The 71,464-nt window shown below is 35.2% G+C and overlaps 5 protein-coding genes across 8 annotated transcripts; 4 read left to right on the top strand and 1 right to left on the bottom strand.

Annotated features, from left to right (window-relative positions):
* The first annotated feature begins 6,812 nt into the window (after positions 1–6,812).
* On the top strand, positions 6,813–13,658 carry FU (kinase family with ARM repeat domain-containing protein). The gene is made up of 23 exons (XM_078959766.1): positions 6,813–6,970; positions 7,389–7,495; positions 7,581–7,655; positions 7,726–7,818; positions 7,948–8,022; positions 8,110–8,202; positions 8,279–8,342; positions 8,420–8,504; positions 8,635–8,707; positions 8,800–8,868; positions 8,965–9,045; positions 9,147–9,246; positions 9,327–9,452; positions 9,576–9,696; positions 9,773–9,944; positions 10,049–10,147; positions 10,242–10,781; positions 10,864–11,988; positions 12,239–12,472; positions 12,559–12,702; positions 12,786–12,866; positions 12,946–13,137; positions 13,307–13,658. Exons 2-23 carry the CDS (start codon positions 7,406–7,408, stop codon positions 13,547–13,549), a joined length of 3,975 nt encoding a protein of 1,324 aa, XP_078815892.1. The 5' UTR covers positions 6,813–6,970; positions 7,389–7,405; the 3' UTR covers positions 13,550–13,658.
* A 14,101-nt stretch (positions 13,659–27,759) lies between these two features.
* ZCF125 (P-loop containing nucleoside triphosphate hydrolases superfamily protein) lies at positions 27,760–32,314 on the top strand. 3 transcript variants are annotated; one of them, XM_078962328.1, is made up of 18 exons: positions 27,760–28,040; positions 28,121–28,210; positions 28,417–28,535; positions 28,619–28,732; positions 28,806–28,887; positions 28,992–29,059; positions 29,142–29,204; positions 29,320–29,462; positions 29,567–29,669; positions 29,756–29,836; positions 29,950–30,018; positions 30,115–30,174; positions 30,287–30,382; positions 30,583–30,876; positions 30,949–31,032; positions 31,116–31,253; positions 31,329–31,505; positions 31,768–32,314. In XM_078962328.1, exons 1-18 carry the CDS (start codon positions 27,881–27,883, stop codon positions 32,191–32,193), a joined length of 2,367 nt encoding a protein of 788 aa, XP_078818454.1. In that variant the 5' UTR covers positions 27,760–27,880; the 3' UTR covers positions 32,194–32,314. The 3 variants fall into 3 exon arrangements, with proteins under 3 accessions (XP_078818454.1, XP_078818453.1, XP_078818455.1); XM_078962327.1 differs by having other exon boundaries at positions 30,943–31,032; XM_078962329.1 differs by having other exon boundaries at positions 30,943–31,032; positions 31,329–31,620; positions 31,768–31,894.
* A 2,019-nt stretch (positions 32,315–34,333) lies between these two features.
* Positions 34,334–40,656, bottom strand: LOC145001195 (pre-mRNA-processing protein 40A-like). Its single transcript, XM_078960552.1, has 27 exons — positions 40,455–40,656; positions 39,494–39,781; positions 39,327–39,383; positions 39,184–39,257; positions 39,024–39,093; positions 38,184–38,236; positions 38,010–38,067; positions 37,776–37,930; positions 37,612–37,684; positions 37,441–37,539; positions 37,283–37,351; positions 37,129–37,206; positions 36,954–37,040; positions 36,816–36,850; positions 36,610–36,715; positions 36,456–36,536; positions 36,248–36,340; positions 36,090–36,143; positions 35,880–35,996; positions 35,703–35,801; positions 35,552–35,599; positions 35,354–35,446; positions 35,170–35,277; positions 35,026–35,090; positions 34,838–34,940; positions 34,643–34,726; positions 34,334–34,556 (listed from the first exon to the last, which is right to left on the bottom strand). The coding sequence occupies exons 1-27, from the start codon at positions 40,485–40,487 to the stop codon at positions 34,449–34,451; spliced, it is 2,388 nt and encodes a 795-aa protein (XP_078816678.1). The 5' UTR covers positions 40,488–40,656; the 3' UTR covers positions 34,334–34,448.
* Positions 40,657–45,833: 5,177 nt separating this feature from the next.
* LOC145000315 (squalene monooxygenase SE2-like) lies at positions 45,834–48,759 on the top strand. 2 transcript variants are annotated; one of them, XM_078959513.1, is made up of 8 exons: positions 45,834–46,126; positions 46,678–46,789; positions 46,909–47,083; positions 47,169–47,286; positions 47,426–47,644; positions 47,722–47,997; positions 48,071–48,349; positions 48,473–48,759. In XM_078959513.1, exons 1-8 carry the CDS (start codon positions 45,905–45,907, stop codon positions 48,575–48,577), a joined length of 1,506 nt encoding a protein of 501 aa, XP_078815639.1. In that variant the 5' UTR covers positions 45,834–45,904; the 3' UTR covers positions 48,578–48,759. The 2 variants fall into 2 exon arrangements, with proteins under 2 accessions (XP_078815639.1, XP_078815638.1); XM_078959512.1 differs by having other exon boundaries at positions 47,169–47,337; positions 48,473–48,758.
* Positions 48,760–51,167: 2,408 nt separating this feature from the next.
* On the top strand, positions 51,168–55,222 carry LOC145001375 (hyperosmolality-gated Ca2+ permeable channel 2.1-like). The gene is made up of 11 exons (XM_078960747.1): positions 51,168–51,282; positions 51,414–51,528; positions 51,965–52,386; positions 52,468–52,611; positions 52,712–52,775; positions 52,863–53,072; positions 53,142–53,318; positions 53,402–53,980; positions 54,083–54,358; positions 54,442–54,675; positions 54,771–55,222. The coding sequence occupies exons 3-11, from the start codon at positions 52,109–52,111 to the stop codon at positions 55,083–55,085; spliced, it is 2,277 nt and encodes a 758-aa protein (XP_078816873.1). The 5' UTR covers positions 51,168–51,282; positions 51,414–51,528; positions 51,965–52,108; the 3' UTR covers positions 55,086–55,222.
* The last annotated feature ends 16,242 nt before the right edge of the window (positions 55,223–71,464 follow it).

The raw sequence follows: 71,464 nt of genomic DNA, 5'->3' as shown, positions 1-71,464 counted from the left end.
TATTTTGTGGATTTGAAGCTAATATCATCGCATTTGAGGTAGTAATTCGGCTCTTCTTCTATTTTATGATGAATATATGGATTTAGGGTTTCTTGGGCCCTTTGTTAGTTTGATTTGATGTCCAAATAGTCCCTTTATGGTGATGAGGCTTTGGACCTGGATCCATAGAGGTCCATATAGCCTACTCATCAAGCTTTATGAAGAACAATGGAGGTTATGACCTTGGGTTATGGTATTTGGGGCTAACTCATCATATATGGTCATATAGATGTTGCATGTGCACCAAGATAAAGACTTTACGTGATTAATGAGCTTGGGAAGGTTAGATATAAGGATTAGAGGAATAGATCTGACCTCATAAGGTTGTTTGAGGTTGTGCATGAAACGAACTCGCCGAATCCATGAGCAGACTCAACAAGTCGGAGCGGGTTGTCCCGTGACTCAGATCAGTGGATGACTCGTCGAGTTGGGTGAGTGACTCGGTGAGTCAGAAAGGATTCAAAGGACTCGAGTTCACGTATGGACTCGACGAGTCTATGCAAGACTCGACGAGTCGAGTCAAAGGTTGACCGTTGACCAGCGTTGACTAGGGTTGACTTAATAGTGTTAGTCAAACTAAGTCAGGAAAGTATTAATTAGAGATGTACTTATGATATAGGAGGACGATAGTTTGGGGAATCGAGCACGAGTGATTATCCGACATCAGTGAGGTGAGTCTTCTCACTATGCCATACCCGATGGGGTAATTATGTGTGACCGGAAGGTCTTATGTGTATGATGTTTATGTGATGCATGTTATATATGTGATATGTTATGATATGAATATGATGATATGGATCGGAAGGTCAACAGAGTATGGGCCGGAAGGTCAACAGAGTTATGGGATGAAAATCTCCTGAGACACTTGGATCGGAAGGTCCTATAGAGTTATCGCCTGGAAAGGCGTATGTGTTGTATGTGGTATTTTGGGTAACTCACTAAGCATTTATGCTTACCGTTTGTGTGTTATGTGTTTCAGGTACCAGTGATGATCGCAGGAAGGCGCCGACATGATCAGTACACACTTGCAGATGATATGTTTTTGAGATATTGGGATAGGGATTATGTATTGTGTTTTTGTGGAAATATTGGATACATGATTTGGAAATGAAATGTTTTTATTAAAAATTAAATGAAAATTTGTTTGAAATTTAACGGTGTTACAGATTCCTAGTCCTGTCCAACCTACTGAGTCACCACTCAACTCACTGATCTGACACATAACCAGAAGGGATTTGGGTTTGCGACTCGACTCGCCGAGTCCATGAACAGACTCGCCGAGTCCACTTGTGTCATCACCATTTTGTCGATTACAGTCCGTTCCATTGCTTCCCACGTGTAGATATGGGCACCTAAGGATAACATACACGTAAAGTTGCCAACTTTACGTGCATGCAAGGTGCTATGAAGCTTGAACACCAAATCCAAGCTAAAATGGGGGTTTGTGATATGGAATGGAACCATAGTTGGGTAAAGCTAGCAACTTTGAGCTTCTAAAGCTCAAGAGTGCCCATATCTAAAGTCCAATACATCCCCAAAGGCTTAATACTCAGATTAACCTTGGAAATAGCCCAAATGTGACAAAATACAAGCTAAGAAGAGGATATAGATGAATAACTATGACATCCCCAAAATCTCGGCCAGAAAAGACCGATTTTCATTTATGCTTTTAAATATTTTCAGAGTAAATCCTTTTGATTTGAAAGAGTTGCGGAATTTGTTCCCAAAAACAAAACATGATAAAACAATGTTTACCAAAGCATTTCATAAAAGAAATGTATTTTTCATTATATAATCAAAACTCGGGGTGTCATGTTCCGATATAGACCAACAAGCATAAACGAATACATTACAAGTCATATAACAAATATAAACATATGCAAACTTGCAAACAAAATAACTTGATGGTTCGTCCATCTCATGCCCTTGCGCCACTTCCTGTAATACAAATAAAACTGAGTGGGTCAGGCTTGGGAGCCTGGTGAGCATATAGGGTTTTCAACCCACAATAAATAATTAAATTAATTATTATCAACCAACAATAACCCAGTTACCCATTCCCGTTATTCTCACTTTATGTCCCTAAAATAACTAACATAAGGGACCTAATCTAAGAATATTTTCATCGGGGTGACAACACATGCTGCGGGGTTTCCTCAGCAATATAAGTCAAATAAGGCAACCATGAGGGGGATGGAATACAGCGAATGAACACCCAAGTTCATTAACACCTACAGGTTATGAGCCTGCTAGCGTTCCACATGACTATCTAGAAAAGTCCATGGTCGTCATCTAAATTCCGCTAGATGACTGGATCAAACAACAACGAGGCCTCTCATCTGTTTATTACACACCAACTATCTAACCATGTTCTACCCAACATATTAGTAGATAAAAACATACATTTTTATACATATTTTTAAAACCTGTATAGCATGCTTGATCAATACATTTTCCATATAACAGATGAGGCACACACACATAACACGTATTTCATATAGAAATAATCATATCTGTAAGATAGAAGAAAGTGAATATACATTCACACACATAACAACAAAATATACACATAACACGTATCTCGTATAAAATAATTTATAGTTATACGTTAGGAGAAAGTAACAACGCCTTCGGACGTATAAACGATGATAAACTTAATACACTCAAACCATACTTGTATTATTATTGAGTTTATGAAAGGTAGTATACACTCACTTGATCAGAAGATGATCGGACAGCACTACGACTTGCAGAAGTAGTAATCCTCCGCAGATCTGGAAGATCTCTACGAAAATCGAACATCTCGCGGGCAGAGCTTCGGCTCGGAAACCGCACTTCTCGGGATCTTCGGGATCTCGGGACTCGCTTCGGGACTCGGGAATATTACCGGGGCTTCGGGATGGCTTCGGGGGTAAAACCGCAGAGCTTCGGCACAAAAACGAGAGGAAATTAGCAAATTGGCCGGCTGCCCTCGCATCCTATTTATAGGAGGCTGGAAGCCTCTCGTACGCGGGGCGTACTGGTGCGAGAAACGTCATCGCTTACGTCATCCGAATCCACTTGCTGCGATGTCGACACTTTCGGAGTACGCGGGGCGTACTCACTTACGCGGCACGTAAGTCGGATCGGACCGATGACTCGCCTTCGGATAAGGCTTCCGAATTTTGATTTAAAAATAAATACAAATTATTTAATAAACTTTGGAAATTCATATCTTCTTCATACGAACTCCGTTTTCGACGTTCTTTATATCCACGGAAAGGTGAGACTACGCTCTACAACTTTAGTTTAGACTCCGTCGGCTAATTTTGACTTTATTTTTATTATTTATTTTTAATAGGCCGGGACAGAAAATTTCGTTATAAATTCATAACTTCTTCGTCCGACGTCCGTTCTCGCCTAACTTTTTATCGCTTTGATATTAACAACGAGATCTTCGATTCTCGTTTAGATCACTAAGGCTAAATATCGCTTTAACGTAAATTCACTTTTTACGTCGCGCTGTGTCGTGCCGGTTTTGTCGCGAAACTTCGACAGGTCATAACTTCCTCGTTATAACTCGGATTTCGGCATTCTTTATATCTTCGGAAACCTTGTTTCAACTACTACAATATTATCTAAAGATATCAAGTTTATTTTTACACTTAAATTTTGACGCTTATTTTTATTCTTAATTAATCAAACCACATAATTAAGCAATTAAGCACAAAACACATAATACTCAAATAATACAATCTTATTATTTCAAAACAGGTTACAAAGGTTAACCTAGACCATTCCATTGCTAAAAATGGCAAGCCCAGAAACACAGGCGTTACAATAACTGCCAAGGCATAAGCTTTATACCTCCAAACGTTCTGAAATGCTACCCAAGATCTGGATCTACTTCCTCTTCTTGAATCACCAAGGGTTTCCTTCTTCCTTTTAGCTTCAAAGCACTCAAAATGGCAAGGAAAGATTAAGAACACTCAATGGATGCTTAGGGTTTCGAGAGTAGGTAAGGGGAGTGATGAAGGTTGGGGTGGAGGTCTGAAATGATGTTTAAATAGGGTACCAAGTCCAGAAATTAGGGTTTCCCAACCCAGACCTGACTCGCCGAGTCAGTCTCCCCGACTCGTCGAGTCGGTTACTTGATCCGCGACACAAGACACGCTCCGACTCATCGAGTTCTCCCTTAGACTCGACGAGTTGACCCTTTGACTTAGGGTTTTCCTTTCCCCTCTTGGTGCTGCTGGATTAGGGGTGTTACAACTCTCCCCCACTTATTCAAGACTTCGTCCTCGAAGTCTGTTGCGGCCATCTATTATGCAATCTGCTCTCAACACTCCTACCTGATGACTATATCTCCTGCTTACCACTTCCATTGACCTTCCACCCGGTCATACCGAAAAAATTAATCCCTGCAGATAGAAACCTCGAGTGTACTCTAATCATCATCAATCTTGAGAACACAACTCTCAACAATCCTTTTGGTACTTTTCGAGTACCATGTTGGACATCCTAGGGCTCATCTCTTCTCCGCTGCCGCCTTGCGGCTCAGGGAGTCGGCCACTACGTTGGCCTTCCCTGGGTGATAAAGGATATCACAATCATAATCCTTTACCACATCTAACCACCGCTGCTGCCTCATGTTAAGATTCGGCTAATCCATGAGGTACCTCAGACTCTTATGATCCGTGTAGATGGTACAACGGACCCCATAAAGGCAATGCCTCAATATCTTGAGAGCAAACACCACTGCCCCCAGCTCTAAGTCATGCGTAGGATAGTTAGCCTCGTGAGGCTTCAAATGTATCGATGCGTAAGCTATCACACAACCTCGTTGCATCAACACTGCTCTCATACCTGTGATCGAACCATCATAGTAGACTACAAAATCCTCTACTCTCTCTGGCAGGGTAAGGATCGGTGTCTCACACAATTTCTACCTGAGGGTCTCAAATGTTGCCTGCTGCTCATGCCCCCAACGAAACACCACTAACTTCTTAGTCAGTCGGGTGAGCGGTACTGCTATCTTGGAGAAATCCTGAATGAATCTCCTGTAGTACCCTGCTAAACCTATGAAGCTCCGAATCTCTGACGGAGATCTCGGGACCTCCCACTGCATCACGGCCTCTATCTTGGCCGGATCTACCAAAATACCCTCTGGTTGACGAGGTGTCCAAGGAACTGCACCTCGCGCAAACAGAACTCGCACTTGGAGAACTTTGCGAAAAGTCTCTCCCACCTCAAAATCTCTAGCACCTCTCTAAGGTGCTCCTCGTGCTGCTCCTGAGTCTTGGAACAAAACAAAATGTCATTAATGAATACTATCACCGACCGATCCAACAACAACCTACATACGCGGTTCATGAGATCCATGAACGCGGCTTGAGCGTTGGTGAGCCCAAACGGCATCACCACGAACTCATAATGACCACATCGAGTCCTGAAAGCAGTTTTCTGCACATCCTCATCTCTGACTCGCATTTGATGATACCCGGAGCGTAAATCGATCTTGGAAAACCAAGACGCCCCCTGCAACTAATCAAACAAATCATCTATCCTCGGGAGTGGGTAACGGTTCTTCACCGTTACCTTGTTTTCTATGGGGAAGGGTGACGTTCTAGGTAAGGGAAATGGGTTAAAAAAAGGGAATTGATAAATATTACGAGATTATAGGAAAATTGTTAAGGAATTAATTGTTTGGCCATAGTTAAATATTGTTACAGTTACCATTGTACCCCTAGCAAATGATTGGTTCACAATTGGTCACACATTCACACAATACTTAGTGTTAATATATATGAACCTATATATATATATATATATATATATATATATATATATATATATATATAATTAAAAAACTACATACTCTAATTGTTTTTTTCTAGATCCATTATTGTCTGTGGACTAACTGTCAGTATTTTTAGGGGATAGTCATAAGGAGAATGATATTGGTGAATGAGAACGAGTTTTAATCCATCGCCCCAAAAAATCCCATTGCACCTTGAAAATCAAAATTTTCATTGCAACCGATGTGAACCTTATTGTCGCCGACAACAAGCTCGACATTCCAAATATCGAGATTCATCTGCCATAGAACAAATCTGCTGGTGTCGGCGACTTTGTCATAGAAGAAATCCGCTGATGATTTTAAGGTTCTTATTTTTTCATCTATGGAGTTATTCACTTTCTAGTTTTTATCCCGCTGGATCTGAAATTCTAATTTGATGTTTTTTGGAATATGTTTGTTGAAAGATGATTGAACAAAGTCATTTTGGTTGTGACTGTTGCTTCATCATCGAGGGTCAACCGACAAAAATATTTATGGTCTTGTGTTGGTTGATTTATGTTGCTTCGAAGAGATTGAATCAGTGAATAAATGTGTCTCAAACAAATGAGGATTTTCTATAAATGGGTTCTCGATTTAATCTTAATTTTCGTTCTGTTGAAAATGGTTTCAATCGATAAGCTGGTTTTAATAGAGGAGGGAGAAGAGGTAAATTCATCATTTTATTGACAACGATAGGTAAATGAGGATGATGATGAAAAGGAGTGGAGAAAGAGATGTTTAAATGTGTATGTGTTTGAGAGAGATATGTGGATCCTATAATTTTTATTAATAAAACTTTAAATTAAATAGAAAAAGACATAAAAAAGCATTTTAGTATTTTCAATTTTGACAAATACCATAAATAAACTAACTCAAAACATAGAACCATTTTAGTTTTTTTTTAAGAGAAAAAAAAAAAAATCCTTTTTGATTCCGTTAGGTTCACATTTGGAATTCGAACAGAAGGTAACGAGCGGGAAAAGTATCACTTCAAATCCCACCCATGTCACTATTCGTCTTATAGAAAAACTTATCATCGCCATTTGAGAAGCTTCTTCAGATCTCACTTGTCGTTCGGCTTCAGCTTCAACTTCAACTTCTCGGTTCATTGTGGTACGTTTTTTCGCCTGTTCCAGCTTGAATAATTCTGCCGCTGTCCCATTACACTGAAAAATTGAAACCCTAATCCCAAAATAACAATAATAGAGATGCTTCTCTTAATTCCTGATCTTCGTCCCTTCACTACTACCAGCGACGGTTTTCTGTGTCCCAAAAGCTTGATTGCGAACCCTAAATCAAGTTCTGTCTGCATTTTAGTTTTAGTCCACGTTGTTCGGTTGTGGTTGTTCTCTTAATCGTTGCCATCAGGATACTGCATAAATGCTTGATTTCTGTTACCTTACTTTGATGCATACTAATTTCATCTCACCTTTTTATGCGTTTTTCCAAATATTTTCCGAATTGAAACAACTGCTATTTACAAGTTATTAGGTGATTAATTTATGCATTTCATAATTACTATTAACACCAGAATTTGAAGATCTAGAGATGGGAGTGGAGAATTATCATGTGATAGAGCTTGTAGGCGAAGGCTCTTTTGGTAAAGTATACAAGGGAAGAAGAAAGTATACTGGCCAGGTATATACAGCTTTGCTTTGTAGTATTATTGATATGCCAATTGTATTAGTTTTGTCATATTAATATTATTTTTCTCACTTGTCAGACTGTTGCAATGAAATTTATACTTAAGCATGGGAAAAGTGAAAAGGACATTCAGAATTTGAGACAAGAAATTGAGGTATTTACCTTATTCCCGATACTTTTAGTTTGTGTATCTGTTGCTCAATTATGGTTCCTAATTTTTGCAGATCTTGAGGAAGTTAAAGCATGAGAATATTATTCAGATGCTGGATTCGTTTGAAACCCCACAGGAGTTTTGTGTTGTCACTGAGTTTGCTCAAGTAATTAACTCTGTTTTGATTTGCTTTCATACATACTAGTTGATAACTTGATATCATATAAAAGCAAAAAAAAATGTGTCACTGTAAAGAATCCATTGATGATGGTAAGATTAATGCATTTCTATTCAGGGTGAGCTATTTGAGATTCTTGAGGATGATAAATGCCTTCCCGAAGAAGAAGTTCAGAAAATTGCAAAACAGTTGGTACTTTTCTTAAATTAACAGTTCTACATTGAAATTACATGATGTTAATATCCTTTAATGTTTTTTATACCTTCTAAAAAATTTCAGGTTAGAGCTTTGCATTACTTGCATTCCAACCGTATTATTCATCGTGACATGAAGCCACAAAACATCTTGATTTGTGCTGGGGGTGTTGTTAAGGTAAAACAACTTATTATAGTCATCCACTCATTTGATATGAAACAGCTTTGTGATTCCTCTTCTGCATATGAAACAGCTTTGTGATTTTGGGTTTGCAAGAGCAATGTCCACAAATACAGTTGTCTTACGCTCCATAAAAGGTACAACAACTTTTTAAGTTCATTGTTTTTGAGTTATTTAAGGTTTCTCTAATCATTATTGCATTCATTTCTTTCAGGTACTCCTTTGTACATGGCTCCAGAATTAGTAAGAGAACAACCCTACAACCATACTGCTGATCTGTGGTCCCTTGGGGTTATTTTGTAAGTTTTTTCTCCATTAAGTGCTATATAAAATATATGCACTTATTGCCCTAAATAAAAAAGAAACAACACCTTATCAGACTTCTTTATCTAAATTAATAAGCTGGCTGATCAAAAACATTATATTCAGGTATGAATTATTTGTGGGTCAGCCTCCATTTTACACAAATTCAGTATATGCACTTATTCGGCATATCATCAAGGTATGTGTTCTCTAAAGTAAACCACATTCATTTTGAAAATATAATTTTAGATATACAAAATTGAAAATTCAAGCTTTATGATATACTTCCAGGACCCTGTGAAATACCCAGACAACATGAGTTCAAATTTCAAAAACTTTCTCAAGGGTCTGCTTAACAAGGTATATTCAACAATCTTTGTGATAGTTTTAGTTTTTATATTCAGTTTAGTTTATTTATCATCAACTTCTAACTGTGTGTCATAATTATGAGAGTAGGATCCTCATTACAGGTTAACATGGCCACGTCTTCTGGATCATCCATTTGTTGAAGAAACTTTTGAAGATGTTGAAGCTAGGGTTAGTTATCTTTTGTCATTCCATTCCAACCAAACAGACCCTTAATTCTTCTAACTCTTTGTCCAAAAATTAACATTTCAAATATGATGTAATTTTTAAAGGAGCTTCGTGCCAAAACTGCTGCTGCTAGAGGATGTGATGCTGCTTGGAAAGGGGAAAAGTATGTACAGTCAACTGGTTTGACCCCTGCAAGTCCAGAAAGTAGGCTTTCAATGAAAATTTACAAATTTACCCTTCTGATCTTTGAATGAGCCTAACCAGCTTACTCCACATTACTGCAGGCAAAAACCGATCTCCCGCAACTATGGATGAAAATAGTCAACCTTCTGGTCAACACTCAACTATTGACTGTGCTTCACCACAACCAGAGTCTCAAAGAGTCACAGAAAATGACAATATACAGTCAGGTAGATAAGATTACAAGAGTATAAATTGTTTTTATGAATCACAAGTTAACATGAACTTTACCTTAACCTTTCTCTTTATATTATTATTTTTATATTTTGTCTGAGTTTCTATACTTATTTCAGGTTGTCAGGTGCTTGACAAATTGGAAAATAACTCTCGCACTGTTAAGGGTGCCAAGTTAATTGGCCAAGATAATGAAGCACTATCAGTTATCTTGTTGCCTCTCAAAAATCGGTTGTGCAGGTGGAATTTTATAATTTTAAAACTCCACACATATATATTATTAAGTTTTAAAAAAATGACTTACAAAATTGTTCAGGGATGAAGATGCTGTCACTTCAAACCAGTCCCTGAGAATTCTTTCAAACTTAGTTGCTGCAGCTGCTATTAATTCTACAGGGGTGCTTGATGAAATATTCTGGGAACTTATAGGCTTCACTGCCAATCTTCTTCATATAAAAAAATCAAATTATAATGACTTGCTGCTAAAGGTACTTTACTGTTTAATGTTTGTTATAAATTGCAAAAAGAACTAGGGTATATATTTATTTTGGAACATCAATTGTGTTTGTAATTTACTTTTTTTTTTTTGCAGTGTTTCTCAGTTATTAAGAAGCTATTGGATACCTGTGGTGGTGGTTTTGGGCATTCATATATCAGACATTGGGTTGCTATAGTGGAGCTCTATAAAGAGGTTATAATTTTTCACCTTAAAATAAAGTACATTGTCATATACGTAAAGAGGGTAAAGTAGGGTGAAAACAACATCTGACTTTTGTTACGTGTAGGTTTCTCAAAACACAGAAGATGCTTCAGGAAGAGTTGTGTATGAATCCATTGCTTGCATCACAATTATTGTATCTCGAGTAGCACAAGGTTTCAAAGCATCCCCAGCCACCAAGCGTGCTGATGTGGCAGCAGCAAACGAAGGTCTTAAAGAGATACTTGATCATGCTAAAACATCAGGGGTTTTGGATACTTTGGTTTCATGCTTGGTTACTTGTGGCACAAGTCTCATGTCCGGGTCTTCAAATCTGATCCGTGCTGCTTGTGAAGCATGCAGGGCGATTTGGTCATTAATCGATGCATCTGAGATTCATTCAACTAAAGAGAAAGAAAATCCATTTCCATTGAGGTCCATCCGTTCGCACTCGTTGGATCGGATTAATATTAATGAAGATGAGTCTAAACCGTTGATTGGTGGGGATTCTGAAAAGATTGTGAATGCAGTCACACGAGCATTTCTTGGATCAAAAGCTGTACAAGTTGCTTTCTATTATTGTCTTCGCCAACGCGCAGAGGCTGCTGCATGGTCTTCTGGTATTCAGGTGATTATTTATTTATAATCTTTTTGTTTGTTAAAGCAAGTCATTACATAATGACTCAACTTTTTTTTTTTTGGCTTATCAGATCATCTTAAGGTGCTGTTTGCATAATACCTCAGTCGCCGGTGTTTTATGCGGTTTGCCTAGTTCTTTACCTGTGACTACAGTCGTGAGTGGAGGTGGTGATAACACAATAATTTCAGAAATCTTTTCCATATTATCACTTTGTGCTTCCTTCGACAGAGATCAACAAACAGGAGACCAAAATAATCTGAAAAACAAATTACCAAATCCACATGCTCTAATCTGCCATTCATGCCTCGTACTTTCAGCAGTCGCACAATCCTTAAAATCTTCCGGAAGAAATTCAGCACTATTCATGCTGACATCATCACCGAAAAAACAACGTTCTCGCCTTTCCGACCTCGCACACCATTACTCTTTATGTGATCGAATTCAAAATTCATTTCAATCTCATTCCATGTCCGCCATGCTGGCACTCGCATCCATTTTGTCCCTCGAAAACTCTCCTTCTGTTGAAACATCAATTTCTGAAATCGCGGTGCCTTTAATTCCACGGAGTGCTACTCTTTGTGATTACCTCAGGATTTCAACACCAGACGGGAATGGAATGAGAGGGAAGCTCTCGTATTGGAATGGAATCAGAGATGGCTGTGTCGGTTTATTGGAATCCAGACTACGTTGGGGTGGGCCTTTAGCGATTCAACAGCTATGCGCGAGTGGAATCCCCCAAACACTTGTTGATTTATTAGGAAACGATCAATTAGACGATCAGATCGGGTTATCTCCAGTTGGCGTTGTATGGACGGTTTCGTCTCTATGCCAGTGTCTGCCAGGTGGCAGTTCCACGTTTCGACAGGTGTTGCTTAGAAAAGAGCATGTGAAAGTTGTGTCTGATTTGATATCGGTTGTTCATCTGAAGGGTATAAGGTGTTGGGGTGGACCTGGTGGAGGTCGGAATGGAATCAGGGATACCGTGAACGCGGTAATCGATCTTTTGGCGTTTCCGTTTGTGGCTGTACAAAATGTGCCGAATTCTTCTTCAGCTGTATCTGCTGCTGCTGCTTCGGTGAATAATGGTTATCTTTTAAATATGGGATCTCCTGGAGGGAAGGTGTCTGCTGATGACAAGGACATGGTTAGAGCAATTGAAGCAAGCATGGGAAAATACATTCAAATCCTTTCTGAGGTCAGTTTTTATATCTTACAATTTTGCCCTTCAAGTTTGAATGATTTGTACTTTTAGTTACATTAATTGTAGAGTAAATTACACTTTTTCCCCAATTGTAACTGAGTTGTGCAATTTTGGTCCCCATTCCAAGTAAAAAGACCTTTTGGTCCATGAGTATAGCTGATTTTTGCAATTTTGGTCCCAAAAGTTTAATAATTTTCTTAGTCAAATGAATCATGTGATGATTGCTTATAAATTTACATAACAGGTAGGAATTCCGGGTCGAATAATTCAGTGTTTGGAACACATGGAGTTAAAAGACACTGCTAGAGCCGTTGCATTTCTAGCCAAAATGACTCTTCATAGATCACTTGTTGTTCAACTCCTTGAAAGAGGTCTCTTGGATGCAAACAAAATGAGAAGGCTGCTTGACTCCTCATCACCACGAGAAGTTACTCTAGATATTCTCATGATCATTTCAGACTTGGCCCGCATGGATAAGGTAAATATTACATATCATATATTTAGTATCTTATTTAGAAATATATATTCCGAAACATATGATGAATGCAATGCAATGGAATGCAGATTTTTTATGAGCACATACATGGAGCAAATATCTTACATCTCTTAAAAGACTTTCTAACACACCAAGATCCAAATGTTCGTGCCAAAGCTTGCAGTGCTATTGGCAATATGTGTCGACATAGCTCCTACTTTTATGATTTATTGGCAAGTATCATTATTTTATTTTATTTGATAATAAAATTATAAACACTTTCTGTCTGATAAATGATGTGTCATACATATTACAGGCAAAGCACAAAATCATCAGTCTCTTGGTTGATCGGTGCTCTGATGGGGACAAACGCACTCGTAAATTTGCTTGTTTTGCAGTAAGTTGCCATTTTTAATTTTTTATAATTTTTCGTATGCAAACTGACGTTTTTTATATGTGTATTTATTTATTTATAGATTGGTAATGCAGCATACCACAATGAGATGTTTTATGAAGAGCTGAGAAAATGCATACCTCAACTTGCTAGTTTGCTGATGTCAGCAGAGGAGGACGATAAAACTAAAGCAAACGCATCTGGTGCTCTCAGTAATCTCGTGCGCAACTCCAACAAACTTTGTCAGGATATTGTCTCTAAAGGAGCAATGCAGGTATATATATCATAAAGTTTCAATATTTATTATTATATATTCAATTACATTTTGCAAATTTGAAATTTTCTTACCTTTAGGTTTATCTAGGGGCCAAAAATGCAATTAAGATGTTTTTTTGGAATAAGTGAAAAAGAAAGAGAGTGATGGATTGATTGATGTGTTGTAGGCATTGCTGAAGTTGGTGTCGGACTGTTCTGTTGTTGCTCTGAACCCAACCAGGAGAGATGCGATCACTGAGTCGCCTCTAAAAATAGCTTTGTTTTCGTTAGCAAAGATGTGCCAACATCCGCCCTGTAGACAATTCCTTCGTTCTTCTGAATTGTACCCTGTGATTGGACGACTCCGCCAATCACCAGAATCAACCATTGCCAACTATGCTTCTGTCATTTTCAACAAAACCTCCTCTTAACCCTAAAACTATGCCATGATATATGTTTAAATACCTTTTCACTATATCAATACATCAACTCTCTGTTAGAATTAATTTTGCTATTGTTTCTAAACTTTTAGTAGATAAATTGTTATTTACATGTATAAAAAAAAAACTTCATTAAAAATTACAAAACTTGTGCCTTACTAGCTTTGAGTTCCGTTTGTTTTACAAAGCTCAAGATCAACTTGTTAAGAGGGTTCGGATTTGCTTGTATACGATATAAACGTAAGTATTTATTTATTTTAATATATCTTATAAAAAAAAGCGTAATATTAAGTTTGAATTCGATTTGGGTTTGTTTAAAATTGATCTTGAGTTAAGCTTTCAAGGAGCCGAAGTCGAGTAGATAAGAGTAACTTGGCTCTTTTGCATATCTAGTTGAGTGTACTTTACTGTGTTGAGGTTGATTCTTATTTCTTAGTGATTAAGCTTAATTTTTGCCGTTGATTTCACCCTGCCGACTGACATCATAACATGTGCTCCTTTTTCCTTCCCTTTTACACTGTCGACATGTATCTGCCAAAAAAAGGTCATCTTTTTTCTTTATTCTAGAGTCGAGACAAAAAAAGTAGTAACATACAAGTATTTTTACTATTTAATTATTTATTAGTACAAGTATGTAAATTTTTTTTTTTTTTTTTTTTTTTTTTTTTTTTTTTTTATGGGAATCATTTTCTCTGGCTATACTGTTTGATATCATCAAACAATACGAAAAAAAACATATTATTTTTATAGTGATCAAACATTATATTTTTCGACTGCTTAAAAAAGAATCAAAGTGTAAAAAAAAACTTGTAAGGTTAAAATTAAAAACAACTTTAAAACATGGATCTACTGAAATTTCCAGAATGTAAAAGTGATTGGATTGGAATTTGGATATCCCAAATATTTAGTGGATCCCACATGGCACTCCCAAGTCACACCAACTACTTCTTCGTCAATAAATACGTGGCTCCAACGCCTTCCTTTCTTCCCTTTCTCCCTCTCGCCTCAAAACATATCATATGATGACGTCATGTGAGTTGAACCCGGTTGAAATCCATGAGATGCTCTCCCTCCTCGAGTCCGACCTCCACTTTAACTCCGGTTCAGGTTCCAGTGATCAACCAAGGCTTGCACGGATGATCTCCAATCGTGAATCAGCCAAGAGGTCGAGGCAACGAAAGAAGAGGCATTTGGAAGAACTAAACAACCAACTAAACCAGTTAAGACATACAAACCAGCACCTCAAAAACCGGCTGAATTGGCTTCTACATCAATGTCCAACTCTTCTCAAAGAAAACCACCACCTAGGCTATGAATGCATTCTTCTCCAGTCAAAACTCTCGACTTTATGTCAACTTCTAGTCAACATGCATGCAGTTTCAATTTCCATGAACGTTAATCACCTACCAGACTCTTGTGTATCTGAGTTATACGTAACTAATTTTGGGTTGTGACTCAGGGTTGCTTGAAGAATAGCATTTACGAATCAAAATAATTCGAAGATCATTAAGTTACCACTTAATCATCGTTTTAAAATCTCCACCTATCTACGTAAGTAAAGGTAATTAGATATATATAGATATATACCACTAGTGAGTAGTGACTAGACTCGATCATGCATGCATCATTAAATTAAATTTGTATTGGTTAATTGTACAAGGTTCCAAAAAGAAATGCATGAACATCGACATGCTTTTCTTTTTCAGACAATATTCATCTACAGTCATGTAATGTAATTCCTTTTGGTTTTGTCGTCGTTTTGCGGTTTTGTGGCTGAGGGTGTTTGTCTTTTATTTGTAAAACGTACATGTGAAATATAACTAATAGGTGATGTCCACATATGATATAATCATATGAAATTTAAGTTTAGAGTACAATTAATCTGCTCTCTAAACGTATAGTCAATGTATTACCTCTCTTTTTGAGAAAAAATTAACAACTCCAACTATTTAATACATCAGCTTCTAATTCCATATCCGTAGGCCTAAATAAGCATAGCGAAAATTGACATCATATGCATTCGTTTAGACTTTAGGGAAATTTCTTATTTTCAACCAACTTGCTTCTACATCCTTTCCTATTATATATTATTAATTTCCATTATGGTGTCATGTTCTTTTTGAGACATTGGTATCCCTAGTGCCGTGCCAGATGTCGTCAAATTAGAATTTAGATATATTTTATTAAGAAGAGATTTACCCTTGGAAAAGAAATTCCACTTCCAAAAAGACTTTGGTATAGATGTTTGGTCAAATTAAGCAAACTTTATACGACTATGCATGGGTTCTTTTTATTCTTGGTTAAGGTTAAGAATCAACTCTGCATCTGTCTTGAACCGAACTCACAACTAGTGTCTCATGCTTTTGATGTTGTTGATGATTCAAAATTTATATGAACCTCATTAGATACTATGGAAAACTTGTGTATGTACACCAATTATTATAGATAAGACAATAAAAAAAAAGTAACACCAAGATATAAAGCGGAAAATTAAAAAGTGGAAAAATCATTATAAACCTCCAATAGAAGGTTACAAAAAAACTTGAAACATTGTTACATAAAACGTTGATTAAATGAATAAAAAACACATCTTAATGACTTCATTTATAGTCTTATGGTACATGGAGTGTCCTATTTAATACAAGACACAAACATCCTAATTACATGAAAAACTTTCTAATTAATGGTGTGACTTGATAACCAATTAATTAACCAGCTTAATAGAAATTCGGCTCCCATGCACAACTATTTTTTCAACACTTTTCATAAAAAGGTTGCGTTAGCTTCAGCAGAATTATTACATGCAAAATAGGATTAAGAAGCACATTTACAACAATATTAACTTTACTCACATAAAAGGTGTGTCCACAGTTTCTTAATAGAAATATAAAAACAGTTATTTAAAGTATGGGTGTTTGCCTTGTAGTGTGGTTTAATATCAAAATCACAAACTGCATCAAAATCACAAACCGCCCCATATATACGGTTTGAGTTTTTTAGACATATCAAATCGCACTGGGAAAGATTTAATAGGCGTTATGTGTTGTAGTGTAGTTTAATACAGACAACACGCTTTGGGTAGCAAATTTTAATTTTGCATTGCTTTGACTGGATCTACAATCGTTAAGGTTGAATTGAAATTTATAATAAAGAGTAATTTTTGTTTCTTATATTTCTTGTTTATAAAAAATTATGAATATTAATGGCACAACTTATAAGAGATTAACTTTTAGTTTGAATATTTTTTTTTTGAAGAGCAAAAAAGTTTTCATTTTAAGGACAAAGATAGCCATTTGGATCTAAATACCACTTATCCCATTTTAACATACAACCTTTCCTAACTTTAATTTTTAGCCAATGAAAGGCAAGAGCCTTAACCTTGCTAACAAGAATAGTGACGTTCATCGTTTTGCTGTGAAGGTCCATATCACCCATTCAACGAATAGGTCGAATAATTTTTTAACATTCAAATTCCTTTTAGCTTGATGTTTTATTTAATCATCAGTATTCCTTTTTAAAATTTTAGTTGAAAAACACCACATATTAGTTAATTGTATATTATCCACTCAAAAGCTTTATCAAGTTTGACTGCATCAAATAGCTAAAAGGTAAAAAGCACAAAACCCGTTACAATTTTTTGTATGCAAGGTTTAAAATGGATTAAAACATAAAATATAAAACTTTGAGTGACACATGTCACATGGCGAAATAGGAAACAATATTCCATGAAAAGAAAAAAGAATGTATACAAAATATTAAAGATATTAAAGTTAAATACTCGATTAAAGGATATTAATATTTTCTTCAGGTGTATGCATTGAATCTGCAGGTACCTTCGTTTCATTTGTGATCTCAGTATCAGTTGAGTGGGAGTTAAAGCAGTAGAATCTTGTTGGTAACATGCATATATAGTTGCACACATTATTTAATGTGGAGGGGCCTCTTACCAATGTTTAATGCAATTAGTATAAAGCATGCATGAATGGGAGTCAAAAATCAAATCAAATGACTAAACAAATTAGTGCTTAATTGGAGAAAAAGTTTCTAATCCTTTGGCCACAAAAATTTAATATAAAAGTTTGATTTGATACATTGAAAGCTTAGCAAAAAAATTTTAAACACCAATAATGATATTAATAGTAAACAAGAGAACTATCCCACAACTAGCATAACAATTCTAGTTATGTGCAATAACTTGATTACTTAATGGTATTACTATCATAACAAAATAACTAAAACATGGACACACTAAATAAATCCACACTATATAAATCCATAAGACTAGGTATGTTAGAATTTCACTACAAGAAAATGGCATTAACGGGAATATCTAATTGATGAATTAGATGTCGCCGCTAGTGCCCTGCGTCACCGTTAAAGGCGTCACTGCTAATGGTCACATAATGACGATCCACGCCAAAAGAGCCCCATCCGTCCGATTTGTTTTCGATCCTAGGGTTGTAACGGAACGAAAAAAAACGCTGACTTTTCCCTCCAGGGTGTCACCGCTAATTGTCTTCACAAATAACCCCCCCGCTTCAACTTTCTTTTTGTGTATCACGTCTTCTGTGAAACTCTTGCACCGACTCAGTTTCTTTGACCATCCAACACCCTCCAACCGTTGATTCCTGCCAGGAGACCGCCATCACCGCCGATTTGACTGCCATCACTGCCAACACCATTGTATTAGCGCGACACACTGGCATTAGCGACGACGTTTTTGCAGCGACAGGTCGTCGCTAATACCTTTAGCAGCGACAACAATTATCTTTTGCGGTCGCCGCTAATGCCGGCATAGCTTTTGGGCCAGTCCTAGACAATTTGGGGTCCGGGGCAAAATAAAATTTGGGGCCCTTCTAATTTTTTTTAGGTAAAGGAGGGCAGCACCTCCGGAAATTTTTATTAATTAAAAAAAAAGTAATACAGTTGAAGGCTGGAGACTCCCCGTTTGGCAGCTATTAATACAAAAAAATAAATAAATAAATAAGGCCTGAACATGTCGTGAACCTTTTTGAGAATCATTAAATTGTTCAATTTTTTTTTTTTTTTTTTTTTTTTTCGTTTTTTCAGTTACAGGCATATATTTTCTAGGAGACATTTTTAACAAATAACAAACAATCAATAGATTAAATAAAGCTAATGTGGCTGCTCAACAGTTGGTTTTCTGTTGAGTGTTTATATGATTATATCCTCAGTCCTTTGAGTCCAAAGCAATGAGAAATCTAAAGATTAAAAATACAAAATCATCTTTAAATGTCAGAAATTTCAAATTTAGCAAAATTACAGATTCACAAAAAACAAATTAACAAAATAAAGGGAAAAGAGACTACCTGATGGCTAATGTGGCTGCTCAGTAGTTGGTTTTTTGTTGAGTGTTTATATGATTATATTCTCAGTCCTTTGAGCCCAAAAATAATGAGAAATCTGAATATTAAAAATACAAAATCATCTTTAAATATCAAAAATTTCAAATTTAGCAAAAATCATAGAAAATACATTAATTTCTTTTTGAAAAGAAACTACCTGTAGGTGTTGTAACCTGCTTAGCTGTTAATAATCTTTGAGCAACCCAAAACAAAAACATCAAATCTGATTATCTGAAGATAGAATCATAGACAACAGTTTCATATCTTGTTATCTCAAATATGATTATCTATAACTAAGCAGTGATTCATACAAAATCGAAATAAGAAAATTTATTTCAATAAACAACGAATAATCATTCATAACAAAATCAACATTAGAGAAGTTTATTTAACGTCAATCATGCAGATTCTTAACAAAATAGTTCACATATTACGAAATAACTTGTATTCTCAGGTAGTCGTTAAACCCCGTCCACGCTCCTACTGATGGGTCATGGAACCCCGTCCACGCTCCTACTGATAGTGAGATACGGGCCTAGCCCACTCTCACTCCTTCCCTAACTTGGGCCTCGCCCCTGTTCTGCTACTAATGAGATGTGAAACCCCATCCACACTCAACTATTGGTGAGATACGGGATGTCACACCCCCAAACCAAGGATGGCGGAAACGTCTGGGGGTGGAGGACTTCATGTATAGTATCATAACCACAAATTCAATAGTAATTTAAGCAAATACAACCAACATATATATAATTGAAAAAGTTACATTGTAACACCGTAAATTTCAAGACAAAATTTTCATTTAAAATAATCATTTTATTCTTAGTAACGCTTGTTTAAAAATCTCATTCATAGTCGAATTACAAAACATAACTCCATTTTCACTTGCATAGAAAACCAGGATCCTCCAAAAAATGACTCTTCCTCTGGTGTGTACAATCAAGCCGGTGCCGTCCCGTGATACTGAAAGAAACCTGAAAACATCACACAAAACACTGTAAGCACGAAGCTTAGTGAGTTCCCCAAAATACCACACATAACACATATTAGCCACTCGAGGCTATAACTCTATGGGTCCGTGCACCCAAACTCTGTGAACCCTCAGGTTCTAACTCTGGGAACCTTCCGGTTCCAACTCTATAAACATGCACAACATAAATCACATAGAAGTAATGCAGTACAACACATCACGTACATATAGCATACAAATACTCTGATCACATAACTCTGGTTACCTACTCAAGGTAAAGTATAGTGAGAAGACTCACCTGGCAAACGGAAAGCAGATATCATCACACTTGAATCTCGAACTCGCCACCGCCTAACACGTAAGGCAAATACTCTCATGAATATAACTCTCGAGACTAGAATCAACCCTCTCATGGCACCCTCTTAAGGGTAAAAGGCTATTTTACCCCTTTCTTGGCCCAAAGGCCACATCGCTGACCAAGCCCTAAAAGTCAACGGTCAACTCTTGGTCCAAGTCAAAGTCCTCAGTCTAAGTCAACCCTTGACTGACCCTACTCGTCGAGTCAACCCTGTGACTCGTCGAGTTCCCATAATCAGAACTTCACTCAATCCGCGACCTAACTCGCCGAGTCACCCCGAGACTCGCCGAGTCCCACAACTCTGAGTCCACTCACACACGACTCACCGAGTCATCCCTTGACTCACCGATTCTCGACTCAACCAGAAAATATTTGGAATTCTTCGACAAGACTCGTCGAGTCCAAGAACAAACTCGCCGAGTCTACGGCTATCTTCAACCTACTTGCCGAGTTGTTCATACAACTCGCCGAGTTCCAGGCCATCTTCATCCAACTCGTCGAGTCCACCCATGTGACTCGCCGAGTACCACCGGTCTGAATCCATTCAGAAGCACTCCAGGCCATGCAATTGATCCAAAACATAGATCTAGCCTCCTACAACCCATCCATCACGTAAAGTGGCAAACTTTACGTGAATCCAAAGAGATCTAAGTCGTTTGCACATTGGGCTAGGGTTTGGGACAAGATGGCTCCATCAACCACTCACAAACAGGGACTTTCATGCACTCTAGACCTTCTCCCTTCCAGATCTGAGGTAGCAACCTCAGATCTAACCTCTAAACTCCAATACATCCAAAGATATGATCTCCAACACCCCCAAAATGATGCATCTAAGAAATAGCAGCTCAAAAAAACGAGATATTACCTCAATGGAATGCCCCAACTGAAATGAAACTCGAATCCAAGCAAAGCCCCTTGCTCCAAGCCTTCAATCTCCCAAAATTCCTTCACAATTACTTCTCCAAGCTCCAATCCATTCAACAATGGTGCTTCTCCGTGATTTAGGGTTTTCTGGGGCTCAAGGGGTGATAAAGAGGCTGGGAGGGAAACATAATGATCTTTATATAAGGCTCAACCCCGAGAATTAGGGTTTTCTCCACTCAGCGCCTACTCGCCGAGTCTATTACACTGACTCGCCGAGTCGGCCACTTAACACGCGACCAAGTCGCGACTCTACTCGCCGAGTCCGCACATGGACTCGCCGAGTCACTCTTTCCCAATTTACTCTTTTAGCCCATCAACTCTACTCTTGATATTTCGGGATGTTACATACATCACTTGTATGAATTACATGTTTCAAAATCAATTACAATATGTTGACAAAATATGAAAGTTCGACGCCTTAACGTGCCATCCTCAAAAGCACTTGGTTGCTTGTTTAATGATTTCCTGAGAATACAAGTTGTTTGAAAAAATGTCAACACAAAGGTTGGTGAGTTCATATGCTTTTGCTATAAAACCTAATAGAAGTCTTTCTCTTGTAAATGTCGCGTTTGTTTCAGAAAAATCCGATATTTTCTTTAAAATCTATGTAATGTAGCTTATAACCTAAGGCCAAAATGTATAAGTAACCTTTCTTACTTAGTGGAAATGCTATCAGTTTAAATTGATATAAAAAGTGAATTTAAACTGACATAAAACCTATTTAGGTTTTATAATAATCCCGTAAACTTTATGTATTGTTATCTCCCTATGTGAGTCGCTATAATCATACTATGACTGAATGAACCTGCCACGACGTTTCTCAGGCGCTGCGAAACTGAAATGACATTTGTCACCCGTAGACCTGCAGGTCCCACTGTAGCTAGCAGCAAGGTGTGGGGTGTCAAACCCAATATAGATCTATATACAAGTATCACGTTCTCCCTCCAGGAGACTCTGATTATAACTACCATGAATTATTCCGCACTCGGACGTATGGAAAGAGATTGTCTCACAATTTAGGTTAACAAGTTTACGTGTAATGTGTGTGGGTGTAAACCTTTTCTGTATGAATGTACCCTTTTTTTACGAGTGTGTTATGCAATGTATCATAAACTATACCTATTATAGTTTATCTAAAACGTTGGTAATATGTAAGAACTCTTTTATGGAAATGAATTAGTGTTATGAATCCATTAAACTATACTTTTTATAGTTTAATATACGTGTTCTAAATGAATGAATAATCTTATCATGAATGAATTAGTTTCAGTTTATGATGATAAACTAACAAGGAAACACATTCAATAATTAGAACTTATGATTATACACTTTGCTCAACATAATACAAAGTGTTATGATATTTATATGCTGTTAACTAACTTGAACCTTTCCGCACTGTTTTGGAAAAATCATAGAAAAATCATACGAAGTCGAAAACTAGATCCGTAAATTCTGAGAGTTCCCAAAATGTGTCTATTTTACTCATAATTTTTATCATGATTTTTAATGACCTCCAACTTGGGTGAAAAAGTCCATAATCACAGACTGGTCCGGATTGGTATTTGAAATGATAGGCAGTTTTGTAAAAATCACCATAAATTGTAGAAAAATCTTATGGAGATGTGCAAGTAGTAATTTTAAAGCTAAGAACTTGAACTATTTGAACCTTATACAGTTTTGAAAAAAAAAATGTTTAAGTTGCCCAAAACAGTCCGTGAATGGAGTTGAACGTTTCTGATGAAGACTGTTAGAAAAGTTTAATTATGTTCTTTGTGTTTTAAATTGTATTCCCCCCCTAAAAACTTGAGAAAACATGAAAATGTAGGGGTATGAACTCACCTTATGTGATTTCAGTAGATGATTGTTGAAGAATGGAAGTGTTTAACTCAAGAACACTTGGAGATGCCTTGAAGATTTTCGAGAATCTAAAATCATAGTTATGGAGTTTATGTAAGCAATCAACGATTTGAGTAGAATGATGTGCAATAATCACAAGGAGGATGAATTATACTTACCAAGAGTGGAAGACCACTTGATAATCAACCTTGAATCTCGAATGTGGTAGAGAAAGTCTGAGAGAAAAGTGGAGTTGGATCCTTGGTGAAATGAGAGCAAATGAGAGAAGTGAGGAGAGAGGATGTTTTGTTCCAGCTCTAAAAACGTGGGAATGGGTGGTAATTGAGTGTAAGGGACATTGAAGTGACCTAAGTAAGGTGGGGAGGTGTGACTGGTCATAGAGTGGGTGTGGGGGTGGTTGCTTGTGTTATAAGGTAAAATAAAGTCAACACTCCACCTCAATTATTCACCCACTATATTTTTATTATTTAAATAGGGATTTTTATGAAAATATGATTAAATTATGAATATTTAGGGTTTATTATGTTAAAATATAAATTCTGGAGAAAATCCCACGTTAAAATCATGAAAAACGGGCTTAAAATGATAAAAATATCAAAAAATGGGTGAAAATCGTCAAAAATCCGAAGTCTGGCCGGAGGTTCGGTCCTCTGGTGTTGGAACCGAGAGAAGAGAAGAAGAACCGAGAGGTGGGGAGAAGAACCGAGAGAAGAGAAGAAGAACCGAGAGGTGGGGAGAAGAACCGAGAGAGGGAAGGGAAGGACCGAGACAGGGCAAGGAACCGAGAGGCGGGAGGAGACCGAGAGGCGGAGAACAGAGACCGAGAGGAGAGCAGAGATCGAGACTCGGTTTCGGTCCTGGTTACTTTCGGTCCAAGGGGCTCGGCCCTAAGAGGCTTCGGCTCCTTGAAAAGGGTTTCGGTTCCTAAGGTCCATTTTTCTCGTTTTTACCCTGTTTTAAGCCGTTTTTGACCCGGTTAAGGGTCGAGATGGCCCGAAAGACTATAAAAAGTCCAAGGAACTTTTGAGAGAGATTTGGGAGAGATTTCACATACTTGGAGAGATTTGGGAGAGATTTGACATTCTTGGAGAGATTCCTCATACAAAGAGATATTTGAGAGAGATTTCACATACTTGGAGAGATTTGGGAGAGGTTTGACATTCTTGGAGAGATTCCTCATACAAAGAGATATTTGAGAGATATTTCACATACTTGGAGAGATTTGACATTCTTGGAGAGATTCCTCATACAAAGAGATATTTGAGAGAGATTTCACATACTTGGAGAGATTTGGGAGAGATTTGACATAGAGAGAGATAGAGTGAAAACGATTGAGAGAGGTTCCACGTGTGACAATTGTGAGTGTTTGGCTCCGCAACGCAAGGTTCTTGAGCCCCGTTAAGTCATGATTAAGGATCCTACACACTCCCGATGAGTATGCAACATGGTTTTATCAGTTTAGTTCATTGATTAGCACTAAGGCTCATGAAATTTTAACACAAGAAATTTTCCCAAGTGATGTTTTCCCATTAATATAGCAAGTTATGCAGTAATTACATAACGCAAATCCTAATACACAAGGTTTAATCGAGTGGACCGGTTTGACTTGATGACTTGACTTGACTCTAGATTGACGATTGTCACACGGGACCTCGCCCATACCCACCTCCCTACCAGGCACATACATGTATCACACAGACAACAAGTATAAACTATCATATAAACAAAACAAATCCTTGGGCACCCGCCCGCTATTAACGGACCTTGTCCTGAATATCATACTAGCATACTGTGCCTAGGGCTAACCCCCCGGTCTTCTACTCATAACTACATTGGCCTACATTGTGGCCTTAGACCCATTCACATAAAGGGAAACTCACCTGCACTGGATGAACTTGCTGATGATCTTACTAGTTGCTGCCTAGCAACTGACTGAACTCCTGCTCCCCTTGCTCCTCGAACTAACAATATCAAAGCAATACTGAACCTAACTGACCCCCGAAAGACAACCAAGTCAACCCTGGTCCAAGTCAAAGTTCTGGTCAAGGTCAACCCTACTCGCCGAGTCACCCTACTGACTCGCCGAGTTCATATATTCAGAGTCCTTCCTTTCGCGTCTCGACTCGCCGAGTCTACTAATTTCTGAGTCCTGACCTATCCAACTCACTGAGTCTCCACCCGACTAACTAATTCGAGTCTCAACTCAAAGGGTTTGGGGTTTCGCAACCTGACTCGCCGAGTCCAAGAACAGACTCGCCGAGTACAAGGCAATCTTCATCTGACTCGACGAGCTGTTCATCCCACTCGTCGAGTTGCTCCTCACCTTCATGCTACTCGCCGAGTCCACTCAAAGGACTTGCCAAGTCCATTAAAATCCCTTTACATGCAGAGGGCTTTTGAGTCATGCATGGACTCCAAACAGTAGATCTATCCTTCCCAAGCCTATTCCTCACGTAAAGTTGCAAACTTAACGTGTAGAGAAGGAGATCTAGGCAAAATACACCATAAACTAGGGTTTAAGGCAAAGAGGCTCAATAATCAACTCAAGGGCTGATACTTTATGCTTCTCAAGACCATAATGAGCTTAGATCTGAAGTAGCAACCTCAGATCTGGCTTCTAACTCAAAATAGGTAACTAAGCATGGCTAGAAAACCCCCAAAACTCACAACCATACTAGATCTAAAGGAGAGAACGACTTAATACCTTCAATAACTTAGAAAACTTCTCAAATATTCGGATCCAAGGCCAATCCTTGAAGCTCCAATGATTCCCCTTCTTCTTCTTCCTTCAAATCACCCTACACATGGCTTGGAAGCTTGAATGAGCAACAATGGGGCTTAGGGTTCAATGTTCTGGGTGAAAGGGGCAGTAAAGGAGCCCTAGGGGAGAGAATGAGATGTTTAAATAGGCTCCAAGTCCCGATTTTAGGGTTTTCCTCGCACAGACCAGACTCGCCGAGTCCCCTTGGCCGACTCGCCGAGTCGGTCACTTACTCCTTGACCCGGATCCCGCTCGGACTCACCGAGTTCATCCTTGGACTCGTCGAGTCTCCCTTTAAAATTAGGGTTTTCTTTCCTTTCTTGGCCTTCCAGACTTTGGGTGTTACAACTAACCTCTTGTTCCATAGCTCATTCATCTTCTTGTCGAGAATAGCTACTGGTCTCTCGATGTAATTCAAGCTATCATCGACCTGAATGTCCTCTAAGGGCACAACCGCTGAGTCATCCACTAAGCACTTCCGTAGATGAGAAACATGGAACGTGATGTGGATCTGGTTGAGCTTTGCTGGAAGATCCAAACGGTAAGCAACACGGTCCACCCGAGCTAAAACCCTAAACGGACTGATGTATCTGGGGCCCAGTTTGCTCCGCTTCCTATATTACTCACCCAAAAATCCGGAGAATCTAGTTTGGAATATCCAAATTTTGTTTAGGCCAAATCCAGTTTTATTTGATGCAAATTAATATATAATTAGGTTTATCTGACCTATCTGCACTTCTAATACTAATAGGTAGAGCCATAACGTCGTATAAATATAACTATACTAGTTTATAACCCGTGGGAACCACAGTTATAAAATTAATTAAATTTTTTATAGTAAAAAATCAAAATTATTAATCAATTATTTTAAATAAATTATTAATTACGAGATGTTTTTATTAGTTATATAAAATTATAATCGTTGATTCAAATAAATATGTAAAATTACTTTTTAATATATATATATATATATATATATATATATATATATATATATATATATATATATAAATATTAGACATTTTTTATTTGTGAATTAATGAAAACAATAATATAAAATTTAAAATAGAGAATAAATACGTTGACAAAATAGCATCACATTAATGATGCTGTCTAATAAATTTAAAATAAAGAACTAATAGATTGACAAGTGACAATACATCGATTAAGAGGTTTAATATGATGACACATGGCAAAAGAACTACTCTTTTATTAGTATAGAGATAAGTTTGAAATTGATTTCCGTTTAAAAAAAACGGTTATAAAAAAAATAGGTTTTGGTTATAATCGTTTCGGGTTTTTTTGAAGTGAAATTGCATTAAAAAACAGGTTATTTCTGTTAGTTAATTTATATATATATATATATATATATATATATATATATATATATATATATATATATATATATATATATATATATATATATATATATATATATATGGAAAAGTGAATATACCCTTAAGGATATATAAACTTAGGTACCCAAACCCACCATAATATATCGTTTTGTTTGATATGTTCATTATAATGTTCTTAAACTTTTAACTTGATTACTTTCAAGATTTTCAAATTTTCACTATTACATTCTTCTTATAACACATCTTTATGCCGAACACATACTAGACTATATATATTATAGTTGAAAATGAAAATTATATACGAGGAAGATAAGTGTAAAATTTATAAAAATCTTAGAATTAAATCAAGTTACAAGTTGAATTACATTGAACAAGTATAATGTGTATATATGATATAAAATGACGTAACATGATAAGTTTAGTTACCTAAGCTTATATACCCTTAAAGGTTTATTCACTTTTCCAATACATATATATAACTCGGTTTTAACTTCTGATTATTTGTGGAAGGCTTACGATTGGGCGTTTTACAGGACCTTTAAATTCTAGTTATAGCCCAAGGCCCAATCCATTCAAAAGAAAGACAAAAGTAACAGAAACCTTGATTTTGAAATCAAATAGAAAAACTTGTATCTCTCTACATCCCGCCTATACACCCGATCGATCAACAAATATCACTTTCAGTCTCAGATCCAGCTCAATCAATCCTTCAAGCTTTGTGCACAGAAATGGAGAAAATATGCGTAGCAGTGAGAGTGAGGCCACCCGTTAAATCAGACGAGGATTCCAATTCCAATTGCAGTCACTGGAAGGTAGATGACAACCGTATTTCTCTGCATAGGTCTCTATCCGGCACCCCTCTTCCCCCTGCTCTTTCTTATGCTTTCGGTACACAAACAAACCCTTCGTTTTCAGTCTATCTTTTATCTATCAATTGGATAATCTTATGTATATGTGTTTATACGCAGATCATGTTTTCGACCAAAATTGCTCCAATTCTAGCGTTTATGACCTCCTTACCAAGGACATTATCCATGCCGTCGTTGATGGGTTCAATGGTAATCCTTAGCTAATCCTGATTTTGTATGAAATTCAATGCTTCCTCTTTTTTATTCCACTTCCTTTTAACCTGGATGATACGTGATTATTATGCTGTGTTATTGCATCTCTCACTCTGAATCTGTTTACCTTCTACTAATTGACTAAGTTCTGTAGTTACTGGTCATGAAAATTAATTTGGAAGCTAATAACTGTGCATTTTCAGGCACTGCGTTTGCTTATGGACAAACAAGTAGTGGAAAAACGTTTACAATGAATGGGTCTGAAAATGATCCAGGAATTATTCACAGAGCTGTCAAAGATATTTTTACCAAGATTGAAATGGTATATTCTTATAATTTCACTAGTGTATTTCCTCCTCATAAGCTTTTATAAGCCTGTTCCTAAAATACAGTAAATGTTTGCAGTCAACCGATAGAGAGTTTCTCATTCGAGTCTCATACATGGAGATCTATAACGAAGAAATCAATGATCTTTTTGCTGTTGAGAATCAGAAACTTCAGATTCATGAGAGTTTGGAAGTGCGTATGGATTCAAACAACACATTCTATACTCTACACATACGTTCTTTTACTAATGTATGCTATATTCCAGCGTGGAATATTTGTTGCAGGACTCAGGGAGGAGATTGTTAATAGTGCTGAGCAAGTTCTAAAGCTCATTGAAATGGGAGAAGGTTTGACCTTTTGAGACTAATTTAAGATTTTATTGTAGCATCTGTTTAAATTGAGTTGACTCAGACTGTATGTATATCTCATATCTGAAACCTACTTCTTTCAGTTAATAGGCACTTTGGTGAAACTAATATGAATGTCAGAAGCAGTAGGTCCCACACAATCTTTAGAATGGTACTATGTCTTCCAGTTCTCTTTCATATATATTATATATTTCTTTTATAATCAATCCATTTAAATGATGTTTACATCTCAGGTGATTGAAAGCAAGGGGAAAGACTCAACTAATTTGGATGATGCTATCCGTGTTTCTGTCTTGGTTTGTAACTTTTTTATTATCTATAAACTTATTATAATGATTTATATGATCAAAGTTATAAAGTTATATATACTTATATTAATTTCATGAGTTTTTGTTGTTTATATATTACCAGAATTTGGTAGACTTAGCTGGATCTGAACGGATTGCTAAAACTGGAGCTGGTGGAGTTCGGTTGAAAGAAGGAAAACACATCAACAAGAGTTTAATGATTCTTGGAAATGTCATCAATAAATTGAGTGAAGGCGCAAAACAAAGGTTTTATTTATTTATTTACTTATTTATTTCTACACATCTTGTTTGATTAATTTAATCATATAATTGATTTCAACAATAAGAAATGATTAAATTTTATTTTTCAGGGGACATATTCCTTATCGTGATAGCAAACTCACCCGTATCCTTCAACCTGCACTTGGTGGCAATGCAAAAACTTCTATCATTTGTACTGTGGCACCAGAGGAGGTAATATATCAATATAAAAATATAAAAATATATAAATATATCATGTTCATGTTTATATTTATTTAACTTCAAGTCTTGTGTTATAGGTTCATGTAGAGGAAACAAAGGGAACCCTACAGTTTGCAAGTAGAGCTAAACGTATCACTAATTGTGTTCAAGTAAATGAGGTGTGTCTTATTATGTTATATCAGCCTTATGTTTTTATAAAAAGATTGTTCATTTTTTTTATTTTGTGTATGCATTTAGTTGTTGGAGCTAAATACTTTTTATTTTTCTCTAGATTTTGACGGATGCTGCGTTATTGAAGAGACAGAAAATGGAGATAGAGGAATTACGCATGAAACTTGAGGTGGACTTTATCTTTATCTTTTATTATTATTATTATTTTCTTAGTAGTGTCATCAACATTAGAATTGAAATATGATAAAAACTTTTTTTGTAATAGGGATCTCATGCGGGGGTGCTGGAGCAAGAAATCTTGAAATTGAGAAATGACATGCTCAAGGTAGAGTGTATATTTTATATTTTATATTTTATTTTATATATATATATATATATATATATATATATATATATATATATATATATATATATTTGTTTTGTTTCCCACTTATCAGTATGAGCTAGAGCGTGAAAAGCTTGCTATGGAATTAGAGGAAGAGAGGAAATCACACAGAGAACGAGAACAATGCTCTAATGGAATTTCTTCCCATGTAAGTTTACAAATGACCATTTTACCCTTGCATCCTGAAAAACACTTGTCAGGAGATTCATAATTGATAACCCATTAAGTCATTATTATGTCCTGATTAAGTGTTTTAACTCATTAAATCTTGAATAATCTTATTATAACTCAATAGATGAAGATGTGCTACAAAGAATTTATTATTATTATTATTATTTTTTTTTGTAGAATGGAGAATCCTTAAGAAAAAATCTGAAAGAAGAAGCAAGTGACACTTGTAGCACACAACAAGGAGATGCTTTTAGTACCCCAACTTTTAAACCGATTCCAAATTCATTTGTTGCTAAAAGATGTTACAATTCTACAACACCTCTATATAGTCCACTTCCAGATGCTTTTGGTGATGTTGTTGATGAAGACACGTGGTTCAAAATGAACAATGGCTTCATAGCTGACCTTGATTCAATTCGTATGACTCCACCAAAAGAACTTTCATCCATAACATCATTTGATAAAATTCAAGTAAGTTTTGATTTTGACTTTTCATTTCTTTTGTTTGTCCTTTATATTCATGTCAATGTTCTTTAGTTGCAGGATTCCTCAATTGACAATTACAAAGAAGTTGAAAATCTTCGAAAGCAATTGCAACAAGCTATTGATGAAAGAAATGAATATGAGGTTAAGTGTTTAATTATAATTTATATCATGATATGTTTTATTTTTATTATTATAGCTGAAGTGTTTAATTATACATACTACAGAAACAGCATAAAGAACAAGTAGCATTGAACAATCAGTTAATGGAGGAGATATCTAAACTTCAAGAAATCCCTCAAAAGTTGAGTCAATCTTTGGGAAACTGCAAAGCTGTAAATGAGGAAATGTTCTCTACTTTTAAGGTAGTACAATGGAAAATTTCCTTTTGTCTATTTTTGACAATGAGGATGTTGAGGGTATTTACGTCTTTTGAACAGGGTTTTGCAGAAGATGAAAAGTCGGCAACTGCAAACTTGTTTTCTAAAACAAGTGAATTCGTGATGTCTCTTATGTCAGGTTTTGAAGCACAAATTTATATGGCTATGAATGGGTTTAGAAAAGCAGATGATGAAAAAGGAAGTTCATATTCAGAAGAATACAAGAAGAAAAATAAGGTAGCTGCTAATGCTAATGCTTGTTGGGCACATATTCATCTATCAAGAAGTTACATGTCCATTTTCATATTATTCACCATCTTAATCTTCAGTTATTATCTCTCCTAGTTTCAAGGTATTATATTATTGTTATCATTATATCATATTATTTTGATTCTTTGTAACAATAACAATAGTTGTAAAATAAAGTTGAAGGAAGAAGCTTTTTATGTTAAAATCTACAACATTTCTACATTTTCAAAATCTAATAATATGATTTTAGGATTGCACATTGGAAACACAAATTACTTGTTGGAAGAAAGAAATGAGTGATGAAATCAAACTGATCAAGGAAAGATACGAAAACCTTGAGGAAGAGTTGGATACGAATAACCAGCTTCTAGAAGCTTCTAAAGCAAGAATTCATGGTCTTCAAAAGGAATCTCAAGTTTTATCAGAAGAAAGAGATGATTTACTTGTAACAGTTTCTGATTCTTGGAAAAGAAATGCATGGTTGAAGGAGCAGAATGAAAAGATTTTGCAGGATTTGACATGTGAGATTCAAAAAAGGAAAGATCTTGAAAACGATATCAAGCAGTTTAGTGTTGGTTTTGTTTCAAGGTACAAGTCATACAAGTTGTTCAGTAGTGAGATCAAATCAAAAGTAGAGCACTTGAAAGCTCAAAAGCCCTGTGCTCTTATTTCCTAAATCAAGTATTTTAATTAATCTTTTCATATCTTGTCTGTATGCGTTTTTATCGTGTGCTTTCATTCATGTATGTAAACGATTTCAACATTATCTAATATTTTATTAGACAAAATTACATGAATGGTCCTTGTGATTTGTCAAAATAGGCACATATAGTCCAGCTTCAAGGAAATTGACAATTTCGTGTTTTGTTGATATTACATGGATCTTCCTTAAGCCGTGTTAAATCTAACTAGATAGCTGTTATATTCTTAAGGGTAGATTACACCAATCGACCCTCGTGTATATGCCAAAAAGCACGTTTAGTTCATATTTTCAAAAATTAACTCAGGTTGTCCCTCGTTTGGTTAATAGTTGCACACTTCATCCTTCGTTAGTTTAAATTTATATGTTTCATCCCTTGCAAGACATAAAATGACTATTATGCTATTTTGTATTTCTTTTTCAGTTAATTTAATGTTATAATTATTATTTTTAATTCAAAAATAAAAGAAAAAGCAATAGGGCCCCACTTCATACCCCTACCCCAACACCTTAAAACCCAACACCGACTTCCTACCTCCTCCTTTGTCAGGATACACCACCATCAGAACACCATTGTCGCATCCCTGCTCATTGTCGCAAACTGCAACCAACACTAACTTTAAACCTTACCTTCAAAATCGGAAAACCCACTTCAGTCGGAAACCACCTTCGTGCAACCTGCATCATTCAAACATCATCTATTCATTGCCTCCAAGAAACTACCACCTGCCTTATACCACCCTCGAAGCCAACCATCTCCATCCAAATCAGTCATTGAAAACCCCTGGAAACGATTTTAAACACCGCCTGGAATGTGATCACCTATTCATCTCTATCGTCGATGGAGAAGATTTGGGTTCGATCTAAACCCGTTTCTCTGATCTAGATCCCCATCCTCTTTGATTTGTAAATTTAAGTTTTAGTTCGGTTTCAATTGCAGATTTAGGGTTCTTTTTGAGGTTTGAGTGATGATCGGTGGTCTATGTGACAGAGCGAGAGATACGACCGATTGAATTCAAAGCAGAAGAAGAAAGGAAATTGGGGAAAGGATAAATTGCAACTTCCTTCTCTCTTTTTGATCTTCTGATTTGTTGTAAATCAATAACAGTAAAAACGAGAGGCGACTTAGGGTTGAGTGGAGATATGAGATGGTGGTGGCGATTATGGTGTTGTTGATGATTCCACCGACGGTGGTGATGTTGTTTATGCTTCCATGTACAGTTCCTTCCTGAGTTCTAGGGTTTGATAGAGGCGATCGGGGTAGGAGGAAGATCGATTGGTCCGATTTTGGTTTATCGCTTTGGGGTGAAGGTGAAGGTGGGGGTGATGGGGCTTCGCTGGCGTCGGGAGTGGCTGAGAATGGGGAAACAATGATAGAGGAAGATATAGGAGGGGGAAGCGGGGACGGGTGGGTACTTGTATGTATATTTATTGTTTCTTTTCTTTTTGTTTAATCTAAAAATAATAAACAAATAAAAATAAGGACAAAATGGTCTGTTCATGTCAAGAGGGACGAAACATGCAAGTTTTAAACGAACAAGGGCCGGGCCGAATTAATTTTTTAAAATATAGACTAAATGTGTTTTTGACATATACAGGAAGAACGATTGGTGTAATTTACCCAATTCTTAATAAAATGACTTTTTTACCCTTTCTTTTTTCCTTGGTAGTATCTTTTTGTTTTTAGACTTTTATTTTATTAATTTCTTTATTATTAAATTAGTAATGGCCTCACTTCACCCCTTAGGTATTTATGTAAATAGGTATAATCTATGTAATCGTAGGTCCTGAATATATCCATGATTATGCTACTCACAAAGACCTGGCATTCATGAGAAACCAAATATATTAGTTAGGCTTTCAGAGCATATCAAGTAACAAGAAAGAGCAATCCAAAACAATCACTTTTAGCAGCCATTTTTGGTTTTCAAAATTGGAATTACATGCTACCATAGAAGGACCATTTCCGCAATATCAACAAAACACAGGGACCAAGTCTGTCTATCTTCTTGAAGTTGGACTATATGTGTAATTCGCTAAATCATAGGGAACATTTATGTAATCTTGTCTTGATCTATTGTATTATATATTGCTTTTCTGGATAAGAACAAGTCAATTTCAAAAACTAAAGTTTTACTTTAAACCAATAACAACTTTAACCATTCTATGGTTTAACAACAAAAAAAAAAAGGAATATTATATGCTTAAAAACCTAAATGATGAAGAAGAATCTAGCAAATTTCTCCATCTTCAAGCTCCTCCTCATGATCATGAACATGTTCACCATCATCCTTGTGTCTTTTATGCTTGCTTTCATCATCGGATTCATGCGAAACATGCTACATAAAGTATAAAAAAAAAAACACATTAATAATTTTATAAAAAAATGGCATGACAGATGAGGTAATATATAATTATATATTACCTTTCTTGACTTTCTGTGGTCAATGGGGCTTTGACCATGTTTCCTCTCTCTGTCTTTACCTTTTTCCTTTTTTTCCCTTTTCATCTGCAAACATTAAGGGGTATAAAGTGCATTAGAAAAACCACATTATTATTATTTTTTTGAAAATTACCTCCCAATGTGAATGTGAATGTGAATGTGAGTTACTTAAATAACCTTTTCGTCCTCCTGTTTGTGTTTGTTGTCTGTTCCCTTCTCCACTAAATGAGCAACATATTCCTCAAAAGCCACTCGACAAAACTTCTCATCTCCAATAGATCTAAATCCATGTCAAAAAACAAGACAATTTTACAAAATTTTATTCAAAAATATATTTCTTGATATTGAATAATAAAATACCATACCTATACACATTACTTTCCTCAAAAAGTTGCTTGCACTCCTCCCATGTAGAGCTTGCATTTATTTCCTATGAATTCACAAATCAATCAAGTTTTATAAAATTTTATTTATACTCAACCTAAAACCCTAAACCCTAATAAATATACCTTGATGTTGTCCAATAATTGTGTGAAATCTTTGGCAAGATTCCTTCGCCTTTTATGTTCTTTCTTCTCTTTCTCTTTAGCCCTCTTGAGTAGGTCCTCAAATACAACCTAAAAATAATAATAATAAAATATATTAATCACAAATCGTTGGAAGAAGTTAGTGTGTTTGATCAAAGAATTAAACCTGTAAATTTATATCTGATAAAGGTGGAGAGATGATGTCATCTTGAATAGCATCCTTGAAATCTTTAAATGTCCATGTTGCTGCAACGCTCACCTTTCAAAAAAAAATATAACAAGAAAATGTAAATCACAATCAACAAATAATAAATAAATAAATAAAAAGAAATGCAGATACCGAAACATCATAAATAAATCCTACCTTCTTTATCTTCAAAGCATCTTTTACACGTGTCTTATCATCATGATACTGTCAAATCATAAAAATATATATATACATATATTTAGAAACTACTAATACCATAATAATAATGATACTTTTAAATAAAATAATATTAAATAATAATGAGTACCTTTTTCTCCAATTCTTCAGCAACATCCTCAAATAAATCTATTGCTGTTGCGCCACTTGTATTTGAAGCAACTGCATGATAAGCTGCAGACTCCTTAACCTACAATATTTAATATAAATAAAATATTTATTTAACTATTTTATTTTAGACTTTATTTTGATTTCGATTTCCAACTACCTTCTGAAAATAGTCAACCCATTGGGTATTGACTGTAAGCATGCCAGAAACCACATGTTCTTCCATCATCTTGCTAAATTCATCACGGTTTTTTCGCTCCATTTTTTTTATTTCTTCCTTCAAAAATTAAATAAAAAATAAAAATTTAAACTACTTAACAAGTAAATGACCTTGTATTAAATAATTATAGCCTTCAAATTTCACGCTCACTTTTTTTAACTTCCTCTGTTCATCATCTTCCTTCTCAAGCTCACGGATGTATTCCTGTAATAATAAGCATAGACATTAATATTATCAGTTTCCTAATATAGTAATAAGAAATCTTTTTTTTTTTTTTTTAAATAATAAAAGTGTGACAATTTATTTACCTGGAAAATCTCTAACCGATCAATTTTTTCAAGGCGTGAACATCTTTCATCATCTTCTAACCGATCTTTAACTTTTCGCCACTGAGTGTCCACCTGGATTTTTTTTTATTTTTTTAAAAAATATAGATTTTGAAGTTAACATCAAACATCAATCAACATAAATAAATGCCCAATCTTATGATCCATTCGAATTTCCAACAATACTTACTTTAATAAAGCCACAAGTTTCAAGAAAATGTCTGTACTCTAACCTATTCTGACGTTTCTCCTCTTGAAGTTTTGCTCTTTCCTGAAGGTGGTTAAAAGGGTATTTAAGTAATTATAGCAAGAACTGAATTCCAGAGCACATGACATGAACTTACTTTCTTCTTAAGATCAACCAGGTAGTCTTGAAAAAGATCTTCACGTTCAGAAGGTCTTTCTATAGCCTTATAACGTTTATCATCTTCAAACAATGCTATAGCCTTGCTGCTTTAAACAAATTAATATAATGGCAATATTGTAATAATATACTAAATCAAAATTCTATACAAAAAGCATCTCTCATTACATGAAAGATAAATTTTACCTCCATCTCATTGATGATGTTAATTCCTTAGACTCCTGAAAGTGATTTAAAAAAGAACAACATACAACCATTAGTTATCTATGCATGTATATATGTATGCATGTATGGATGGATGTATGTATGTAGCATGTGACATACTTCCAACATCTGCATGAATTCATCTTTTGCTTTTTTCAGCTTCAAGCGCTTCTCTTCAGCCTCCAATTTCTTTTTTTCCACTAGGTACTATAGAAACACAGAAATCAGAATGAAGATTTTTCAACTTTTTTTATAACAAAAGGTGAAAAATGATGCTACGAATGCAAAATTTTACCTCATTAAATGCCTGTTTACGTTCTCCAAGTGTTTTTAATGCGCCATACCTTTTATCATTTATAATTACTCTCATTGCCTGACATGTCAATTTCATGGTCAATATAGTTGACTTACAAAAAGTCAAAAAGGAAGCCAATGAAAGTTACTGATACCTGTTCCCAACTCCAATCAGCTTCAAGATTTGCAGATTCCAGTAAAGATCTGAAGGCAAGTTTTGCTTCCTAAAAAGTTATTGTAGGTAGAAAATTAAAAACAAAGAGAAAAAAAAAAAAATCGAAAAGGATTAATTGAACAAATGTAGCATTTTTACCTTCTTGCTTGCATATAACAAGGGTTCAGCATCCATTACTTTTTCCTCTGATTGTGTTACATTCACTTTCCCAACATCTGATATGTCCTTTTTTGCTTCCTGCAAACAGCATCAACAATCTCAAAATTTATTAAATAAACAATTAATGAGAAAAGAATGAATTTTTCATACCTTGATATCCTGCATTGAAGCTTCATCTAAAGCATTAGCAGCATCATTTGAGGATGTAATCTCCAAATTTGTCCTACATTATTTCCATATTTTCAAATTATACATAAACAAAAACCCAAAAATGCTAATGTAATCATTTCATAATTGATTAAATAAACACTTACTTTGGAGATGAACTTGTGTTGACTAAAACACTAGGAGCATCATTGACTGTTGGAGAAACAGGAGAGTGAGGCTTAACTCCCACCACAGGAACGGTCAAACAACTGTCATTGACTGAGCTTCTAGAAGCTTCTTTTTCAGCCTGCTCACGAGCCATCTGTGCATAAAAAACAAAAGTTAGAGCAGAAGGAGATAAAAACATAAAAATGGAAAATGGAATAATTCATAATAAAAACCTTCAATTCATCAGGTATTGTCCATTTAGATTGCTTTGTTTCCTTGTTGTAGTAATATCTGCATACGTATATATATTATATATATATTAAGTACAAAATAAGTGTATAGAAGAGGAAAAAAAGTACACATTCTGTAAATCTTTAAAACTTAAGAAAAGATGAACAGAAAAATACCTTTTACCCTCTGCAGTTGTGAACTCTTTCCAAACAGTGGAAGAATCAGCCTTCTGCAAAAGCCAACAATGAGTGATACTAGTAACCTAATTCTTAACAACAAAGTAAGTTATTTAAGAAATCATAAATAGCAAAAAAAAAAAAATGCAACTCTCTTTACTAAACTAATTCATCATTTAAGTTACATGAACCAAAGTTCTCTAGCCTATAGTGTAAGAAATGGGAACAAAGTAGAAGCCTTAAAAAGATCAAAAACACAATCATGGAGGAACCTAAATTAAGTAACTCAGAAAGACCATATTCTAAGATTAATGTCATAAATGGGTAACAAACTATTTTTGTTTTTAGTAAAGATCATTGTCTTTAGAAAAAAAATACAATCAGAAGATAAGCAAATGGAATGTTTTGTATACAAAATAGACTGAAATGCCATTAAAATAAGGGTATTATGTAAGATGCATGTATTAATTTCAAGTATCAATATCAACATTTTAAAAAGATCATGAAAGAAATTTCTCCTATATGTAATTAAAACATGTGTAATAGCAATTTGTTGCCTGCCTTGAGAAACTGAGTGCGCCTTCAAAGTTCAAAGTGAGCATACTTCCTCAAGTTGCCATGGGCATCTACAAACATTGAAACATGCAAAGCAAACGAGAATATATATATACAACTCAATTAATGTAAATAGCAAGAAGCTCAAACTCCTCTTAAAGAAACAAATATTTATGTTAATTCAAGAAACAAGAAATGATTTAGAAGTCAAATGAGAATATGAGTTGTGCATAGAATAGAAAAACTACATGTCAAAAACACACAGGTCGAAAGCATATGACTAACCTCCACAGGTGTCATCAACTCCAATGGCTTCTCCCATGAAGACATTTTTGTTCTCTTGTTATAAAAATATCTGAAAAGTATTCCAAACACTAAAGGGTTTTACATATTTGAGATATATGAACTTAAAAATACAGGTGATAAAGAGAAATATTAATTCTACCTTCTTCCATCAGCAGCAATAAACTCTTGCCAATCAGATGATGCCTCTTGAAATACATTAGGAACATTTATCGCCTGATACAGGAATAAAAGATATATTTATCGTGTAATAAGCAAACACATGAGAAATATTTATATACATACCTGATTTGAAGAAGCATTCATTGCATTTTGTGGGTGCCCAAATGATGATGTAATAAACTGAAACAAGAGTACAATAAAAATGTAGAATTTTTTTTATTATAATAAACAAATAAATGAAAGTAGGTTGTTGTTTCTTGTATTTAACCAAAAGGGTACACAGGTCTTACAGTAAATGAAGAAGATAATGGTGCTCCAGGACCAGTTAAACCAGGGAGATGAGTGTTTGTAGTTGCAGAGTTCTGTGAAGAAGATGTACAAGTCATATTTGGATGCTGCATATAAGGCATTGGTGGTGATATAAATGATGATGTGGCATGGGCAGGCTGACTTGGCCTGTGCCATGGAGACATTTGCTGATGTGGCTGAGAAAACTGTGGTGGCTGACTTTGACCAGGAGGCATGCCTTGTCCCATTGGACGAAATTGCCCTTGCTGAGGTGGAACCAAAAACCGAAACTGCAACAAAGTAAAACCCTCAATATTCATCTATTTGAACAATCTATCAAGATTCAGGATTCAATGGCAATATAAATTTTAGTGAGTTTCCATATATTTAGAAGAATAAATGAAGCTTACGACTTTTCTTACATTCCTTACTATTGCAAATTCACATCGTTGAAAATCATAGAATAAGGTAAAGGGCAAAAGGCAATTGTTCCTTGTTTATGAAAAATGTGAAGAGAAGAAGTATAATTCAGTTACTTTGGTGGTTGTTATTTCTCAGTGAAGATGCTAATTGTGATATTATATGGCGAAGGGGGTGTTGCGTTGTATCCTACATTGGGGTTTTACAAACGTTTGCTGGTGAAAATCCAATTGTAATCTCCTTACACGCATATATACCGATCGAATGATGAAATGCTACTTGTAATTATGTTCTTGATTCGCTATATACATATACACCCCCTGCGAGTGTTTTTCATAGGTCCTCCAACGATCAGGAACTACAGAAGAGTTCCGATTGGAGTTCATTGTCGGAGAAAACGCAAATACAAACAAGTTTACTCCGATTACCAGGTTTAAAGCTCCACATATTCCTCTAAAGACGATAAAAGATTGTTTTTGAACTAGTTTATAGCGGAATAGAGTGGATATGATGATGAAAAGCAAGTGTGTAAGTATTAATCACCTGTGAACTGGGATTGTGGGGGTAATTAGCCATTGTTGACAGCGGAGAACAGAGAGTATGGATACGGATGGGCCCTCAACGATTCACGGAATCGACGACCTCGACTCTCAAGGGATCTCTTTGTTGATCGTAGTTGCAAAATTGTAGAACTTGGAATCAAGTAACCAAAGCGCCTTGATGATGCGGATGAAAAATGACCTACTGTCGTTCGTGTATATATCTTTACTACGGTGTGAGAATTTGTTTATTGCTAAACAGATAAAAAGAAAACTAAATGTGCTATTATTTTAGTAAATAGTTTTTTTTATTCTTTGTAAATATACTATTGAAGAATCATCGATATTGATATGTTAAATGATTGAAAATTTATCCAATGTGAAACATATCATGAATGATGGTCCTTATTTTTATTTAAATTATTAGAAAAATACTGATAACCTTCGATAATCGTAAGTAGTTTTTATTAAAATAATTTTTTATATGTTATTCTTATCAAGATTATTTATACACGTATAAATTGGTTATAGGCAGGATCGATCAATGAGAATGAGAAGATATCACATGTGTTTTTTCAACGAAACTCTTATTGGTTTTATTGTTGATGAATTGGTTAATAAAAGTTTATTAGAGGTTTGATTTTATATATATTTTTATCTTTTATATATATATATATATATATATATATATATATATATATATATATATATATATATATATATATATATATATATATATATATATATATATATGGGTTTTTGTTTGTATGTATATTAATATTTTTCTCATGTTTTCTTAGGGTGAAGGTGATCCTAAATGTATACAAAATTTTCTTTTTGATAGTTTATGTGCTTATAAGGTCAATTTACTATTAAGGTAGACAAATTCAATTTCTCGCCAAACTACATGTGTCGTTTTACTGTAACTAAATACCATAGTGACATTAAGCATTTTGATAATGGATTTAATATTGCTCCCACCATTGAGGATAGTATGGTGGTTATAACAAATTGTTAAGATTATTATATAGTCGATGATGAATATGAATGTTTGTCTAAAATTACTGAGTATGAGTGAGAGCTATCAGACCAAACGTTAAGGGGACCATGTATTGATTTGATATTATCATCAATCTTAATAATGGTAATTATTATTTCATATTGCCATATGTATGTAAAAGTTATACTTTGTGTACTAAACTTCTTAATATACATACGATGCTTCTAATAATAAAGAGAATGATGATATTCAAAAGCGTAAATCTGATGTCAATGATGCGGAAGACGAACAAGGAAGTGACAATATATGAGTTAATTTATGCTATTTCTATAAAGTTAGATTATGTTTTTTTTTGGAATGTTTCCTTATTATTTTGATTGATATTTACAATTAGGTTGATCATGGTAATATTGAAAATCATATTTCTAACACGCTTATCTCTATTTCTACTTTACTAGATTGTGAATATATTCGGGTAAGTTATAGACTATTGTTTACATATTCCATTTTTCTTATGATATGAAACTTTTCTTAATTCAACCGCTATTATTAGTTTTCTTTTATATTATGTTTATTTCTCATAAATTATGATTCTTATAGTCATGTTTGTATTTATTCAATTAGACGAATTTTACTGCTATTGAAGTTGATTCTTTGGCAAAATCGTCTATTGGATCCTCATTAACACCAAATAAACGTCGACTTCCACAATTGTGAGGGGAGTCTAATGATGATGATGATATTTCTAACTGATTTTAAAGTAATTAAACATTAGATTTTGGTTTTTCTATTTTTAACTTAATTGCGTTTAATTGTGTGGTAATCGTTTGCTTTGCTTTTTATTATATTGTATTTTAATTCTTTTTTTTTTTTCGTTCATTTGTTTATTTGGATAGATTTATCTATTTACAATTTTCATGCATGCGGTGAATCTTTTGTGTAAACCAGAAAGGAAGTTCTCTTTTGTATAAGCGGGGAGTCAAAATTATATTTTCAAAAAAAATATAACCTACAAAAATGAGAACTATATAATTTTGGTATTTAATGAAGATTTTATTTTGATTATTTTTTTTACATGGGTAACTTTACGTGACAACATCTCACATAACTTGTCCTGCATGAATTCACTCTTATAATGACAACGACAAATATGCTAACATCATGATACAAAATGTTGTTTACAAAAAAGTTTTATATGATTGACCATCACATGGAAATAACAACATTCAATTATGGGATTTCAACAACAATAATTTAGTATTATTTTGACATTTAAGTAAAAGAACAATGTTTTGAGTGGTGTTTTAATTAATTTATATGGATTAGAGTGTGTGTTAATCGATTGATATTATTTTTATTTTATTGTGTTTTAATGTTTTTTCATTCATATGTAATGTCACACGAAGAGTTTTTTTCACGGTCACTAGCGACACTTTCTTATACTATAGTAGCTTGCAAGAAGTGGAGGACTCTGCTCAATCTTGCAAGGAGGCGACCAAAAAAGTCGATAAACTAATCACAGATGCTCAAGCCCTGCCGATGAATTCAATGTCTCGAATGTGAATAAAGTTATGCGAATGTCACAACCACTCTTTGTACCGAGAAAGATGCTCTTCAGCAGGTTCATACTCATCTCCAAAAAGATCGCTCAACCTTCCAGACCTCCATTGCCTCTCAAATTACGAAACTACAAGAGGATATGACAGTTGAGAGCAAAATCATGGACGAGCTCGCATTAAAAACTACAAGGGTCAGGGTGTTGTCCACGAAGCTTACTTCTACAAACAATGAGATTGTCGAGCTTAAGTCTGAACGTGCTATCATGAAAAGTTGTGTGTCGCATGTTAACGCTCTTCTCTCTAATCTGATTGAGGCACATGATCCCATGCTTCCCCTGACTAATGTCGTAGGTATCTTGCTGAAAAGCTTCGTCCTGCAGTGGCTATGCTGAACAGACTCGAGGGTGTTTCGGTGCCTCCAGACCATTCGAAACAAGGGGGAGAAATAGCATAACCAATAACAGGCTCCTCTGGTAATGAAGAGGAGATCCCAAAAGCGAATGAACCACTCTGCTCATGTCTATGAAGTACACGTAGAAGACAATAAGACATTCTGAAATCACCGATAATACTGTGCAACGCGATAGGTAAACACTGTGATAAATAAGGTACCCATAAGGATATGGCTTCAAAGAATACCTTCGATTGTTAGTGTATATTTACTTCTTGATTAACACTTTCTCTTATCAAGATACACCAAATTTAATCTTAAGATAATTAGTCAATAACACTTTCAATTTTGGTCGAGAAAGAAAATGGAAATACTAAGTATAAGAATTGTTTAAAATCAATATGTATAAAAAAAAATAAAAAATAAACCTATTTCTATTTGACAAGTTTGACAAAAAAAAATATAAAAGTTATTAACGGTTATATATAAGTTATAACTCTTTTCAACAAGATCCTGAAAAATTACCATAAACATCTTAAAAAATCACCTATACAACAACCTCTTGATTTAATCCTATATGGCAATTTTTCTTACCACATCTTACCGTTTTATGCCAAAATAGTCCATTTTTGTTAATTACAAATGAATAATTAACCAATATATTAACATGTTTCATATAACAAAATTAACAAAATTATCATACATTCGACACAACTTAAGATCATGACATAATCGTGTTAGTTAACATATTAACCGGTTATTTTATATAGGAATCTAACCATATTTTTTAAATTCATGTCCAAATATTAAAAAATATTATTTTAGTATGAGATTTCAAACAAGTAGGTTATTTATGTGGACCTTTAACATCCACAAAGATTTACCAAATATCAATTAGATGTAATTTCATTACAACTTGGCTATTTTGAATGACATTTTATACGACATACTCATAATTTCACGAAACTGTGCCGCAAGTCATCCAATAATGATTCCCTTGATAGGTGTGGCTTTGTGTCGGCTCGGTGAGTTCACAACTAAGTTGCTTGGTCCCTAAAGTTTGTCATTTTATATGTTTTAGACCGATGATAGCATCCTAATTTGGTTGGGAGTATTGGTAACCAAAGTACATCTCTTGTTACACATTTTACTATATTTGGACACATCACATACTTTCAAACTTATTTTACACTTTGAGTTTATTTTATGAAGATACTTTTAAATAACATGTGTGCTTTACTTTTATATATATATATATATATATATATATATATATATATATATATATATATATATATATATATATAAACACTTGAAGATTAAGCATACATACTTGTACATTTTCTTGTAACTTTTTTCAAACTTCACATTTCATTTGTTATATTGAGTTGTACCTCATGTAGACATGTCCCTTATTTGACATAAGAAGCACACAAATAACACTCACATAAACATGTCCCCTATTTAACAGAAGAAATACAAAAATAACATGAGTATATTCACTTGAAAGGCCTTTATCAAGATTGTCATGGGTAAAAAAGACATACCACATAATCCGATTTTAGATGGACTTCATGGCTAAACCATAATATTTCTTATGATCAACCTCAAACTTTCTAAAGTTCACACATGATAATCTTATTAGTAAACATCTAGAACTCATTTTATTTCGAAACTTCTATCATCAATGAGATTCTTGTCCCCATAACCTTCCTCATGCCATCCTTCTTTTTAACCTACCACCAAGGTCACCAACCACACCATATGCTTGTCGAATAAATCCTTCTTAAATATAGATTGTAACACTATTATACTTGATCTCAATTTTAATTGCATAATAAATAGAGTATAAATCTTAAACATATTACGAAAACGATATAAATATTCAGCAATGGGCCATTTGTCATGTTGTTGGACATATTATATTGGGCCTAGAGACATCTCGAGGCTAAGTGTCGTTTCTTTTTTGTTTTTCGCATCGGGTAGGGCCTAGTATTTGCTGGCAAGATTATAATAAGTTTCCTCCTATTTCATTTAAAGAGAAAATTACAGAATTAGTTCCTTTACTTTACTCAAATTTACAATTTCAGTCTAATATTTGAATTCATCCAAATATGGTCTTTAAGTGCGGATATAATTCCTGTATTTTACTGAAAATCACAAATTTAGTACAGAATTTAAAGTCATTTTTTATGGTTCCGGGGCTATATCTGCACGAAACAGAAACTTCAAGGCTAAGGATGACATTCGGTTGATCTAAAAATTTAGATTGAACTTGTGATTTTTCGTATAGTATAAGGACTAAATTTGTAATTACTCTAATTCAAATGAATAAAACAAAACAAACAAAGAGAAGTACGTGGGTGGGGCCTTGTACTTTCAAATTTTGCTTTTTGAGTTTACTATACTTAATATTTGCCTATTTCCAGCTAGGCTGAAAAGCAAGAGAGAGAGAGAAAGAAGGGCTGACGGTGCCGTCTGCGGTGGTGGCATTGTCCGGAAAAATGGCGGATCGCTTAATGTTTGCTTCTGTTTTCGTTTCTTTTGTCGGAGTTATACTCTTCTACGTTTCTTATCTCATAAAAAATGCACGTCCACACAAATCTGCATCGATCACAACAAAATCAACCTCTATCACCACAGAATGCAGATCTGGAGACGAGACCGATATTATTATCGTCGGCGCCGGTGTTGTTGGTGCTGCTCTCGCTCTTACTCTCGCCAAGGTACAACTTGAGACTTTACTTCTCTTCTCTTCGACTGCTGTCAACGTCGATATCAGATTCTCTTGTTATTGTCTACAGAAATTTGTTTTATACTTGTAAAACAAGCTGAAAATATAAATCGGTCTCGTTTCATAATTAGTCAATTAGTGGAGTTAACGATGTGATCATAAAACCTGAAACTATTTCCTTTTGTTTTTCCAACGATAAGTTTGCATTTCGAATTGAATCGAGTTTCCATCTGAATGAACGTCCAAAAAGTAAAGGCGCTGTAATTAGCATAAGACTGTAAATGAACACATATACATGCAATTATATTCTCCATATGAAAGTAAGCTTTAGATTTTAGATAAACAGAGCGGAGTAATCACCATTGTCACGAAAAACAAAAGAGAAAATAATAGATAACTGAGCTAATATCCTGCACCCTAAAATCATTCCTCTGGTTTATCAGCTTCGATCTTTGGGGCTTTATAACAAATTTATGCTTCATAGTTGTTTTCACTTAGTGCTAGTAAAATGATTATCACCACCTCATACACAATGTAATGTAGGATGGACGCCGTGTACATGTGATTGAAAGAGACCTAACAGAGCCTGATCGAATTGTTGGTGAGCTGTTACAACCAGGTGGATATCTCAAACTGATGGAATTGGGACTAGAAGGTACTGTTATCAACAATAACTAGGCTAGATGCTAGAGCTATAAGCCTATAACCAACCATTCACATCAAGCTATGTTTGCTGAATATTCTGTGATGATCTTGCTTTCTCTGTTACTACAGATTGTGTGGAAAATATTGATGCTCAAAGGGTGTTTGGATATGCTCTTTTCAAGGATGGGAAGAACACTCGACTCTCTTATCCATTGGAGAAGTTTCATGCAGATGTTGCTGGCAGAAGCTTTCACAATGGTCGTTTCATACAGAGAATGCGGGAAAAAGCTTCATCACTTCCCACGTATTCTTTCTTTCATCCACTTGTTTTTCACTTTTTACCAACTGTTCCACAATGTTAACCAAACATTCACCTTCTCAATATATAGTATTCGTTTGGAGCAAGGAACAGTCGTATCTCTTCTTGAAGAAGAAGGTACCATTAAAGGTGCTCTTTACAAGACCAAAAGTGGGAAAGAAATGAAAGCATATGCAGCATTAACCATTGTATGTGATGGATGCTTTTCTAATTTGAGGCGCTCTCTTTGCAATCCTCAGGTGATCATATTCTTTACTTGAGTTGACTTTCTCAGGTTGCTTGTAGAGTATAGACTAACCATTAAGTTTGACTTTTGTGTAATTATAGGTGGATGTGCCTTCTTGTTTTGTTGGTTTAGTCTTGGAAAACTGCCAACTCCCATATGAAAACCATGGACATGTAGTTTTAGCAGATCCATCACCTATCCTGTTCTACCGGATTAGTAGTACAGAAATCCGTTGTCTAGTCGATGTTCCAGGTCAAAAAGTGCCCTCAATTTCAAATGGTGATTTGTCAAAGTATCTAAAGAATGTTGTTGCTCCTCAGGTATGATTACAAAGATTTCTTTTTTCCTTTTCCCTAACTTAAGCAGACTCTGATTGTTCTGAAAATGGGATATTTAGATCCCTGAGGAGTTGAAAGATGGTTTCATAGCAGCAGTTGAGAAAGGCAACATAAGGACAATGCCAAACAGAAGCATGCCAGCTGCTCCTCAACCAACTCCAGGTGCTTTGCTAATGGGGGATGCTTTCAACATGCGTCATCCTCTCACTGGTGGTGGAATAACTGTTGCATTGTCTGATATTGTTGTCTTGAGAGATCTCCTTAGACCTCTTCGTGACCTCCATGATTCATATACTCTCTGCAAATATCTCGAGTCCTTTTATACCCTCCGAAAGGTACATATACATATACTCATATACTCATATACATATACATATACATATACATATCATGTATTCTATCTTGTAGCCTGTGGCATCCACCATCAATACATTAGCAGGAGCACTATACAAAGTCTTTTGTGCTTCACCTGATAAAGCAAGACAAGAGATGCGAGAAGCATGTTTTGACTATTTAAGCCTTGGAGGTGTATTCTCAAATGGGCCTGTAGCTTTGCTATCGGGCCTAAACCCTAGGCCCATGAGTCTAGTCATACACTTCTTTGCAGTTGCAGTATATGGTGTTGGCCGTTTGTTACTTCCTTTTCCTTCCCTTAAACGGATGTGGATTAGCGCCAGATTGATTTCGGTATGTGTGAATTCAAATCTTTCCAATTATAGCATCTTACTTTGAATTTCTTTCTTACTCAAAATAGTATATGTTGTAAATATAATAAATAGATAAATGAAAGTATGTTGCTATTTCTTGCAGGGTGCCTCTGGAATCATATTTCCGATCATAAAGGCGGAAGGAGTTAGACAAATGTTCTTCCCTGCAACAGTGGCTGCATATTACAGAGCTCCTCCTCCACAATGAGAGGTAGTATTCTATAATTAGTGATTGTAGTGTGAGTTTCAAGTTTTCAACTTTTGTTTGATATTTGTTCTTTTTTCTTTTTTCGATTTTGTTCAAACTCAAAATATGTACACTTTAGTTATGTATGTTTAGGAGCGGGAATAGCAATGTACTTTTATTGAAATTTATTTATTATAACATCTCTTTTTGATTATAAAAATCTACCCAATATGTGCATTGTATATTCCAATTTTCTATTATAATAAAGAAATAGAAAGTATATTGCTATTTTGTGGTGTATATAACGATATAAAATCTTTTAGTGGGTGGCTTTAAGTTTAAGGAAAATAGAAAAGACTAAAGACACGTAAGAGTGAGGTGTTGGTGGGTTAACAAGGAATCCAAATAAAAAACAAGTAATTAAATTCCAGCTCAATATATTCGATTCTATTTATATTTTTGTGGCTCACAAATAAAGAAAGAGAATAAAAAACAAAATCTATCTTTAACCCATCTTTTGTCTCTATCTTTCCGCATTTGCTTTAATGTCTTGTTATTTTTGTTTTATTGAATTAGCTAGTAAAGTATTATAATATAATCTAAAGATCACCAAACAGCTTATGGAACTTTCTATTTAATAGTATATTTATATCGTACCAAATTCAATCCTATTGCACCATTAGTTATCACTTAAAGTAATTGATATCACCATTTATGTTTCTTCCTATTTGAATTCAAGGGAGATTATTCCCCATAATCCTTTTTTCTCTCCCAAAGTCTTTACTTACCTTCCTTGTTTTCTCACCTAGGGTTAACAAGGAATCCAAATAAAAAACAAGTAATTAAAATCCAGCTACTGCCAAACACACCCATTATTTTTTTAGAACAACTTAATATTATTATGAAAACTAGCAAAAAAGGTAGAAAGAAACAACTTCACAAAAGTTGCAAGTAATGGTTTTTAATCCACTCAAGCCACTTGGCAAAAACTTTAGGATTCCAATGTACAAACCAATTGAACGAGGCATCAACAATATTATCAAATATCATCTCGCTGGGGAAAACTATCACAAAAATCAAATCGTTCAAGAATCTTCAAATCGACCATAAAGTTATGAAAACAATAACTTGATATATATCCAACTATGCATCTTTTAAACGATTTGAACAACATTATCCAAACAATGTTAGCCAATTCACAAATGATAAACAAATGGTCCGAGGTCGCTACAACCACAAAATAGATGGGACATAAAAGTGACGCCATCTCCACCCTACTTCACCAATGTGTAGAAAGAAAATCCTGTAAAAATGCCAAACATGAATATTAATCTTCCTTGGCACACATCGGTTTCATTTAGACTTGCATTTGATGTTATACAATCAAACATTTGGACATCTTCAATTCCTAGTTTAATTGGCTTCCGAGATTATGTCATATTTTTGGACCATCATACCAAGTACCTTTGAGTTTTACCCAATCAACCACAAATCATGTCTTCTCCAAATCCTTTGAATTAACCAAAATCACCCAAACTCAATTTGAAAAAAAAACACCAATAAAATTTTCCAACGTGACAATGGCAAGGTTGTAGAACTTGTTACTCGGTACCTGTTCGGTCGACTACTGAGTAGCGAGTACTTGGGAGTACTCAGAGTACTCGGATTTGGTAATTCATGTTGAAATATTTTTAGGGAAATTATATATGTTAAAATCATAAATTGATTGAAATATATAATATATGAATACACAAAAACTAAAAAAAAGACAAAATGATCTCATTTTGTGAATAATTACTGAAAATTTAAGATGTATATTTAGTAATAATTACATGCGTGTGTGTTAAATAATAAATCATTAAGTATATTATAAATATTAATCATCGAGTTGACCGAGTTTTACAACACTGCTCAGTCCAGTAAAGGGTCGATCGGGGAATACTCAAGATTCTGTAACTCGCCTCGGTAAGTGGTCGAGTAGCGAGTACTCGGAGGAGTAATCAGCAAACTTGGCGAGTTTTACAACACTGGACAATGGAGAGAGTACAAAAACAAACATATTCATGACCATCTTGCCACTTAGGTGATCTAATCCCACTTCTCCTCCCTACATACATCTTATCAAAATGGAAAATTCGTACGAATGCTCCATGAACAATATTGTCCGAGCACTTCTGGTCCATGCTCACCTTCCCCCACATATCATATAATAAAGGGTATATATAGGCTAATATATAATAATCATGTTGAAATATGTAGTTAATCAGTAATGGGATCAATCACTAAACATTAATATATTTTAAACATATTAGTTAAATTGGTCCAACAAAAGAATTTATACCCTCCATGATATTTAGTGCATTTTACATCAGGCCCATGTTGGGACTTATGGGCCATCATAAAATTTGGGCTCATCGACGGATCTCACCGATTCCCCTATTTGCAGGAGACGAAGTTTATTTCGCCTTCTTCAATTCCGATGTCAACACGTGGCAATTCCTGGTTTATAGATTGCCACCCAAATAACATAACACTCAAAAATAAAAACATTACGGTTCCCGGCTATTTTCTTGCTTTGATTCAAATCACTTACCTTCGTGCCTTGCCTGATCATTATCCTCCGAAAATTTCTGAGCCTCATCTTTTGGGGGGTTTCGCTATTGAATCAACAACAACAAAAAAAAAGAAGATTCGTCCTAATCCCCCCTTTCCTTCAAACCATTTCTGTATGTCATCCTCCTTTAATTCCTTTCAATTTCTCTCCTTTATTCTTGTTTTGCCCAACAAAATTGATTATAATTCTGGGTTTCTTCTCAATTACTAATCCCCAATTTTGTTTCTTTTTTCCAATTTCAAGTTAAAGCTACGCCAACAAAGCTTAAATGCAATTGCAATTGCGATAACATCTTCATCTTCATCTTCGCACTGCAACTGTTATCTCTGTTCCTGTTCGATAACTTCCTTCCTAACAGGTATAACCTGCATTTTCATTTTCAATTTTTGTATATCCTTTGAATATCTCCCCATTTGGTTCTTTAAAATCTTATGTTATGTTGGTGAACAAGTTTCAATTGCGTGGGTATATAACAAATTTAATCTAAATCGATTCTTGCAACCCATTCAACGCATTTGAAAACTGTTATGTTATTATCAAGGGAGGAAGAAATTTGATAGCCACATTCAACTTTTTCACAAAACGAAATTGTTGGTGTTAAATTTGCTCCAAGATCCATTGATTTTCTTGGTGTTACTTTCTTATTTCCTTCCCGATTAATCATTATGCAAAATGCGTATCATTCATTTATCCTAAACTTATCATGCATATTGTAAATGGGTATTTTTTGAATTTTGGATATTACTATATAGTAACATTAATTGATAACGAATATTATGTTGTTGATGTTGCAGGCAGGCGTGAGGTTGTTTTTGTAAAAAGTGTGTGTGTGGTTAGGGGTTAATGCATGGGTTTTGTTATTAGGTTTTTTCCATTTGATGTGGTGGCAGATTTGTAATTAATTAATGCAATTAGGTTGGAGATAGTAGGAGTGAAAGATGGACATACCAGCTTTATTGACTTCGGCTGGTATGAACATAGGGATTTCAGTGGGGATGTTCTCACTATATTCCATATTGAGAAAACAACCACTTAATGTCAACGTTTACTTTGGTCAAAGGATTGCTACTGGTCGAACAAGAAGCGACAATATTTGTTTTGAAAGATTTACACCTTCCGCTAGTTGGATTAAAAAAGCTTGGGATGCATCCGAAGAAGACATCTTTGCTTGTGGGGGTATAGATGCAGTCGTTTTTCTTAGAATCGTTGTTTTTAGGTACATTCTATTATCCTATATCTTCCATCATAATTAAATATACATTTTTTTTTCACTTAACATTTACATTTATTTTTGTAGTATTCGTATTTTTGCCATCGCTACCATTCTTTGCACTTTTCTTGTGCTTCCATTGAACTATTTTGGGCAAGGAATGGTAAGGCTTGAAGATGCGACAGCCATGGACTTATTGACTATTGGGAATGTCAGGGAAGGTTCAAGATGGTAAATATTCATGCATGCATGCACTTTTGGACTAAAATAAAAAAAATTGAAAATCTCAAATATCCTTAAAAACTAACTCACCATTTATGCATTTTCTCAGGCTGTGGGCTCATTGCTTCACTTTGTACGTTGTATCTGCTTGTGCTTGCACACTTCTATACTTTGTAAGGAGTGATTCGATACTTTTTTTAAGTTTTTATTTTGGTAGAAATAGAATAATAGTTTTGTAACATGAAGCGCTATATACATAGGAGTTTAAAAATGTGGCGAGAATGAGATTGGATCAAGTAAATAGGTTTCCAACAAGGCCAAGTAACTTCACTGTTCTTGTTCGTGGTGTTCCATGGTCTCCAGTAGAATCATATAATGAATCCGTCGGGAAATTCTTCAGCAATTATTATCAATCAAGTTACATTTCCCACCAAGTTGTCTATCGATTTGGTGCTGTTCAACAACTTATGGTAAAGAGTTTTACTTTTTAGCAACAAACTAGCGACATAATTTCATACGCTTTATATTGTTACTTTCAGGAGGATGCAGAGATGGTATATAACGTGATGACAACTGTTCCAGTTAAACAATGCTGTGAACCAAATGCAAATCCTGATCGATGTGGGCTTTGTGGAGCAAGATCAAACTCTTTTAAAGTGGTTGGCCATGAACACAAATGCACAGGTCAAAAGGTTGACGATGGGCTTAGAGAAAAGGTCTGAATCATATCTCATGCAAATGTTAGCATACGTGAATCTTTTTATATCTGAATGCGGTTTTTTCGATTATCTGAATGAAGGAATGTGAAGCGGCATTGGTGTTCTTCAAGAGTCGATATGATGCATTAGTGGTGTCACACACGATCCAATCAGCAGACCCGATGTTATGGGTGACCCAATTAGCTCCAGAACCACGTGATGTTTTCTGGCAAAATCTTTGCGTACCTTATAACTTGTTATGGATACGTAAAATATCAGTGTTTATAGCATCAATTGTGTTCAGCGTCTTGTTTCTTTTACCTACAACATTCGTTCAAGGTCTGATGAAGATCCAACGTCTCCAGGCTGCATTTCCATTTCTAAGAAGAGTAAGAGACAGGAGTGTTATTAACCTAATTACTGGGTATCTACCAAGTTTAGTGCTCACTGTTTTCCTCACCATTGTTCCACCATTGATGATGCTGTTTTCTACACTCGAAGGAGCTGTCTCTCGTAGCACAAGAAAACGAAGCGCATGTGCCAAAATTTTAATCTTTATGTTTTGGAATGTTTATTTTTCAAATATTCTCTCGGGTTCTTGGATTGAGAGAATGGGTAAGCTTACAGTTACTAGCCCTAAAGATTTGGCAACCCTACTTGCAGAATTGATACCTCGACAGGTACTTATATATATAATAATATTTAGTTAATAAGAAAGATTATTTTGTTAAGTAATACACATATTTTGATGATTTTGTTTCTTCTGAAAACAATACATACAGGCATCGTTCTTTATGACATATGTGATGACGTCAGGTTGGTCAGGTCTGTCGTTTGAACTATTGCAGCCGGTCCCACTTGTCGGGAACTGGCTGTTTAAATGCGTTCTGATGAGGGACGATGATTTTGTACGTCCAATCACTTTTTCGTACCACACAGAGGTTACAAGAGTCCTTCTGTTTGGACTCCTTGGCTTCACCTTCTGCATTTTGGCACCTCTGATACTTCCTTTCTTGCTCGTCTACTTTTTCTTTGCTTTTCTTGTATATCGAAATCAGGTAAATCTTTTGCTACATCTTCTTCGATTATTTTATACTTTATGTAACAATTAGTTAATGATGTTTTGATTGGTTGAATGCAGATCATGAATGTTTATTATGTGAAATACCAAACAGATGGAAGTTATTGGCCTCTAGCACATAATGCGACAATCTTTTCTTTGATACTGACACAAGTAGTCGCTGGAATATTGTTTGGAATGAAAAAGTCGAGCAGTGCTTCCACCTCCACCATCCCATTGATCATTGGCACCGCTCTTTTCAACGTATTCTGCAAGAATCGGTTTCTACCACTTTTTAGAAACCGAGCTGCACAAGTAACCAATTCAATTAACATGCATGCATGCTTACGTCACTCTCTTTCTTGCATGCATGCATGGTTGATGTTGATGTGTTGTGTGTTTTAATGTAGGTTCTTATTGAGATGGATCGTGATGATCAACGGTCAGGAAAGCTTGATGAGATTGTGGAGAAGCTGCCTTCAGCATATAATCAGGTTGAATTATGTGCTGAAATGATGGAGGAGAAAGAAGAGCCGCCTCCTGAGAAGCCAAAAAAGGGTAGCGATGAGAGTCTAAAAGACTTGGAGATTGTTAAACCGGATAGTCCATCTGGGGATAGTCTTGAGGATGTGGAGATTGTTAAGCCAGGAAGCCCATCTGAAACTGGGGAGCAATCACCTCAAGTTGAAATCGAACCCGATTCAAATATAGTATCCATCAAGTAGCTAGAAACGGGTGTCTATATATTGGTATATAAGATGGTTTGGTTTAATTACTAGGCTTGTATATGTATGTGATGTCATGTCATGTGTGTGTATATACCTCAATCAATGGAATGGTCCTCCTTTGAGGTAGTCATGTATTTTAGGATTGTTATCACTTTAATTAATTATGATATTCTTCATTCCTACACAATGATATTTCCTTTTCATTTACCATACCAAACCTCTCTTGCTAATTACAATCTAATTTGTAAATTTGGAGGACAATTAACCTAGGGTATGTAACAAATAAAAAGGATAACAAAGACATTTAATGTTGGTAGTTCTATCCCTTTTTTAAAAAAATGAAAAATCTGACTAGCCACTGCAAGGCTAGCTTTACGGTTGAAATGGGTAAAGAAATTCGATTTTACAACCATCGTGTATATAGCTGATTTTTTGTGGAAGTTTTAAAGGATCAAGTTTGAAAACTGTACACTTTAAGGTGTAAAGAGAATAAGAAATTGATATCATTGGTTTTCATCAACTCATTTGGTGAGATTACAACCAAATATAAAGAAAATAATAATTACACTTTGATACCCTAAAGAATAATAGCAATAACAAACTAATTCTAAAATATCAACTCAGGTTAATATTCCCCCTCAAGTTCAGGGCGGTTAGCAATCTGCAACTTGGAACGCAAAAACTCAAACTTCTGAGATGACAGGGGTTTGTAAAAATATCAGCAATTTGGTCGTCTGTAGAGATGAACTTGACATTTAGTTTTCCCTGAGTTACTTGTTCACGAACAAAATGATAGTCAACTTCAACATGTTTAGTACGAGCGTGAAATACTAGATTGGCCGTGAGATATGTCGCACCAAGATTGTCACACCAAACTGTGGGTGCCATGCTAACCAAACCAAGTTCTCGAAGCAAGGACTTCAACAAAATCAATTCAGCAACAGTATCTGCAATAGCCTTGTACTCATACTCTGTTGAAGATCGAGATACAGTTTTCTGCTTGCGAGCAGACCAAGAGATGAGATTCGAACCTAAATAGATAGCAAAGCCCCCCGTGGATCGATGATCGATTGGGCAACCTGCCCAGTTAGAGTTCGAGAAGGCCTGAAGATTGGAGTGCCAATTGGAATCCGAAAAGGCTTGAAGTTGATACCCCGTATTATGTCGAATCCATAATCCCCAGTCGATAGTGCTGTTAAGATAACGAAGGACGCGTTTGACACCGGCCCAATGGTTCTCAGTTGGAGCGTGCATGAACTGACATACTTTATTAACTGCAAAGGCAATATCACGGCGAGAAAGAGTAGCATACTGAAGAGCTCCTACTGTCTGCCTGTAGCAAGAGGGATCATCAAGTAAGGGGCTATCATCGGTAACAACATGTGAGAGGTACTCATAGGGGTTGATATTGGCTTGCACTCAGTAAGACCAGCACGGTGTAAGATCACACGAACATATTTTCGTTAGGAAAGAACCAAGTCAGAACCCCTGTGAACAACTTCAATGTGACAACCCAAAAATTTCTATTCTGTAAAACCATCCACTGCAATTGAAGTCAAATATGTTTCTGCTAACTTTCAAACTTTTGAGGATAAGTTTGAGTGTTTTGAAGTTAGTCCTTCAGAAGATATCAGGAGAGAGGATACCCTAGGGTTTACTATGTAGCAATGAGTGCCCAAAACTTCAAGAGTTTGGAAATTACGGTTCCAAAATGGTATTGAGACCGAAAACCCTAAAGACTATATAAGTAAGACTTAGCCATTTTGGTTCATTTCTTTCATTTCCAACTAGAGAAAACCCGATTTCTCTCCCAAGGATCTTTATCCGTTCACCCCCAATTGTAAGCACTTTAACCCTAGAGTGTATTAAAGGGTACTACATGACTAGATAACATGGAAATCATCCATAAATCCCAAGGAAAGGGTGTTCACGGCCCAAGATCCTCTTGGACCGTGAACACTAAATTTGAGGCCAAAAGTGTGCCTTATGTCCCTATAGACCTTGGAACCAAACATAGAACAACCCTTGACATGTCTAGGCCTTAAAAACACTAAGAAACAAGGGTTAGAAGAGATTTCACGACCAAGGATGTTCTTGGGCCGTGAACTCCCTTTCATGGTGCCAAAATGCCCCAAATGCCTTCCTTAAGCCAAGAGACTAGCCTAGCACTTTACCTTGATGTGTTTAGGACTCAAAACAATTAGAATACCATCACCCATAGGTGATTACGACCGCAAACACAATCTTAAATGGTCCAAGGGCCGAAAACTCAAGTTAGGGGTGTTTTGATGCCACAAACACTTCCTAAGGCTTAGACTTGAATTTAGGATGCTTGATTATGACCTTTAGGACCCTAAACAACCCTCATAAACATAAATGGCCATGAGTTTACGGTTGTAAACTCATTTGGGCTGTGAAAACCTCAAAAACTCCAAAGAATGTGGTCTTCCTCATCCTAGGGTAGAGCTAAGGTCCCTAAATCATCCCTTAGCCTTCAAACTTGCACTTACACATGAGTAACCATGAGTTTACGGCCGTAAACTCCATTGGGCCATAAACCCATGGTAGTAAACTCATGTGAGTGCCATTATACCTTCCTTTGTTGAATCACATGTGATTCCAACACTTGGTCAAGGTCTTTCCTAGTCCCGGAAGGTGTTTCCTTTCATATAGTTGTTTATAAACACTATATTCATGTCAATATGTGTCCTTATATATCATTTAGGACTTATTGTGTCTCGGGACTTCATTTGTGGAACTTCTCATCCGTATGCGCATACCCATTTGAATCACCCACATCAGGTGAGTTCATACCCCACAATGAATCTTTTAACTATTTTAACTGTTTTAAGGGGGGGGGGGGATACAGGTTGAACACAATGATAATTGTGTAAATGTTTGTTGTTAAACATCTTTTAAAATGTTACTTATGTTACTTATAAGTTGACAAAACATTTCAAAACTCTTTTAAAGTTATGTTACTTTATAGTTATACCAAACTCTGTTTTTAAAGTATAAGCATAACTTAGTAGATAAATGAGTCTTTTCAGTAACAGTCCAGGTAGAACAGTAGTAAACTATTATAGGTACAGTTTAGGAGGATGCTATCCATTACTTCTAATACAATGAAGCACACAAAGAAACAGTACCATAACAGAATAAACAGTGAAGAGAATCAAACAATACCATAACAGAACAAACAGTGAAGAGAATCAAACTACCATAACATAACATAACAAACAGGTTAAGTTGCTATAGCATGAGAACACACAAACAAGATCTAATTATATCAATCAATCACTAACGCATTAGTGATAGTTATATTGGGTATACATGATCATATGGCTTTAATGTGAATTGCACTGCTTGCAAGAAATTGTTGGGGTCGCGTTTGGTTCCCTAAATCTCTTTACATTGAGAGCATTTAGTAGGGGTTCTAGCTTTCACATTATGACCGTAATAAAACAAATATGTTTTTAGGTTAATAGTACATCCGCATGTCATTATAAACGACATATGTGTACTTACTTTTCCCATTACTTTGATAAAGTATCAGTACCACTTGAAAGTTGATCTATTTTCTAGTCAAGATAGTTATAAACTAGGGAGAATATACTTTTACATTTGATAAAGGAACAGTCGGGTTTAACACAGATCAGAAGATGCCTTGGTAGAAGTCTACGAGTAAAGGTTAGGATCATAATGCTAGCTTTATGATTCCTTAATGTATACACTATAGGATACATATATACTAGTAGATTCCGAAAGCTAATAGGATGTGTGCTCTTCGCTTCACTTCCTGTTCCCGTTGGATGTGGGCTTGGAATGAGGTCACTCAATCTATTATCTACCCGAATCTATATATATATATATATCTATGCTTAGTATCCATTAAGTCATCATAAGGGTACCAGGTATGGATCAGGCTATAGGACACAGAGTCAACACACAACTTTTCTAGTACAAAACTTACTTTTCAAAGTCAGTACTTTTGGTATACAAAACTAGAGATTTCCAGATAAGGGCTTAATCCATTTTATTAAGCTAGTGCAGTTTTAGAGACTTTAGGTGAGTAACTCTATAACACCTTAGTTTATACACCATGTTTATATATAAAACTAATACCCAATAGATAGTTAAATGTGTGTTTTCCACCTTACTTCCTGTTCCCGTTGGATTGTGGGCGTATGGCAGATTCACTCAATTAACTTTCTACCCGGTATCCGATTATATATAGCAGTATAAACAAAGCTATTATAAAAGTAGTCACCATAGTCATTATTTTACTATAAGAAATATAGGTTTTCTTAAAGAACTTTTCATTAGATATAAAGTAACCATTACAAATAACTCCATAAGTAACAAGTGAATAAACCAGGGTTATATATGACAACGATCTAACAACCAATGGAATGTGTGCTATCCGCCTTACTTTCTGTTCCCCGTTGGGTTGTGAGCTTGGGGCAGATGCGCACAATCGATTGTTTGTTTACTCTGAGTATATATAACTTGTACCCACTTAGTACCCATAGAAAGGCTTGTAGTGTCATTTTACTTAACTTTCATTCAAGTAGGAAATATATGATTTTCTAGAGGAACAGGCGAACCTTTCAAAACAGAACTTACAACTTACATCACTTTTACATATACATTTTCCACAACGCTTTACAGCTTACTCACATCACTAAAATCTTATGAACTCACCAGCTTAATTGCTGATCAACTCTTTCAAATAACTTGTATTCTCAGGAGACTATTAGATAGGTGCTCGTGCTGGGGATTCAGAAGATGGAGCATTACAGCTTCAAGTCTTGTTTTGTTATTTGTTATGACTTCTATGTATTGTGAACACACACATTGTAAACACTTTCTTTCTAAATGAAATGGTTTTTCATTACTTGCTTACCATATACATATCTCGTGATACTAAACATGACGTCCTCCACCCTTAACGTTTCCGCCGTTCCGGTTTTGGGGTGTGACATGAACTAACATACTTTATTAACTGCAAAGGCAATATCAGGGCGAGAAAGAGTAGCATACTGAAGAGCTCCTACTGTCTGCCTGTAGCAAGAGGGATCATCAAGTAAGGGGCTATCATCGGGTAACAACACGTGAGAGGTACTCATAGGGGTTGATATTGGCTTGCACTCAGTAAGACCAGTATGGTGTAAGATCACACAGACATATTTTCGTTGGGAAAGAACCAAGTCAGAACCCCTGTGAGCAACTTCAACCCCCAAAAAAATAGTGTAGTTGACCCATATCTGTCACACCCCCAAACTGGAGCGGCGAAAACGTCCAGGGGTGGATGACTTCATGTTAAGTATAACAACACATGGATCATAGTAATCAAAGTACAACAACCACTGCATTAATAAAGTATAAGTTTTACATGTATATTCAATCATTGTATATTTACACCAAAATAGATGTAGAAAAAGACAAAAGATGCAACTCTATACTGCTCCATTTTCTCAAAATCATGGGAATGTACCTGTCTACAGGTTCCTTGAGAATACAAGTATTTTGAATAAGAGAGTATCAACATTTAAGTTGGTGAGTTCATAAGTAGTTATGTTTAGAAGTTTGTTATCTATTCCTTGAAATCGTGAGTATGTTTACTGTTCCAGAAAATCCAATATTTTCTAAATAACTGAAAGTAGTTTTAATACCATAAAACCGTTGTGTAAGTCTTGTTGTACTATGAAATAGTGTAACATAGTTTTAGTTCATAATAAAACTATATTAAGAATGTTTTCCGTATTTTTATGTTTTCCTTTGTTGTAAATGTTGGATTAGTGTCTAAGTCCATAACTATTTTGGTATGTACTTGATCCGATTATGAGCATGGTCCTTTTGGGTTGCCTTCACCATAGCAATATGTAGGATGATTTAAGGAGAGAAAGGTTTAAATATGATTTATTAATATATTATGAGAATAATATATTAAAGGAGAAATCATATTGTTTAATTAATATATATTAGTCAAGAATTAATTAAGAATTAATTTTGTGGCTAAAAGAGATTAATTAAATATAGGGGACTGGACTGCAATTATTGGATAATTGAGTTATTGGGCTAAGGAATGCTAAAGGAATAAGGGGTGAACGAAATTATGATGGAAGCCCATCATATTTTCGTTCATAGCCTTGTCCAGAAGGTTCCATGGACTGCTTAGAGTTTAAGTTGTCCATTAGGGTTTTGACTGAAACCCTAACAGCCCACACTAGTATATAAAGGACCCCTTAGGCCCCAAAAACGTGAACAACACTTCCATTAGGGTTTCCAGCCGTTTTTGGTGCCTCTTTTTCTTCTCCTCTTCATCCAAGTTGCATATGGTGTTTGTGACTCCATTAGAGGTACTACACTTGTGGTACTTGCTTTCAAGAGCTAAGGAAATTCAAGGAACTAGTTGTTATTGCTATATAACAACAAAAGGTATGTATTCTAGCTTTATATATGAATTTCAAAAATTATAGTAGCATGCCAGGTTTCTTTTTGTGTTCATAAAGCTGTATAACTAATAGTGAAAACATAGATCCAATACTAGGGTTGCATGCACACATAGGATTGTTTGTATAAGATCCATCAGTGGTATCAGAGCCATTGGTTTTTGTTTTCAATTAGCTTTTATTCAAATTTGTGAACTTGACATATTAGGGTTTATGGCTAATAAACCCTAAAGGCTAGATAATTTTCGCAATTAGGGTTGCAAAACCCTAGATGGCGATTTTTGCTAGGGTTTCCCAAATTCTTTCCTTAGCCTCCAAGATTTTGAAATCTAGGGTTATCCAACCCTTGGATTTCGAAATTACCTCCTTCCCCAAGGTTAGATCCTAAATTTTAGGGATTTGGATAATCCCATATCTTGTAATTATCTTTTAATTGTTAAATATGGTAATTAAAGATCTTGAATTATCCCATCCCTTATTTTCGAGATTTAGAGAGGGATTCAAGGGATTAGGATATCTTAGATGTATAATTGGTAATTATCCTCATGATCTAGATAATCCCTTGTGATTTAATAATTTAAATTAATTGTTTAATTTATGGTAATTATTAAATCAAGAGTTTTAATATTTAAAATTTTAATTTAAATGTCTTAAATTCGAAAATTTTAAGTGAGATTAAAACCTAATTGTTTTGAAGAGTTTCAAAACTTGCCCTCAAGTTTTGGAATTTAAATTGTTGATTAAAAGTTAATTTTGAAAGTCTAAATTACAAAACCCTGATTTTGAAAAGTTCAAATTAAACCCTTATGGTTTTATTAAATTAATTAAGTGTATAATTAAAAGAGATTTAATAAATCCATAATGATTTTGGTTAATTAAAAGTATAATTTAAACTACCTAGTATTTTAAAAGTGTAAAATACACCCTTATACTATATATAACATTAAAAGTTTAATATTATATATGTATAACTAAAAATTCAGTCTTACCGTTAGTAGGCCTCATTCACGAAGCTAGTCTATAAGGGGTGTTTAAGGAAATTGCCTATAAAATGGCGATTGAATGGGTATCCACTCTTACCCACCGCACTCTTGACTAGTGGAGGGTCGTTAGCCGAACGGGTAGGATAGGACAGAAACCTTCCATTATAAGTATAATGAAGTACAAAGTAACTAAATGCTTTTTCAAATTCCCAAATCATAGTTACTTTAGGCAAAATGTGAAATTGTATGCTAACCCATGGAATTACACTTCGTACCCTTGTCAAACGTTAATGGAGCGTGCGTGGTTAACTGGCACACTAATTTGGGGATGACATTGGTGGCAAAGGGTGGCTCGATGCTTATCATAGATCAATGCAGCGTGTGTGGCTAATTGGCACATTGATTAGGTGATAGTAGCATTGGGTGCACCACGTGATTCGTATGGTTATTTACACCTTGTTTGTGATCCTCGGCATCCCAGTCACGAATAGTAGGGCATAATCGAGATTAAACATGCCATTGAAGAGTTCAATGAGTCTCAAAAGATCTAGGAGTTTCAATTCATTTAAAACTTAAACTTCTTTTTCGTTTTTCAGGGTGGAAATTGGTAAATCGTCATTTACCTACCTTCAAATATTCTGCAACTAGATTACGGCATCCCTCTTCTAGGTTGTAGAGTATTGTGTTGGATCCTAGCTTGATGTTTCATTTGGGTGTTGCATCAAGAATTCTAATCAACTTAACTTGAATTTTCTCCCGTTTTGTAGATGTCTGAATCTTACAATGGTCTTCCCAAATCCTTTGGAACAAGCTTTCCAAATGAAGATGACGTTCCAAGATACGATCAAGGAAATGAGAGTCATGCTTCACTTCCTCCTCCTCCTCCAATTATTCTCCCTGACCCACAAGTTCAAAGGCTTGAAAAGTTCAAGCTCACTCAATCCCTTTTGGCGAGTAAACACGAAGATGGGAAACCTGTGTGTGCACACGTCTTAGAGATGAAGTCACACATTGATAGGTTAAGCATGTTGGGTGTCGAGATTTCAAGCGAGTTGGCTGTTGACTGGGTTCTTCAGTCACTTCCTGAATCATATAGTGAGTTCGTTAGAGAGTACTATATGATGGACCACGATGTGACCCTAATTGATCTCACCTATTTGCTTATAGCTGCTTAATCAGCAATGATTTGGCGTGCTGGTCAAGCAAATTTGTCTAGTGAATCAAACTCCCAAACTTCAATGGACACTGGCAACATTGGAAGTCCAGAAAGAACTAAGTTTGTGATTGTCCGATGTGTTGTGCCAAAGGAGTCCATCTGCTTTTATTGCCAAGAGAAGGGGCATTGGAGACGAAGCTTCCCTAACTACCTGAAAGATCTAAGAGATGGGAGAGTCAGGACGTATGGCTCTACTTCAGGTAAAATCCATTATCTAACTCTTTTGAGTTCCTATTCTAGATTCTTAATACATGATGTGATAAGATTACATTTTGATGTTTTGTAAGATCGAAGAAAAGAGAGGAAGCTTGAGAAAGGAAGTGAGCTGAATCTAATCATGAAGAAATGGATTTCGATCGCATTACTTGAAGAATGGATTCTTGAGCTACTACTTGGAGTTAGAATAGATTGTTAAGAAATATGTAATAACATAGTTTTTCAATTGAATTACATTGTAAGGACAAATTTTTTCCGCAATAAAATGAATTTTGATTTTATCTTATTTATTTATCCTTGCGATGGCATGTATGAAAAATTAATGTTTGAATGTTTCTATTATTAGCAATAATGGATTTGATTCTTAATTGTATTATTTGTGGAAGTGTCAAGAATTTACCAAGTAAGGAGAGTTTCTCATCACCCAAGTTTCAATTTGATAGAAACTTGGAATCATGCAATGTGTATTGTATGATGAATTAAAAACTTTCACATTTGGGAAACTTAGACTAATTCTTTGGCAAAGTGTCAATTAAAGGACAAGGAGATCAAGTACACAAGGCTGTGTGTTGATCAAGTCCACCACAAGAGTGACAAAGATATTCGTCATGATTTACTAAAGCTTAGTAAATATGATTATACTTATAAGATTAAGTATAATTCTGAGTTGATTGAAAAAGTTTCAATGAATAGTAGAACGAATAAAGAAGAATCAAGTAGGCAGAAAGATAAAAGTTTCTCTATTCTAAGAAGAAGGGAGAGTACCTTTTATTGTGTTTTATGATATGTCTTAAAGATTAAGAACCGTGTCTCAATAGATCCTCTAAGTGATTCTTAGTGCAATTACATGTCTAAGACGAGGTATCAAGTATTGTAGAAATGGTTAAATCAATAAGTCAATCATACTTCGTTCCAATATCAAGTCTTAGAGTCAAGATTGTGACATTGAGTGAAAAGTCTTAAGTAGGTTTATAACACTCATCAAATGTGGAATTTGGAAAAGTTTTCTTATTCTTGCACATTTGAAATTGGTAAGTTGTGCTGTCTTGGATAAGACAAAGACCAATTAGGACCAATTGTGTGAAGTGTTTTGTCTTGATAAATGCTTCACTAACTCTTTAATATTTGTTTGTCAAGAAATGTTTCTTGACAAGAGAATCTTATATGTCAAGGAGTCAGTGGGAGTCTTAATGGTCTTGAATGGTTTCAAGAACAAATCAAGAATAAACCTTATCGATCATCACTAGCACACGACTTGAGGTTTGCAATCTATCGTGCTGACATTATTTTGTTTCTGTGTCATTCCAATTGAGTTAATTGTGTATATGAGTTCTATGAGTTCTCATTTGAATACATACTAAAGCCTTAGTCGATGGAAAGTACATTGATATGTAAGGACAAGTTACTTGGAAGACATGGTGGGCACTCGTGTTACCATAGGGCATGAAATCAAAATTAAGAAAGTTCAGTCCATATGAGTTTGGATTTATCGCGAACCTTGGTTTTGGCAAATTAACATGGATAGGAACTCATACACCATAAAATCTAAGTGTTATAAGATTCCCTCCTTCATGAAAATGACTGTGAGGAAATGCTTTCACTAAGAGAGATTTTAAGAAGATAGCGATTGTGAAAATTGTATTCTCAAATTCGATTATGGTTACAACATCCCTTTCCATAGTTCGAATTGTGAGATTTGGCAATTAGTTTCAACATTTGGAACTTAGTAACATAAGCTATGAATTGTTTAAACACACATATGAGCTATCTAAGGCAAAGGTGTATAAGGTTAAGAAGCTTAGATAAAGGCTTATTGAAGCATCTGGTATTAGAAATATGAATTTCAAAAATTCAATAGGCATTGTTTTTCTGGAAGCTCATTTGTTTTTTGAATACATGTCAAAGCTAGTGGGAGCATAAGTGTTATGCTTATATGATAATAATCATCATGATAGTGGGAGCATAAGTGTTATGATTGTATGATTATTATGGCGAGTATTGCAAGTTAGCAATATTAATTATAGAAAAACAAAGATTCAATTTGCAAAGTTGCATGGGTTGAAAAAAATTGTTTTTGCTATAATGAAGGGAGAGAATATTATACTTCGTTTCAAAATCTAAAGCTTAGATTGAGAAATTTTAATAAATTTAGTCAAAGGATACATAGTGTGTTCTCAAATTTCGATTATGATTACGGCATCCCTCTTCATAGTTCGAATTGTGAGAACATGACGCATAAAATATTATGGCAAAAGATTGGTAAAGTATCATATCTTTATGTAAGACATTATGCATCGTGTCCCATACGCTTCGGGTATAGGATCGATTGCAAATGCTATAATATTTTACCATTCTAAAGTTTTCCAAATGTCTAGCGCATTAAGAGGGAAAAAGGACTAGAATTGGTTTTGACTGAAATAATTAAACAACTATCAAAGGACGATCCAAAGTTCGTTGAGGATTGGTCGCTTGTAAGTAGTTGGAAGTATGGTATTGGATGGACCATATCGACATTATTATGAATAGATAAGATTCTATTAAGAATGAGTTTTCATATAGAAAATGTGGAAATGTTTCATATTGAGAGTTGGATATTGAGACTCTATGCCTAGATTAGAAACTTTTATGCAAGAAGGATGTTCAAAGGAATGTACTTTGAATGTGAGACTTCACATCGATGGAATTGTCTTGTAACAATTTCTAAGAAAGTACTTTGTAATTTGATTAGCTAAGTCTTGGTGACTTTTGTGCTATGATTTTGCAAAGGGATCGTTGCATAAAATGTTAGAATCTAGCATATTCTAGTAGTGGCAAGAACCTTGTGTTCTTACACTAATAATTAGGATTAAGGAATTGTGAAATGAGCATCATTGGAAAAGTTTTCAGGTGATCTATTTCACAAAGCATCACAAAGCATGGACCATAGGAAACAAAGTGTGCATGTTTAGAGCATGGGACAATTTTTTTTTGTAATTCAAGTAATAAGTTGATTATCCAAAACATTAAATGATAAATAATGAGTAATCAATATGGTGGATAAATAGAAGGGTTTTATTTACTCTCACAAGTTTGGGGCCATATAGGATTAAGTATTGTTGTTATGTTTCAGTTTGCATGTTTTGACTTCCAGAATAACTAGGTTATTCAAACATCCACAGTCGGTCATACGTTGGGAGTAGGTATGAAGAAAGACTGTCATGAATCTGTCTGTAGATTGTCTGAAGTGTTTAGACATGGCACAAGGTTGCTGCAGAGTTCATGAGTGCTTTGATAAGATTAGAGCATTGGATTAAACCCACGCTCACTTGGATCACTTCATGTTTTTATCACGAGTGATTAGTGAGACGATAATATTGCATATTCTTGAAGCTGAGACGTGTGAGTTGTTATTTGTTGGTCCGTTACACATTGATAATAAGTAAACGCACCAGTAATTTGGTGTTATAAAACTTATTGTTGTGTGTGATTCGATCAATAAATGCAAGCGAGCATTTGATTCGAAGTTTATCCATTCTTTTTTACCCAAAGTGGGATAAAAGCGATATTTGTGGGCGTCTCGATGATTTAGTGATGACACCTAAGCGCTTAGCCAAGCCGGGACTAAGTTGATGTGTTCAATTGTAGTCTGTTATCAGTCGTCATGAATCGGAAGTCGGGAAACAGTATAGAGAGAATGATTGAAATTCATGTTTTTTTGTCTATACGATATCTTGAGAATGGAGGAATATATAATCCCTTATCTAGAGGACACGCTATCTGATAAGATCAGAGTTGATAGCGGCTTTTGAAAGCTACGATTGCTGATCAGGTTCTGAAGTCATACGGAAAATAGTTATTAGACTTATTCAAGTGGGAGACTGTTGGATTAGTGTCTAAGTCCACAACTATTTTGGTATGTACTTGACCCGATTATGAGCATGGTCCTTTTGGGTTGCCTTCACCATAGCAATATGTAGGATGATTTAAGGAGAGAAAGGTTTAAATATGATTTATTAATATATTATGAGAATAATATATTAAAGGAGAAATCATATTGTTTAATTAATATTAGTCAAGAATTAATTAAGAATTAATTTTGTGGCTAAAAGAGATTAATTAAATATAGGGGACTGGACTGCGATTATTGGATAATTGAGTTATTGGGCTAAGGAATGCTAAAGGAATAAGGGGTGAACGAAATTATGATGGAAGCCCATCATATTTTCGTTCATAGCCTTGTCCAGAAGGTTCCATGGACTACTTAGAGTTTAAGTTGTCCATTAGGGTTTTGACTGAAACCCTAACAGCCCACACTAGTATATAAAGGACCCCTTAGGCCCCAAAAACGTGAACAACACTTCCATTAGGGTTTCCAGCCGTTTTTGGTGCCTCTTTTTCTTCTCCTCTTCATCCAAGTTGCATATGGTGTTTGTGACTCCATTAGAGGTACTACACTTGTGGTACTTGCTTTCAAGAGCTAAGGAAATTCAAGGAACTAGTTGTTATTGCTATATAACAACAAAAGGTATGTATTCTAGCTTTATATATGAATTTCAAAAATTATAGTAGCATGCCAGGTTTCTTTTTGTGTTCATAAAGCTGTATAACTAATAGTGAAAACATAGATCCAATACTAGGGTTGCATGCACACATAGGATTGTTTGTATAAGATCCATCAGTAAACTAGTATACTGTATTTGTACTCTTGAAAACCTTGTAAATATGAGTGTGCCTGGCTCCACTAGCTGTAATTGTAAATTGTAATGTAATACTGTAAATCGTATTATTGTAAACTAGTACTTTGTATTCATACTTTTTGGTTTAATTATTTATACACTAAACATATTGTTAATATCTTTTTTTGAGTTATTATAACCATACTAAGACTAGATAGCATGATACAACGTTTTACGGGCGTTAGAATTGTAACGACATTTATCACTCACAGGCATACCAGCCTAACTGTAGCTAACAGTCTGAGTGCGAGGTTGTCAATCCCGTATAGATCTACACACATTTGTCTCGCTCTCTGTCGGGAGATTTTGGATATAATCATCATGACTTTAATAGTGTTGCTTAAATGAATAAGCGACTGAACATTGTCTCACAAAAACCATATTGATGCTTACGTGTATAATAATGATGAACAACCATTCTGAAATAAATGAACTGATAGTATGCTCCTTTTCTAGTATATACTTGAAGTGTAATGTATTTGTACGAGAGTATATAGTTAAACTTTGTATACTTGACTAGTAAAAATAGTATGAGATTTCCATAAATTATACCTATTATAATTTATATGTGTGTTCTGTTTGATATGTAATATTCATGAAAGTACCCCCTTTATTCGGCATGTTGCAAAGGGTAGTGAAACTGAATGAAATAACTTATATATATATATATATATATATATATATATATATATATATATATATATATATATATATATATATATATATATATATATATATAATTAAAATTGAAACGACATTCGGATAAGTAACTCTACCCTAAGCCCACATCCAAACAATGAAAAGGAAATAAAATAAATTATTAGTCCCAATCCCCTTTAAATCTTTTATATATATATATATATATATATATATATATATATATATATATATATATATATATATATGATTTTGGTAAAATATATGTTAAAAAGAGTTTATAAAACATTTTGTGAAGTTTAACAATATTTAAAAGATATTTCAGTAAGTTAAAGTCATTTTAGAAATATTTAGAAATCAGGGGTATGAACTCACCTTTTGTGAGTTTTCGGTTGAAGATACGGTGTAGTAGAGCTAAATCCACAAGTTAGAACTCGTGATAAAACTGAATCCTAATTTATATTAACATAAAATTAAGTATAAATTAGATAATCTAATGATGTTATAGTGTTAAACAACACTTAATTATTGCAAGAGGAATTACAATAATGTTTAGAATAGTGTGTGGGTGTTCTTCGTGAAAACTGGTGAAATTAGGTGTTTTTGGCCCAAGATATAAAGATTTGAAGGTGTTTATGGATTATACCAAGAACAAAAGATGATTTTTCGCAAGATAATCAAGAAGATTGAGGGATTTCTCATGTGTTTGTAACATCCTTCCTCGAGGTATTATTTATATTATGTATATTAATATTTGTTTTGGACTAACACTTGGACAATGGACCTTTGGAGTGGACCTTAGCAAAATAGGCCATGAAGTTAGGCTGCTCATAAGCCGTACGCTGGGCGTAACCTGGCATACGAAGGGCGTAGTGGTCCATTGGATTCGGGGTACTCGGGTGCGTGCGCGCAACATATGTGGGTAGATGACAAACACTAATTTTTAGGGTTTTAAGCGTATACATACCCCATTATCGCCTCCGCATTGGCCTCCTCACCAGTCCCTCACCCTCAGAAAACCCTAATCCACCTTATATTCCACTATGTTTATGTGACCTTTTTGAGCTCATTTTTGGTGAAGAAAGGCTTAGAAGAAGTAAATAGAAGTGGGAGGAGAAGAACTTGAGTACCTTGAGCTCAAGGATCTTGAACTAGTTCATATTTTGGCACCAAAAGGAGGTATAAAGCTTCTAACTTTCCTTGTAGGAGCTTAGATCTAAGATTTTGGGGTTTTGTACCTTTTTAGGTCCAAAGCGTGCACCTTTATCATGCAACTTCTTTTTTGAGCTTAGGGTTGCCACCCTTGAAGCTCAAGGCATCCCTTTAACATTAAAGCTTCAATACTTGAGGCCGTTATGATGCCATGCAAGAGATCTAGCCATTCCCATGAAAATTTATTACTACTTTTAGTGTTGGGCTCATTTGGTGGGTTGCAAGTCACCAAGTGATCAACTTTATGGATTTGGACGTTGAAAAGGGCTTGGATCTGTAGTTATGGCCTCTGAAGTTGAGTATTAAGTGCTTAATGGGAAAAGTGAGTTAACAGGGAAGTACGCTGGGTGTACATGCCAGTAGGCACAACGTATACACCATTTAGCCAGTACGCTTAGCGTACAGAGAGGTACGCACCGCACACTCCATAGTATTGGGCTTTCCACCTTTTTGGGCCTTGGTTTGGGTCAACTATTGGACTTATTAGTTAGTGAGCCCTTAGAAGTTAGATTTTGGGCTAAGGACATGGTGAGGCTTGGGGAAATCCCATATAAGGAGTTGGGCCCAATTTAGCAAATTAGGCCATTAGTTGGCCATCAGTGGACTTAGAAAGATTAATTGGAATTGGGCCTTGGTTATGGTCCAAAACTAGAGTAGTGGTAAAATGGTCATTTTACCCTAAGAAGGATTACCGGATTTTGATTAAGTGTTATATGGAATTGATAGTCGAAGAGTCGCCGGAGCAGCAGACACAGATTTCTCATGCAAGTTTTCAGTAGTCAGCTTTGCAAGGTGAGTTTCCATTCAGTAGGGACGAATCTAAGGCACCAAGGCCGACCCGTTATGCGACATGTTAGTAGCTGAGTGTGGGTGGGGCCCGAATCTCGTAGCAGTCTAGTGTGCATGGGGCCTGATTCTTATA

This window comes from Lactuca saligna, chromosome 6, assembly GCF_052625555.1.
Source record: "Lactuca saligna cultivar CGN05327 chromosome 6, ASM5262555v1, whole genome shotgun sequence".
Lineage (NCBI taxonomy): Eukaryota > Viridiplantae > Streptophyta > Magnoliopsida > Asterales > Asteraceae > Lactuca > Lactuca saligna.
Note: the sequence above shows the minus strand (reverse complement) of the source record. Positions and strands in the feature narration are given on the sequence as shown.

What these genes read in the sequence shown, in the direction of transcription:
- FU (XM_078959766.1), top strand. Translation starts at nt 7,406, where the DNA reads ATGGGAGTGGAGAATTATCATGTGATAGAGCTTGTAGGCGAAGGCTCT. An exon ending in GTGCTGGGGGTGTTGTTAAG is followed by an intron (nt 8,203 to 8,278) that starts GTAAAACAACTT and finishes CATATGAAACAG; the next exon opens with CTTTGTGATTTTGGGTTTGC. An exon ending in AAATGACAATATACAGTCAG is followed by an intron (nt 9,453 to 9,575) that starts GTAGATAAGATT and finishes TACTTATTTCAG; the next exon opens with GTTGTCAGGTGCTTGACAAA.
- ZCF125 (XM_078962327.1), top strand. Translation starts at nt 27,881, where the DNA reads ATGGAGAAAATATGCGTAGCAGTGAGAGTGAGGCCACCCGTTAAATCA. An exon ending in AGTGAAGGCGCAAAACAAAG is followed by an intron (nt 29,463 to 29,566) that starts GTTTTATTTATT and finishes TTTATTTTTCAG; the next exon opens with GGGACATATTCCTTATCGTG. An exon ending in AATACAAGAAGAAAAATAAG is followed by an intron (nt 31,506 to 31,767) that starts GTAGCTGCTAAT and finishes ATATGATTTTAG; the next exon opens with GATTGCACATTGGAAACACA.
- LOC145001195 (XM_078960552.1), bottom strand. Translation starts at nt 40,487, where the DNA reads ATGGCTAATTACCCCCACAATCCCAGTTCACAG. An exon ending in CATTATCTTCTTCATTTACT is followed by an intron (nt 39,384 to 39,493) that starts GTAAGACCTGTG and finishes CTCTTGTTTCAG; the next exon opens with TTTATTACATCATCATTTGG. An exon ending in ACCACAGAAAGTCAAGAAAG is followed by an intron (nt 34,557 to 34,642) that starts GTAATATATAAT and finishes TACTTTATGTAG; the next exon opens with CATGTTTCGCATGAATCCGA.
- LOC145000315 (XM_078959512.1), top strand. Translation starts at nt 45,905, where the DNA reads ATGGCGGATCGCTTAATGTTTGCTTCTGTTTTCGTTTCTTTTGTCGGA. An exon ending in GATGGAATTGGGACTAGAAG is followed by an intron (nt 46,790 to 46,908) that starts GTACTGTTATCA and finishes CTGTTACTACAG; the next exon opens with ATTGTGTGGAAAATATTGAT. An exon ending in GCTCTCTTTGCAATCCTCAG is followed by an intron (nt 47,338 to 47,425) that starts GTGATCATATTC and finishes GTGTAATTATAG; the next exon opens with GTGGATGTGCCTTCTTGTTT.
- LOC145001375 (XM_078960747.1), top strand. Translation starts at nt 52,109, where the DNA reads ATGGACATACCAGCTTTATTGACTTCGGCTGGTATGAACATAGGGATT. An exon ending in ACGATGGGCTTAGAGAAAAG is followed by an intron (nt 53,319 to 53,401) that starts GTCTGAATCATA and finishes ATCTGAATGAAG; the next exon opens with GAATGTGAAGCGGCATTGGT. An exon ending in CAGAATTGATACCTCGACAG is followed by an intron (nt 53,981 to 54,082) that starts GTACTTATATAT and finishes CAATACATACAG; the next exon opens with GCATCGTTCTTTATGACATA.